Source organism: Strongylocentrotus purpuratus, unplaced genomic scaffold (assembly GCF_000002235.5).
Source record: "Strongylocentrotus purpuratus isolate Spur 01 unplaced genomic scaffold, Spur_5.0 spur5_contig_837, whole genome shotgun sequence".
NCBI lineage: Eukaryota > Metazoa > Echinodermata > Echinoidea > Camarodonta > Strongylocentrotidae > Strongylocentrotus > Strongylocentrotus purpuratus.
The window spans coordinates 1,458,821-1,530,522 of record NW_022145543.1 but is presented as its reverse complement, the minus strand read 5'-3'; the positions used below and the strand labels follow the sequence as shown (position 1 = coordinate 1,530,522).

Sequence of the window (71,702 nt, the reverse complement as noted above, 5' to 3'; positions counted from 1 at the left end):
AAAAAAAAAATTACATAAATCAATAGAAAATGATATTAGGCTATGGAAAGAAACCTCAGTAAAGGGGGTGACTTTAGTTTAATTTTGTTTGTTTTATGTAATTTAACCACGGTTAAAACACCTGCTGTATTTCAATAATTTTCAGTTTCAGATATTAAGGATTTTTCTCGTGTCGCGCTCGCAAGCTCGAAGGTGTCCGATAGCTTTCATTACGTTTTAAATGACTCAAACAAAGTTTTTCTTCGCTTTGCATATAACTGTCATTTTTTATCTATCAATTATCGAGTCTATTTTTTATGATTATCCAGTCATACCCGAAAATGTCGAAATTTCCATTTATGAGGAATCGCACAGTTTTACTTCCGGTTCGTGACGTCATGGGTGTGGTATGAACTATTCCATACATACACACTGTACACAGGCTGTGTGTGTGTGAAGCTACTCGTACTCGTACACTCCACGACTCGGAGATATGGATGGGTCAAAAACGCGCTGTCGATCGCGATATGTTTCCCGTGTATAATTGTTAGCGAGCTACATGTAGCTGCTTGGCTGGATTGTCAGTGACCGTCGAAAGAAACACAAAGTTCTCCGAAAGAACTTGCAATAATTGTCTACCTATCAAGATGGCAGGCACTCTACTGACCTGCTGTCTTACGCCAACGGATAAACAGGCCTTGAATCACAGCAAAGATATCGACAAACAGCTTCAGAGAGATAAAAATTACATTCGAAGAGAAGTGAAGGTGTTGCTCCTCGGTGCAGGCGAGAGTGGGAAAAGCACGTTTTTGAAGCAGATGAAAATCATCCATGAACAACAATTTACAGATCAAGAAGTGAAAGAGTTCCGTAACATCATCTATGGAAATATTATCAAGGGTATGAAAGTGTTGGCAGATGCCCGTGACAAGTTGGGTATACCATGGGGTGATTCAGGCAACGAAAAGCATGCCGAGTTTGTCATGAGTTTCAACACTCAAGCTGCCCAGCTCGAACCACCTCTGTTTGTCCAATACGTGCAACCCTGTGTGGAACTGTGGAAAGACAGTGGGATTCAAAGTGCGTTTGATAGAAGAAGAGAATTTCAACTGGTGAGTATAATTTTGTGGGTCAAGGATGTAGAAGAGTTTCTGACCAAGAGAAAATATAGCAATGCCCATAGGCCACAGATCTAGACCGTATATCTAATCTTATTCTTAATTATGAAAGAAAAATTAGCAACCCTCCTCTGGCTAACTCGGACCCGGGGACATGGCCCTGCTGCAGAAACGGTCAGTTTTTGCAGGTTTAGGGTTATGGTTAGGATTAGTGTAAAATGACGAAAAACTGTCTGTCTTTTTAGTAGGGAGGCCAATGCCCAAATCTAACTTTTTAATTACTAATTTGTTTATACTAAAACTAAGATTAAAAGAAAGCATTTACTTTCACTAAGAAAATCCACCCATCTGCCGACTCCATAGGTTCCATCAAATAGGAGATATCCAGCTGGTTTGTAGCCATTTCCTTCTACGCCTTTCCGTACGTAAGAGCCTTGAAACAATTATATTTCATGTCGCAAAGTTACGTTCATAATTAGACAGGCCCGAGGGACAAAGTTCATGATGAAGTTTAAAACTTCGCGCGAAAGTGCAATCACTCAACAGCGGCTAGCCTTGAATCGGTCGCACACGTACACACCTTCTTCTTCTTAGTTGATCCCTCCACCGACACAGGCAAGCCCCGATGCAGGCTGAAGTCCAGCCATCAATGTGCGAACGATTACATCTTCTACTACTACGAGCCGAAGACGATGGTTCAAAAAAGGAAAGAAATATATATAATTCATTGATATTTACCTTAGATGTGTATTCCAATAATTTGATTTCCTCATGAGTATTCCTTATTATCAACGATCGAGAAGTTACGAGGTCCAATTAAAATCCATCTTGCAGCGAACACAATCATAGCGCACATCCATGCATGCAACGTACGTGTACTAATATTTCTCTCACTCTCTCTCTCTCTCCCTTTCGCTATACGTAACATACACACTCACTAACCATGTATCATATACAACACACACCTTCAAATCATGGCTTTCATTTCAATTCTCAATTGGAGTATAGACTGCTCACGTAGACTTTTTTTTTACTGAAATATCTTTTTTAACACTTCTCATACATTACTGCACGACACTCGTATCTAGTGCTGTGAGAATAAGGTACTAGGGTCTATAAATAAGACTACGCTTTGGGCACGCTCTGACCGGAGCTCAGATTATGTCGCAATACCCTTTATTTTTGGCGCGAACAATGACGTCACTGTTCACTGTTTTCCTTCTCATTTTGAGATGGATGTAGCTATAGGGCTCAAACCAACGCAAGATTGACAGAAACATCGTACTCTATCTACTTTCGAATGTTCAGTTTGTAAAAATCTGTATTTAAAAAGATATAATCTTTTTTCTTTATATTTTCTAGTTGTTAGAAGTGGCAATTGTGAACATCTGAAATGTTGATCTCTATCAAAAGTTCTTTACTCAAAACGGATCCCATATTTTTAGGGTCTACCTTCTGCCAATGAGAAGGTTTTTAGTGAGCAAACCTCTACGCCCTCTAGGATTTTCTTAGTCGGTGGTGCGAGTGCGTCAAGGTCGTCTGCAACCACAATTATTGGATTAAAAAACGTCAAAATCTGCAAGATTGTCAACAAATGGTGAAAGACTGTTACAGATCCGTGATTATAGGTATGTTGTGAAATGTATAATTGTATTTTCTTTTCATATTTTCTTCAATTTTTATTTTTACATCATTTTTTTCCCTTTGCTAATTTTTTGAAGTGGGCGACGAGCGCACAAATCGTAGGTGTAGAAGCCTTACGCCCGGGCATTGGCCTCCCTATTTTTAGTGGGGCCGTGTTTACCTGGATCGGTCACTACCCTCCCCTCCGGCTCGCCGCCCCGCCCCCTACCCCTTGCCCCGCCCCCTACCCCGCCCCCTACCCCTACCCCCTGGGATTCGAACCCGAGATCTTTAGTTAGACAGGCAGACGCTTTACCAACCGAGCCAACTAGCCTCCTATTAGTAGGGGCGCTGGTCAAAGAATGAAGATCGTCCGCATAAACGAGGATATCCTCGGAAACGCGGACAAATCGCATCCTTTACAAAAAGGAATGTCTTCAGACAATTTTTTCTTCGGCTCTCAGCAGGTTTCGTTTTCCCGATCCATGCGCAGGCAATGCAAAAATGGATTCCGCTTGATAAAATACCCCCAGTTCACGGTCTGCTTTTATGGGTTGTTAGTCTTCCCAAGGATTTATGGCTCATAAATGTGAAAGTCTCTGTACAAAGTCACTGTGAAATGCCTCATGAAAATCATCATGGAATCTCTGAATGGTGCTTGTTCACAGTGAAATCACTTCAATTATGGAGAGAGTTCAAATGTTTTTTTATCAAGAAGCTCAGCTCAACAAGTTTTGTTACCTGCACAGGCCCAGTAGGTGTTAATCCTGTTGAGTCTGTTGTTTCATATTATTACACAACCTCCGCCCTCCACAAATCGCAGTTACCATGGAAGAATCCTGGATCAATGAACAGGCTTAGACCTACAACATTGTGTATTAAAGTAAAGTAAAGTAAAGTACCGTATTTGCCGGCATATAGGCCGCAGTATTTTTGGAAGAGAAAATATCAAAAAGTCGGGGTGCGGCCTTTTTTAAATTTTTTTAATTTTTTTTTTAATTTATTTTTTTTAGTTTCGATTTATGGCGCTATGCCTGGCAATGTCTCCCAGCTCAGTAATCAGTGTGTTGACTCACCACTCGGAAACTACAACAACACTAAAATTTGACTGTCATCTTGGTTTGAAAGTAATCTTTCTAATAGATCTCAATATGTAGTTTATAATAATAGTTCCTCAAATTTTTTTCTATAACAAAAGGGTGTACCACAACATGAGGTACTTTATTGTTTTTAATTCACATTAATGATCTTACACATTCTTCTAAAAACGACATTGTTACTATTATTTGTGACAAGTTTACAAGCACAAATCAGCGCCTTTAACTGCACCTCGATGTTAAATGAAGGTCCTTCCACGCGTGGGTTTTCGGCAGCAAAACAACACCAAAAAAAAAAAAAAAAAAAAAAAAAGATTTTTTGTTGTTGTTGTTGTTGTTGTTGTAAATGTCAAAATCGGGGGTGCGGCCTATGCGGGGGTGCGGCCTTTACGCCGGCAAATACGGTAAGTAAGTAAGGTCATCATCCAGCTAGTACAGACTTATTCTGTCAGAAAATGAAACCATGGGACTGGCAGTGGTAATTTTGATAAACTATGGGTGGGTTATTAATTCATTAAGCCTGAAAAGACAGGTGAAAACATTTTCTTTAAAATTTGATTGCACTACATGTACATTTGTACATTAGCTTTCCCTGATTTTCAATGGTTTTTGTAACCTCTGACAGTGCACATAACAGGAGTTTGTGGCGCTAATGTGTTTAAAGGTAATACAAAGTTTTGGTATGGGGTCATGAATCTGGTTCAAAGGAGCATATTGGAGGCAAATGCGATCCTACAATATTCATTGATCGTCGTCGCGGTTGAAATCGAGTCTAAAGTTATGAAATTGTAAATAATAAAGTCTTTATGATGTATAGCTCCCTCTCAAGGTCACGATATTAATTAAGCCATAAAGCAACATTTCTTGACTAAAATCGACCGATTAGCTATTCCCGTTTGGAAATTATATATCACAACTACATATTCTGAGATTTTCATGGTCGCAGCTACCATTGTACGGCCGTATGCGCTATTTGAAATTTATCAAAATTTACCGGGAGCACCGGTAAATTTTTATATTCAATTTTTCTCGAAAGCAGATGTGTTTTAGGGGCTAAATTTTCTAGTGCTTATAATACATCCACAGGGGCATTCAAATATATCAAAATTGTAAAGAATCACTATCCACCCAATTTTCAAAATTCCCCAAAACTTTGTATTACCTTTAAGGTCCATCGTTTAAAAGCCTCAGTCACTGATATTAGGGTTTAATGACCCCAGTGTCTTGGGTTCCACAGGTACAGCCCCAGTGTCCTTGTCAAATCTAGGATCCAGTCCAGAAGCAGAACATCAAAAAACATGAAAGAGTGACCAAGCCTCTCGCTGATAGTTTTTTATAAATGAAAAAGAGAGAGAGAGATGAAGGCTAACGTTGTCCTTATTTGAGGACATTTATTAAACTGCCACATGATTGCATGCATTTGCATTAACAGTGTAGAGCATACAGAACTGGTGCGATACACTGTATCTTTAGGCCTGTATTTTGTCATTTTGTTGTCTAAAATTGGTTTGACTGTTTTCGTAGTAAAACTCTAAGGACTGAAGATCGTCCATGGATAGTCAAAGTGATATGCTACATGTACAGGTACCTCATTCATTGAGTCTCATACTTAGTCCAGACCATTTTGCCAAGATCATCAAGGATCCCTTCAACCAAGCACACAACATATCAGGAAGTTGGAGATGTTCCAGTAATGATATTGCACACTTTGTAATGATGATATTGTTATACAAGCAGTGTCACAGCCAAGGGCGGCCAACTTTAATGGTTCTCTCATGAGGAAAGAAAAGCCCAGGCTATAATGAAATTCATCATCAATATTAAATTTTTAGATCAACTCTCAGTGGTCTTTACTAGTGTAATAAAAAAAATGGCTATGACTAGAAACTTCAAGTGAGATATTTTCATATAGTGTTACTCTGAAGAAAAAAATCCATTAGACTCTGCAAATTTTATCCCTAGGCCACTGTCGCCCACAATGCTCGGTTTCAACTTTCAAGTGAGAAATATACCCAGCCATGTTTTAAAATAACAGAGAGAGTTCTTCCTGGTAGTACAATACACACTTGTATTAATTTCTTTTTTTAGAGACACATTATGCCTAGAAACAGCATTTAATGTACATGTAGATGAGGTTGTACTACTTACAGCAAAGAATGGGATGAAGGATGAGAAACATGCTTGTTTATAGAAAAAGTACACAACTGAACCTTGAATGAAGCCATAAACTCGTCACCTGGCTGGCAGAAGGGAGTTAGCTGGAATTTCAGGTCAATAATGAAACTTTAAGCAGAAGGGCGTTAGCACTAAATTGCCTCAAGCTTTTATAAAACTGAATTATTTCCGAGAAAAAAATTGTGGCCGTGTTCTACTACAACATTTCTATTATGTTATAAACCAATTTTGGGACGGAAAGCAGTTTAAATATAAAACAAATTTTTAAATGCGAATAATTCAAAAAGTAGTTTTCGACTCGCTCGCGCGCTAACGCCCTTCTGCCACCCGGCCGACGAACTCTTGTCTCTGTAGGATAAAAAAATTCTTTGCAGTCCCACAATAGTGAACACATCAACATTGTCTGCATAATATTACTTGCTGGTTCTCACTTTGTATTTGGAAGAAACAATTGTAGAGGATAAGAGGGTAGACTTGTGGTTATTTGATTAATCTTGTCTCTGGCTGACATGACTGATGGTAGTAAGGTTTGAAAATTGAAATTGAATCTTGGTCATTTTGCAAATTGGATATGATGCCAGCACAATTACAAGTGCATAGCACGCGATAGTATGCTTTGAAATTCTAGTACTGTACATGTACAATGTACAGCGTTTAGACTGTAGACGATGTACTTGTAGATATCTTTCTCTCTGATAATTGCTATTTTCCATCTGTATACTGGCTGGTACATGTAATAAAGTTTATTATATCCCTCATGTATAGTTGTTTGCATTGCGATTGTACAGAGCACGAAAATGGTATAGATAAGTACTATCTACCTGAGATAGTACTTATTGTAAAGTAATTTTTTGCTGCTATCCCACTTGCCCCCCCTTGCCCATTGAATACGCTTAGCAAAGTAGGTTACGCGAAATGTCAAAGTCAATGTCAATGTCAAATGAGCGCGCATCGACTGTATTACATGTACATGTATGCATGTTGCGCTTTGTAATAGGCTTGGGCGGTTCCCTTGTTGATGAGAACCGACTCCGGTTCCCACTCTCGGCCTCGGTTCCAAGTGGAATCGACTCCCGCTGGCTACCAGATACAGTACATGTAATTGAAGCCACAATGCTGTCAAGGCCACACACACACCAGGGAGGTGTTTACACACTGTACGTTATGTACTGTGCATGTCGTCTCCACTCAGCAGTGGCACTGATAGCAATAGATGATTTTCTATGATATTTTTTTGGAAAACTTTACTTTGAAAAATGAGTATAAAAAGTATGACTGTATGTGTGACTTGTGTGTGTAAATTGATGTTGTGTTTATATCTGTTTCATCTCATGATATCTCTACAATTACATTCAAACAATAAAGAAGATCAAAGTGCAGACCTTTATAAACAGTTATGAAATGATTTATTTTACTACTTTCGATCAAATCGAGAAAAAAACATGACCACTGCTAATAAAGTAATTAATTATTTAATAACTCATTATAACTTGGCAACAATGTAAACAAACAAAAACATGTTAGACCCTACGTCTATTTTAAATTCTAAACTTCAAGGTAGAATGATGGAATAATCAACTCGTACTTACACTGCTAAAATGTAAGATATGCAGAACAATTATTTCCACTATTACAGTAAACAATCCATTATCAGAGTAAGAAGTCGTCATGTAAAACTAAAGATTCTGATTCCCTGCCTAAAATAAATGAAATATATCCGAATTATGCCTGGCCCGCTGGCTCTCCTCCCAGGGACCTATCTTTATCTAAGAGCTGAGTGTAAACCAGCCCCAGCGCGTGGCACTCCATTCCCATGGATACTGCTAACCACGTGCTCTCTAAACAACAGATAACAGCGCTAGATCGTGGTTTTGGAATAACTAGTCTGCATTTTCAGCCACTATTAGAGATGGCGCGAGGAAAAAAAATAACTGAAGGATACAAGAGATAGGGGGTGGGGGAATGTACATGTAAATTGTAGACCTGTCAAACTTATTTTTAAGAAGAAAAAAAACCCGATGAGGAGAATTCAAGGGAGAGAAAGGAGGAGGAAATTGTGAGTTGTGTGAATTTAGTTTATTTGAGGAAGAAAACTAAACGTCTGATGTCTAGGGGAAGGGGAGACTAGGGATAGAGAGAGAGAGAGAGAGCAAAAACAAAGTCACATAAATCAGTTTGCGTACGAGAGAAAACATGAATCAGGAAGCATGTCCCTGCATGAATCAACTCCTTTGATCATTGTCACACACGCTCCAAGAGGAGAGAAAATGGGGTCATTGTTCCAACACTCTTGCGCAATTCATCAAAGGTCAAACGTTCAGCTGGGGGGGGGGGGGCAGTTACAGGGGGCAACACACAGCAGTGCTACACACACCTCACTCGATCACTCTGATGCATAGTACTAGAAGAAGGTACACACTCAAATGTGTGTATCAAAACAGCATGCTGTTAGTGCGCCCATCGCTCGCATGCATTCTGCTTTGACAGAGCTGATTTTGTTCATTCTCTATGCTGTGGAATCGACTCCAGTTCGTTCGGGCAATGTTTTTTGCAAAGTATCTCTTTGATTTGTGGTGCTGTGGAGTCGACTCCAGCGCCAAAGACTCGGTTCTTATCTTGGAACCGAGTCTCCTTTTCTCGGAACCGACGTGCTCGAGTAATCGACTCTCTAGAGATTGGAGTCGACTCCTCGGTTCTGGATTTCAGAATCGGTTAGAGTCGGGTACTCGGCTCTCGCTCCCAAGCCTACTTTGTAAAATCTAGCTGAAGCTAAAGCTACAGTCCCATATACGTCCCGGACCGTCCCGGACCATCCCGGACCCCATCCGGGGTGATCCGGGATTCGGTCCGTGTTGACACCGTGTTGGCACCGGGGTGGTCCTGGATGGTCCTGGATGGTCCTGGATGGTCCTGGGCGGTCCGGGAGTCGACCCCGGATGTTTTTGACGGTCAAAAACTGCCGGGGTGGTCCGGGACGGTCCGGGACAATAGTTTGATCCGGGGTGATCCGTGTAGCCACCGTGCTGGGTCCGGGGTCATCCGTAGTGGCGCCGGGGCGGTCCGTGTTGATCCGTGGCAGTCCGGGAGTGAGTTATTGACCGCCCAGGACCATCCAGGACCATCCAGGACCATCCAGGACCATCCAGGACCACCCCGGTGCCAACACGGTGTCAACACGGACCGAATCCCGGATCACCCCGGATGGGGTCCGGGATGGTCCGGGACGGTCCGGGACATATATGGGACTGTAGCTTAAAAGCATCACACTTTTTTTGAACAAAACATCCCGGACCATCCCGGATCACCCCAGACCATGGTCCGGGATGGTCCGGAGTGGTCCGTGCTCGTCCGTGCTGGTCCGGCTTTATATGGGACTGGGGCTTAAGCTGTCTGCAGAATCAGTTCTTATTATTATGTAAAATTCACTTTAAATAGACCTTATTGCCGATGTGGGATATAAAACAAATGTTAACCTCCTTTACTCGGGCAATGGATACAAACTATCATCGCCTCGGTGATCTCGGGGCTACCATCTTCCCTCGCCTTGCGGCTCGAGAAGATAGTAGCCCCGAGATCAGCTCGGCGATGATAGTTTGCACCATTACCCTCGTAGTCTCGTAGTCGATTAATATTTGCTTACTAGCTGATGAGATACATGCACACACCTGTACACTGTACATGTATAGCATTCACCTGTTTAGTTGTACGTGTATAGTCAGAATGCAAATTGCATTGCCTGACAAACCGTATGGCTTAATGTAGGCTACATCTAAAATGTACATGTACACGTCACAATTATCTGTAATAGATAAATGAAAAAAGTTGTAACTTGGCACTTTGAACACAAAAATGATCAATTATTTCACCATGTCCTGTAGGAGTATTAAAACTCTGTTGCATTGTACTGTACAGTGTACACACACAACCTAAAACTTGAGCCATTTACATGTACACTGTAGCAAGGGTTTGTCATTGTTTTGAGCCAATAGAGCATCACTTGAACAATTAAATAAAGTTTTCCATCATATCCTGACTCTTTAAAATCCATAAGTGAATACTATATTGCACAAAAGTTTGTTTTATGGTGAACATTGCAGCATAGTTGAAATCCTTGAAAACCAGATGTTCTGGAAAGAAGGTGTTTCCTGGTGTTGGTCTATCAGCATTTCGTACATGTATGAAATGGATTTGAACAATGTATGTACACTATTCATACATGTAGATGCCATTTATGTAGAATATTGAGTACACCATAGTCAGAGCTCAATGCCCAACATGGCAACTACATTTGACTAATTTTTTTAATTATTGGTGGCACAGAACCCCCCCCCCCAACCAAAACAAAAGAATGGAAACAAATCTCTTTCTGTATTTTGCATCTTGTACAGTATTCACTGTTATTATGATTTTACCAATCACTTTCACTGAAATAATGCATTGATGAAGTACATGTACACAAAGACCTACAATGTATACATTTTATATCCTCAGTAACTAGGATCCACCCCATAGGCTATAGAGAGCTCATAATTTTGTTTATGCAATTAAATTTGAATATCTTTCGGTTGTAAATGACTTTTATGACTAAAAAGATGGTAGTCGAGTACAGACTGTGATTAATAGACTACATGTACTGTAGACTGTAGACTGTAAAGTGTAACATGATACTACACACCTGTGGCCATACCCGTATCTTTATGATATGCTTGTTTAGGTAATCTTGGTACAGTGTACTTCCATCAGAGTTCAATCATTTGTTACAATGCATTGAGAAAGATTGTATCACATTTCGTTGTATTGTGACTTGTGAGTCCCTGTATATAAAATGTACACAAGTACCGTACATTTAGCATAATAAAGGCCTAACATACTGCAGTCCTGTAGCAGGGATAATCAATATCTATGTACACTGTACATGTACATTTATAGGCATTAAAGAAATGGATACAGTGTACATGTACATTGTAGATGTCCATGAGTCCATGTACAATTGTGAATACAGTAAATGTTGATTAATTCAACTTCTTGATTATAGAGAACTGGCACAATGTACATGACTTGTAACATTAAGTAAGTGCTGCATCCACACTGCACGGTCATGGTTTGTTAAATACACATTTTGTACACACCAAATAAAGGAAAAGTTCAGGGATAAACCTTGGCCTGTGTTTTCCCAGCATCAACCTTGATTGATAATGCTTTATGTACAGTACTTGAACATATTAAGACAGGGACGAACACAGTTTTTATGCACCAACTGTGCATGTGTAACGGCTTGGAAATTGTGCTTTCATTTGTTTCAGTTACATTTTTGATTCACATGCTTGATATGTGCTTGATATCAATGATATGCATTGTGGTTGTACTTGTAGTGTACATTTGAGTCATGATTACAGGACCATGACGTTGCAGCCCAAATTGTCATTGAATAACTGAAAGCCAGGCATACACGCTCAGCAGTAGACTATAAGAGTGGTTCAATTGCAAAGATTGTATTGTGTGCAGGTACATGTATGCTCATTTCAGTGGTTATAGATGCATAGAGATCTATGGCTCTGTATATTGTTTAATTTGCTGTTGAACACAAACACGGGTAGAAATGGTGAACTTTGAGCTTGCTTTAAAGCATGGGTTTCGCTCACTTCCTTATAGCCATACCTTTTTAAAGAGATGGTTGGGTACAGCGGATCAAGGTGAAAAAGAATTCCATGTTTTCATCATTATCTTAATCCTATTTGGAAGAATGTCATTGCAGCAAGTTGTATGAAAAGTATTGCTCTTTATTTCCCAGATATTTCAAATAATGATTCAAAACTTTTGGAACAATTTTCATTCCACATGTGTGTGTATAGTCCCATATTATACATTACATGTATTGTTGAAATATACAATGTACCCACATGGGTATGTCACTATGTCTGTGTGCACTGAAGTGTTTTTACCTTAACTCTGAAATTCACAGCTATTCAATCTTTCCCAGTTAAAAACTATATGAGTACTTAATCCTTTCTTTATGATCATTCGCCCAGTCCCTATAAAGTATGCTTTGAACACTGTACATGTACAGTTCAGTGCTTTGACTCTTGCAGGCACTGTACAATATTGAAAAGAAAATATTCTTTTTCTTTTAAACCTGCTTTAGATGTACATGTATGTAAGATGCATCGACAGACATACACACTTTTGTTCACTTTACTTTTTGGGAAGGCATTTTCACTTGTTTGAAATTGTGACATCATTTTATTAAGAGTAAAATACATTAGTTTTACCTGGTAAAAAGTAAATTGTTTCAAAATAAACCTGCTTTGATCCGCTGATCTGCGAATTATGTGCACTCATGGAAAAAATTAAACAATGTATATAGTAGCAATTTGCGAAATAGCTTCTTAAACCCTATAAAGGAATCCTAGAAAAAGAAGAGCTCTTGTATCTTTTATTTGATCAGTTCAGTGGGTAGCAAAGCTTGAAGTCACTGACCATGATAGCTTAGTGAAATGAACTGAAAAGTATTGTCAAATACACATCCTTTTTTTTATTGGCTCCGCCCATCGAAGGTGGTGTTAGACTGGCATAAATTATGTTTTTGGGTTGTCTGTCCAGCCTGCCTTTCCTTAACGTAATATCTCTAGAACCACTTGAGGTGGGAACTTTGAACTTGGTGGTAATCACTATAGGAAGACGATTTGTTTAGATTTTGGGAAAAGGCCATACATAATGTAGTACAATGTACAGTAGGTCATAGATGTCAATTTTTGAAATACAGGTTTTAGTCTCATTATCGCGCCATATGTCAAGAACCACTTAATAACTTTAAACTTGTTACAATATATGTATCACCTTATGAAGATAATCTGATTTGGGGGGTAAATAGGTGAAAGGTCAAGGATCATAACAGTTAATTTACATTGTACATTAGGTATTGTACATGTACATGTACAATGAAATCTAAGGGTTTTAGCCATTTTATTGCCTTGTGTGAATTACTAATTTGAGTCATGCAATATGGTGATGTACACTAATAACAAAATTGGTGTGTATCATCACCACAGAACTGAGGCTACATTTATAATGCAAGCAAAAATCATCCATTTTTCTCAGATTCCGGTGTTTCGTCAGAAGTCGCTAACCAACTACCGGCAAACACGAGATAAAACTGAAATTAGAAGGAAAAAAAATCCACCTCTGAATTTTTTTTTTTAAAGCCGTCAGAAATTTCACTGATTTTTGCAGTGTAGATGCCGCTCTCATAACAATTGTGAATGGTCACATAACTCTCGATGAACTTGAAACCTGTAACTACGTGTTGTGAAAATCACTGTAGGGAGCAAAGTGATGAGATTTTGGGATCGTCTGGTCAAAGGTTATACAGATCAATTGACGTACAGTACAGTACATGTACATGTATCATAAACACTAGCATTTTTTTTTGGGGGGGGGGGGGTAGGGGGAAAAGATAGGCTCTGGTTAAGCTTAAAAGCATTGGTTGTTGGTTTTCTACTAGATTTTGTGCCTGTATTGTACATGTTGTAATTCTTTCTCATGGAGGTGTGAAAGAACCTACATTCTGACAACTTTCTTGAAGATGAACTCTGGTTAACCGGTGGTTCAATTACATTTGTACCTGTATGGTGTGAAAGAGCCCTTCCGCTTCCCTTGGTCTTGCAATCATGTATGGAGAAGATCAACTCTAGCATGCTTTAATAGCTAGAGTTGATCTTCTTCATACACTGTGGGTCCTCTGTATTTTTGCCTTGAAAATGAACCTGTCCCCGACAGTCATCTGTAAAATCAGCTTTGGCTATGTTTAACTTTTAATTTTTACTGTGTGAAAGAGCCCTTGGTATGGAAACTATCTAGAAGATCAGCTCTGGTTTAAGCAGTGGTTCACCTCTGTACATTTTAATGGATTAACTGATTACCTGTGAATCAGCAGTACCACTGACTCAGCCTCAGTGTGGTTTTGACAGGTACCTGTAGATGTACAGTACAGGTACAGGTAAATGCATGCAGAGTTTCCAGAGTCCAGACTTAGATTTTGGCGAGCCTGATGTGTTCCTATCATAACAACAAATGGACTACCTTTGTACATGTAGTAGTGAAACAGGTGTCTGTACATTATGTAGACCTACATTAGTACTTGTAGATCTTGATGTACTGTACACATGTACGCCTGATAGTAGAAGGCACTTTAGGAAGAGGCATCCCAAATGAGAGTAACTTTGTGTGTGATATGTTAACAGGTCTTTCCAACCAACTTTGAGGTACCTGAACTTGAAGTTTGTGTTTTGACATTGTCAATGAAACTTGACTTTTGCCACATATTTCATCGTGACCTGAATGCCTGCAGGTGTCACACAAGGCCCTGTGGACTTTCTTCAATGTGTAGAATGTGGGTTATGCAGGCTTGTGAGTACAGTGTAGGACCAGGAAGGTGAGAGCTGAGAGGTTGATTTCCTTTGCTCCAACAAGTGGTTATACTAGTGGTAGAATATGTACTCGTGTCTGTGACAGGCTGTGTCTTTTCAGCGGTAATCCCCTAGACAGGACTATTACCAACACTACTTAACAGTGCCTATTTAGAGCAAGAAGGAGGATAGTTTTCCACAGAGTTAATACCCTTCTGGCTCTCAACAGACGGCATACTACAAGTAAATGTACTTGTACACAAGCCTGAAATAAGGGACCAGGAGCAAGGGGCATTTAGTTTTAAAAGTTGCCTCTTGCCCATGGGGATTTAACCAGATCAAGGAGGAATTTTTTGATGAACCAGGGGCAATTTTTTTTAAATGGATAATGACAACCAATTACAAGTTACAAAAATATCTGGCCGGTTATCATTTTAGCTTCAGCTGTTTATGTTTACAAATGACGCACCATACAAAAAACATACATGGGGGGGGGGGGCTACATGTATTGGTCTAAGAACAGAGGCAAAACTTGCGAGCTGCCATCTTGGATTTTAATGACAATGGACAACAAATGTGTGCTTACATTATAATCCAAGATGGCGGCTCGCATGATTTGCCTCTTCTCTTAGACCAATATTATTAATTTCAAAGTCATGAAAAGGCACTAAATATCAACAAACATGGTCTACAACAAATCCAAATGACAAAATAATCCCAGCTATTTTTTTTTTTTGGCATTTGATAGCCCAAAATTTTCGACATTATTTTTTTTTTATAAATCTGCAGATTTTTTTCCAATCATTTTCATTGATAGGTGATAGGAATTTATTGTCCGATTTCACCTGATCGGCCAACGATCTGCCCCTGATTCAATGATCGGTTACAGGGTTACATGTAGTTCTTTTGCTCTTTACTGCCATTATCTTTCATCCTGATGAATAATATTTTGTAATTCCGCTAGTAGGACTTGGGCTCAACAGATTTTGCCTACATTGTACATGTATAGTTGTATACTGTAGAATCGAAACCAGCTCTATGCAGTACTTAACGACTCATACTGTAAAGGGTTACCGGTAGACAGGATGCGGATACATCTTTAGTTCTTGTAGTCCTGTTATCCTACTACTGTCTTGCCAATAGACACTAGTGCTGCACCGGGATTGAACCCACCACCTTCACATCTCCAGTCCTGTGTCTAACTCTAAACCACTCGACTATGACACCTTTGTTTGGGTTGTTACCATTACATGTGTTGTACGTACAGTAAATAAAGTTTCTAAAGAACAGGGAAGTGAATACATTAAAACAACATTTTCAAACATGATGCCCAGTCTATCATCATCGTGAGAAATCAATCATGTACATTTTACAGGGCTGGCAATTTCCCAGGAAATAATTGGGAAATAGTCGACAGGCGTACAGGTACTATTGAAATTCCATCAATTACACTTAAAAATGTTTCTTACTTGTTATATCCAATAACTTCTTAGATTGTTTTGGGGGATATTCTATTCACATTTTAAAGACACAAATATGTTGCTATACTATACCTTCTCATGTTGTTTACCCATATAATAGCTGTCCACCACCTGGCACTACACACATGAGTGAAAGTCACATCATACAGAATAGTTTTTAATTTAGAATGTTCTAAACCAACATACAATCAAATTTGAATTCTGGAAACGAACAAAACTATGGATGTTCAGGCTCCTTTTACTATGGCACTATCCAAACTGCAGTATGCTTCATGAATATTTTCAATCAAAATCAAATCAATTCCAATCTTTGATGAAGATGTACATGTACAGTATTAAAGGGAGGAGGGACCTCTAAAGCATTGTCAGATTTATACTTGAACTGAAGTGCTTCTAGACATATGATTTAAAGCTAGTACTTCCTCTTTGTGCAGTGGAGTATCCAGGATAGCCTACGTGTAGGTTGAACTTAAAGGGTAGTGTAATAATGGAAGGTGTCACACAAAACATCTCGTGCAATACAGAAAACATATCGTTTCTTCATTCTGTGGCTCTGTGCATTTAAACACATCGTCTTAGATAAATTGTCTAAACTAAATATACAAGAGTTCATGTACAGTAAAAATGCACATTTGGCCATTAGATCATGTACAAATGTACTGTAGGCCTTCAATGTTTGTGTTGTAACTTGTACGATGCATGTGCAGTGAGTGTCCACATTTAAAATGAATACATGTAAAAACTCTTGTTGAAAAAAAAAAAAAACATTTAGTATAAACTCGGTATGTCATGTTATCTAATTTATCGAGAGAGCATGCCAATATTACATACATGTATGGTCAGTTCCCCATAACATGTTTTCCATTGTGATACCATAGTTTCTCTACTTCCCATATGCACGGAAAGCTTGTTTACGACATGACTGATCTGTTACTATGGCAACAGACACCCTCTGCATCATCTCCATGTATTGAGGAGAAATGACAAACTTATGGTTCCCTTCAGCCATTCAGGATGTCATTTATTGGGTGCAAACTGCGCTAATAAACTCTCCTTCACCCAGATCTGCTATGAAATAAAAAAGAATCATTGCATTAATACTACAAGTACTGTACATGTACTTGTATGCAAATCGCTGTTTCCCCAAAGAAATGATTAATTTTGTGCATCCATCGACGAATTGATTTATGGGTACTGTAGGATAACACTATACCGGTACATATACTGTACATACAGTTTGATACAACAGATATTTCTTGTTTGAAATGTTGTTGAAGTACTACATGAACATTTACATTGTATATACACAGACTATTTTAACAATATTCTTTTACAATTACTCACTATTTACATGTACATGTACAACTGTATACATGTGTACATGTGCATTTCGGTCGGCATGTACATGTGCATATACTGTGTACATGTATTCACTATTCAGTATTTGTGTTATGGACCTACATGTATGGGGAAATGGAGAAAAAAAATGAAACCCTTGAAAGTATTAATAGAATAATATTTCCTTATTGTGTCTCTAATTCTGTTTACTTATATGTACATGTATACGTCACTATCGAATGCCTTTCTTTCTTCCCATTTGCAGGCTGACTCTGTTAAGTACTTCTTGGATGAAATTGATCGAGTAGGCAGAAAGGTAAGTTGAGAACTAGCATTATCATAATCTTTAATTGATCCAAAGTTTGGATATTTTCCAAAATCCATATACACTACACAATACACATGCACTTGCACTTGCACTTGGATGTTTTATTGTTAGCCACAAAGAACTGGGTTACCGAAGTGTGGGAAATTGCATTCATATTCCGCTTTTTAGGATTATGTGATTTAAAGGATGACAAGATATTAAATTATTGCCAATTTTCTAGTTTCGGCACATTTTTTATATTATTACTGACCAGACATGAAGGGTAGTACGTAATGTTTCCATATTAATATTGATAATGTATGTACATGTACATGTACATGTAGTTTCTAAAGTGGGCAGGTCCAAGCTATTTGGATTGTGACGTACGGGACATTTAGAGACTTTAAACAAGAAATAACAACAGATGAAATTATTTATATGGCTATCTTTTGGTATGAGTCTGTGGCTATTATGGGCTAGTTCATTTGTGGAAAGTTTTAGTTCTGACCAATTTTTTAATTAATTTTAAATGTAATTAATGTGCTGCGTGACGTACGGGACGCTGTGGTCCCGTACGTCACGCAGTATAAGACGCACCCCTATTTTTGGAGCTGAGAATTTTTTTTTTTGTCGACTCCGTAGGCAGCAAGTCAGGTCTGTGTTAAAAAAAACCTAGCGTGAAGGACCTTTATTTTACTGTGAGGTGCTGTTGAAGGTGCTGATTTTTGCTTATGAACTTGTCACAAATATTAGTAACAATACAGTTTTTAAAACTAAAGATGACAGACAAATTTTTCTCTATTAAGTCCAAACAGAAATCCAAACATTCAGGTATAGTGTTGTTCTTGTTTCCATGACTGAGCTGGGAGACATTGCCAGGCACAATGCCAGGTGGAGAGGCATAAATCAAAACTTAAAAAAAAAAAAAAAAAAAAAATTGTACCTGTGAATAACATGCACCCCCGACTTTCAAAAAAAAAATTTCGGCGGAAAAAAGGTGCATCTTATACACAGAGATTTACGGTATGCACAAATTCACCTGTCTTTGCATTGCCGGGCCAACGTACATGTACATGTACATGTACAGGTGTACATGTACAATGTGCCTATACAAATACCTGTAGATGATGCTTTGCTCTTGTCAGTAGGAGGCCAGTAGGAGAATAAATGTGAGGTACATATTTGATCTTCAACAAGTACTGAGTACAAGTGCCTATTGATCAAATGTTGAATCTATGGGAACTGTACAATATCTATTTGAATTTTAAAATCTATAATTGTACATTGGAACTTTTATGTTTGATTATTGTTTTGATTCTGTCTCGGTCTCATCTGTTTTGTATGACCATTTCTGAGAATATTGTTGCATGCTTGGCAGAAGGGCACATGTACATTAGATGTGGGGACAGCAGATATACTTTTAGGATGTTGAAAAAAATATGATTGTTTCTCAACTTCTTTTGCAACCATTTTAGTCTATACCAATGCATTTTCCAAATTGTTAACATTGATTTTATATAATAATTCATCAATAAAAATGAAACAGTTTAGAAATGTGACGAAAATCCGTTCGTCCCCTTCTGCTGAGCACATGACAATATTGTACATGTACTGTACTCTTGCAAGCATCTGTGTGATCCCCTTTCTAAAACTGCTTATTTCTCATCTGTTGCCTTCCAGGACTACATACCAAGCCTGACTGATATCCTCCACTCTCGTAAGGCCACCAAAGCCTTCCAGGAGCATGTCATCGACATCAGGAATGTGCCCTTCCGCTTCGTTGACGTCGGCGGCCAGCGCTCGCAACGGCAGAAGTGGTTCCAGTGCTTTGAGAGCGTGACCTCCATCCTCTTCCTGGCATCGTCAAGTGAGTTTGATCAGGTCCTCATGGAGGACCGCATCACCAACCGTCTCCTGGAGTCGTGCAACATCTTTGACACCATCGTCAACCACAAGTGCTTCGCCAGTATTTCCATTATCCTCTTCCTCAACAAAACGGACTTGCTAGAGGAGAAGATCAAGCATGTTAGCATAAAGGACTACTTCCCCAACTTCCAGGGGGACCCGCACTCGATGAACGACGTTCAGAATTTCATCCTCAAGATGTTTGACGTAAGGCGCAGGGAACGCGGCAGCAAGGCACTCTTCCACTACTTCACAACGGCCGTGGACACTAACAACATCAGATATGTGTTTCAAGCAGTACGGGACACTATCCTTCAAGAGAACCTCAAGCGATTGATGTTGCAGTGATGCAAACTCTCCTTTCTTTTCCTAGTGCCTAGTCCCATAAATACCCCTCTGTGTTAGCTCGGTGGAGTCCATCTGGCAATTTTTATACCTTCATTCACAGAGGAGCTTGGAATTTGTTATTGTCAAAGAAGATTGGAACAAGATTGGAACAAGATTGGAACAAACATAAAGTTGTAAAGAAGATCAGCGCTGATTGATCCATTCTGAGGATCGCATCGGCTTTCAGATCTTTTTGCTCATTTTTGTTTTGCTGTTATATCAAAATGTATTATATCTTAGGAAAAGAATTTGCAATTTTCTGTACTGCTTAATACTAAGTGTCGCATGTGGGAAACTACAGATGTTGCTCTCATGTCATGTTGGTGACCAGACTCCAAAGATTGAAAAATCACGATTAAAATCATTCAGTGTATTTGATTTCAGAGAAATGTGATCAATTAGATGTATACTGTACATGTATGCTGCATTTTCAATTGTTTTCAATTGTAGAAGCTAGACAGGTAGGTTGAATTGACTCTTGCATCTGAAGAAAGTCATTAAAACTTCTGCAGACTAAACGCACAGTAGCATGCTATACATGTAGTTTGTAACATCATCCCTCTGTCACCTACAATGTATACAGTACATGTGCATTAGATGTCAATGTATACCTGCATGTACCAGCATTCATACTCTAGCTAGCCAGGTACATAATGTCAAATGACACAAGTAAGTATCGTTTTACTAACTCAATCAAGATCACAAACTCAATCAAGATCACAAACTTATGGCTTTCAACAGATGACTTTCTAGTAAAATGACAAGATGTGAGTTAAAAAGTCATGTTACACTCCCAAATTGAGGTCATGTCTCTCAGCAGATAACTTTCTAGCGTTCTCCTAAAAGAATAAGGTTTACATGTTGTAATTCCGACCCCTGTACTACAAAAACATGGCAGCCGGGCCATTGCATATCCTCATCTGGCTTTGTTGGAAACATATCATGCATAACATTGAGTGACATTCACATACTGTTATGGGCAAATATTTTTTTCTGCAGGTTCCTTCCTCTTTCTCCCACAAAACATGTCCATGTTTGAGCAGTGCTTTAGTGTATGTACACGTAGGTGCTTATCCTGTGGAATTGGTGTAGAATCTCACAATTTCATTAGAAATGTCATGAACATGCCAATTTAGTGGACGCCCCTGGAGATATACGTGTACCCTTGTAAAAATCAGTCTTTCTAGGTTCTAATTTGAATCGACTCCGTCAAACTTGACCTATATTTCCTTCCCAATCTATATTGAGATACAGTTGGCTGAAAATGGACTTTCATTTGAAGAGCTGCGGCATTACGCCCCCATCGCACTAACATTTAGGGAAGCGGATATCAGTGTTTCGTTTGAAGCCTGGGGCTGTGAGATTGAATAGGAACTGTGTGAATGTGAGGAATGGTCTTAAAGGGTAACGTCACTCAAAAACTTGTTTGTCAGATCAGCTATGTCAAAAGATTTGTATGGTACATGTATGGTACTTATTCAAAGTAAACATACACTGTATATATACATGTAAAGTTCATGTAGTTTCCCTATCGATCAATTTCTCAGTAACTGGTAATACAAGTTTGCATGCCCAGGGAGAGAGCATACAATGTAGTGTACATTGTATGCCATAATTAGCAATCAAATCTTTATATCCAGTTATTTGTCAGCTTGGTGTAATTTGACAAATCAAGTATAACCATATACAGGTAGATCTTCATAGTTTTCAGAAATCAGATTTGATATTTTGGTTTAGAAAATTGAATCAATAGATTTTTTTTTTTTCAACTATCCAAATTGGCAAATAAGTTTAAGACTCAATGAAAGTGCATTAAGTTTGAACCCAACTGAAATATAAACTTTTTTTGTCAAAGTCAGTTGATTGCACGACACTGCTAATCTTCGATATATTTTTAATTTATAAGAAAAACAAATTGTAATAATGATTTTTTATATTATCCTCAAAACCCCATTGAAAAAAAAACTCCTTAGGATAGCTGTGCATACTAAAATAAACAGTAAAATATACCACAACATCAGCAGGACATAATTTACACCCACTTTTATATATTTTATGACGTCAACACACTACAACTCAAGTATAATCATCACATGTACATGTATCAAGGTTGTAGAGAAGTCCTTAAATACCGACACCGATACCTATATGTCTGTATAATTATGATGCCAGGAATATTTATCAAGGGCATCCATATTGGCTGGTGGGAGCTGGAAAGTATTCCATATTTAGACGGTAGACATGAACACAAATTTGCTGGTAAAGGTACGGCCAAGAGCCACTTCACTTCATTCAAGTAGAGTACATATACATGGTTGATAGATTACAATGCCATCTTCATGTACAATGGGGGATTTATGTGGAGCTGTCATTAAGTGGCTCTTTGATGAATGTACATGTATGGAAATAAAAGATTCAGTTTGAAATATTGGGCTGTACAATAACAGTTGCATTGAGCATTTGCATGTAGATGAAAGTCACTGGCATGCGCCCAGGACACATGGGCTGCCAATATTTGGGTCAGGACTCGGGACCCCCAAAATGTTGAAAATCTTTTCATAGGGCACATGCATCTAAAAAGTCAGATCTGGACCCCCTGCCAAAAAAACGTCCGTGTGGAGCCCTGAGAATGTGAAGAGATATGAAAGGTATTTCAAAGATATTCAAAACTTGATTTTTTTTTTTTATAGTGCAAAGCACATGTATGAATGCCGTTTCATCATGATCTCTGCAGCTTTCCTAAATTCTTGTAAACTTAATCAATGGTTATTCCCCTCTTTTGGATGTACGGATTTTAGTATGGGTTTTAGTGAGAAACACCGATCAAAGGAAACAAAATACCGGTATATGGTATACTCTTTTATAAAGTTTATATATAGGTGGTTGCTAAAGCAGGGTTGATTGCATTGCTACATTTGGTTTACCGTTTGTCTCTTTCCAGGAGGGAATTACCAAAAGTAGTCCATGATAAGCTTAAAAGGGGAAATAAAATAGACACAGACTATGATGATGTTCTCAGTGTAGCGTACATACTTATCCCATCGTGATGGTATTGGTCTGTGTGACAGGATTTCCTCATCATGTGATGACAGTCGTTATGAAAACATATCTATCAAGTGCTAGTTTGAATCACAGCGTTTGACTGGATCAATTGAAATTCCCTTTTTTGATGGTTATAGGGAAGTAGGTTATTTATATTCCACAGAGTTGAGCCTTTCACCTCAACATGAATGCATATTTGTAGGGTATTTTTTGGTGTGAATATACAGTTGTAATTTCATTATACTGACAACAACAATTTATACTAAAAGTGGTGTTCTCTTTTGAAATATGTATTGCATTGGGTAGGGGGGGGGGGGGAGGTGGACCTGTTTATAAAGACCACCAGCTAATGAAGACTGCCAATCTTCTCTCTTCGGTTTATTTCTCAGTGAAGCTTGTAGTAAAGGGGACCTGTTTATAGAGACAACCTGTCAACACAAACTGTTCTTGTTTTTCTTGGAGAGTATTCCTTGTTCAAACCTACATGAGGAACCTTTACACTTATCCAGAGACAATTATTCATGTTCCTATGGAGTGTTAATATGGTAATACCTTTATACAAAGACCACTAAAGTCAAGGGAGATGATAAAAGTGCTCTTTATAGGCAAGTGGTTCCTCTTATAGTTTTCAGTCATACTGATGTTCTGGTGCACAAGGGAGTCTAAAACTGTAATCTTTGTAGAAATAGGTGGTTTGTTGGTACAGATGGTTGCTGAAACTGGTTTGATTTTACATGTATAGGCCTACAAGTTTTTTTTCTTCTGAATTAATATTGCATGAATAGGGCCGGGTCTCCTCAGTATCAAGACAGACACCCACTAAGTAGTGCCATTCCTCACAGTTCACCACCTCTCTCTCATGTCTGTCCAGACGGTTTGTCCCCTCTCACTGGGAGGGTGCCGAAGAGTTCCTTCACGTCGGGTTGGATATGTCACAGGTAATGAGATTAGTCTCCTCGTATCCCCTCACCCCGAGATGAAATCAATGATCCAGCTAAATTTGATTTCTCCTTTCTCTCTCGCTGTCTTAAACATGGCCGAGAGATAATCATCATCTTCTCGTAATGACTCAGCATTCTGAAACGGAACCGGTGTTCGCTTAAGATTTGAAAAATGAAATGCCACTTTCTTACCTTCCTAGTGGTCGTCCTTAGAGCTCACCTGAGGATTAAATGAAAAATAACTTGCTGAGTTCAGCTTGAGGAGCATGCCTTCAAATACCTCTTGAAAGCCATCACAAAACACAATATTTGGAGGAAGCTGTTTGATGATATTGCACCAAGGCAGACATAGACATGTGAGAGTACTTTTTCCAGTAGTCAAACTGACTTTTGATACTCTCAAAATCTATACTGTACAGTTCATTGTGCAAATCATGGTGAAGATCTTTCTGCTTTCTTATAAACCTGACCTGTGTAGATTGAAACATGCTTTTAATTGCTTGATTATTGCTTGATTATTCTATAATTCCACAATATTTATTTATACTTGTTACAGTTCCATTTTCCCCTATCATTTTCAATGAGTCTAATGACACAGCCTTTTGAAATGTGTTCAAGCTCTGCCTTGTTATCTTGAATCTTAAAATACTATGTATTCAAAAGGTTAATTATTCTAAAATTCCATCCCCCTTTTTTGTCTCCCCTTAGCTTCCTGTGATAAACATTAAATAGATTCCCCTTAATCCTTCTATTCACCCTAAGAAACCTTTTAATTCTCTTTAAAATAGGTATGCACTTTGTGTTAGCACAGTCTCAAATGCTTCAAGAAGCTCACAATTGTTTTGTAACACAAGGCCAGGGAAGTTCCAGTTCCTTTGGAATCCAGTCAAAACATTCGATTAAGTTTTTCTTCATCTTGGATGAATATAAAACACTGGTCTTGCATAAAAGCATGTGATCACTGCATTGCAGTGGCATAATTTCATGAAGTTATGACTCACAAATGCATATGTTTTCAAGGTGACATTGCTCAAATCATCACAAATGAAATTTGAGTCAAATCTAGAAAGTATCACGTCATCTTTGGTATACTGCTGTAACTGCTATAAAATAGATATGTTTATTCTGCTGCTATTTTTAATACATGACCTCAGAGAGTATAACAAGCCAATAAACATGTGCTGTATGTTTTCATAGCCCTGCCCCTTTTCATAATTGAACGGCAGAGTTGGGAGTCGAAGCCAGAGGTCAAAGGTCACCACATGACATGAGATCACAATCTTTCACATAAGCTGTACAGGGGCTATTGTTGTGAATATTTGTTATATTTTGAGTCTCAACCACTTGGACTCGCAAATCATATTTTTGTTGTTGCTGTTTAAATCTTTCTGTATATGTACATGTAGTATTTGAGCTGTAAAGATGTAGAAATTTGAGCCTACAATTATTAATATTTTGTACAGCCAACTATATATATTTTTGCATAATGATTATTATATGATTCTAGCTGTGGCTGTAGTGTGTAAGTGCGATAATGGGTTTTTGCTGAATTCAAGTACATTTTGAAATGTAAAAAATATTGGAAGACAAAAAGATATATAATTAAGCTTAGCTTTGTAGACTTTGGCTTCTGTGTGTGGTTTCTTGTCTATGTACATTCACTTGATGGAACAAAGTAGAATATTAAAATTGAAAGATTTGGGATTAATGGAACAAACAAAAAGGAACAAAAGAGCCGCAGTCCATAGATCTTTCTTTTTGATTAGCAATTCAAAAGAAATGCCTAGCAGTGAAGCGTGTACATGAGAGCAGCAAGCATATCACCTCTGGAAAGTAAAATGTAAAAATAAAATTTATGTAAAGAAGAAAATCTTTAATAATTACTCCAGCATATCCCAAGAGAGCTCCCGTAAGCAAACATCTTTTATGCTCGATATTTATGGGGTTGACACTTAAATACCAACAAGACTAAAATTTACTTCATTGAGCAATAATGAGTGTACATGTAAATTGTATACAGTTGTGCGTTATTGAAAATCAGTGTGATCAAGTTGTTATTGGTAATTAAGTGACAACCATATGTATGCTTTGAAGAAGTGAGCTTTGGAAACCTAGTCTGAAAAACTGAACATGACAAGTATATTGAGTATTTGATTTGATATGATCGAAGCACACAAATGGAAAATGGAGCTCGTTCTTTTATCTTAAATGCTTACAGGGCATCAACCTCTTGGAAATGGCAATTGGTAAAAAAAAAATAGTGCTACTTTTGCATCGTAGAATACTAGTACATGATTTCACAAAGATGTGTAACGATGTCTCCAAACTCCATTTTCCTTGAGTCTTACGTTCTATCCAGTTGGCAGCCACATTGTCTAATCTAAACAAGACATGATTTACAAGAAAAAAGGTCATATGCCATGCCATTTTGATCTTCACTGTACCTGTATAGCTGTAGTAACTCTCTTATCTTGCTCCTAATTTTGTAAGCAATTTTGTAAGCAATTTCCTGCAATTTTAAAGCTTTTTATTAGAGCACTCTAAAGCACTCATATTTCTTTGTTAATTACCTTTGAACTCTATAGATCAAACTTTTTAATTCCATGATCAAGAAAATAATTCCATGATCAAGAAAATAATTCCATGATCAAGAAAATAATTCAAGTACGGCATTTATAAAACATTTGCACAGCTTACTGCTTACTATGGCCACTATTTTAAATATTCACACTTAGAGAATTCTCATGACAAGTATTTTCTCTGTTCACATACTGAGATATTTCCTGCCTTTGTTAAAATAACACTACATTATTTGTGTGATTTTAGTAGTTTTACATGTAGGTGAAAATGTGAACAAACCTATGTGATATACACTTGGTAAAGGAAAGTCTTGTTCATTACTAAAAGGTGATCAAACATGTTAGCTATTATGGTCATTGTGGTCAAGAGAAATTGACACAATAGGCCTGTCCTCATCAGCTCGAGATTGCCAAATATCCCGCTATTTGAACTATCCCAATCCCAAATTATCCAGTTAATTTGCGTCTACATCAGCCCGAAGTTGCAATTGCCGGGATATTTGGTCAAGCTAATCATCCCAAGATATCTTGGGCTAGTTTGCAAAATATCCCGTTCTTTGTCCGGTGTGTCTTTACCAGTCCGAAGTCTCGCACTATGAGCGAACGCTGAGCAAAATATCCCGAGCTCGGGTTTCAAGTTTCGGGGTCAAGTCTCGAGCTGATGAAGACGCGATTTGTAACTTCTGGATTATTTCCCAAATCAGAAATAGCGGGCTTTTTGGCAATCTCGAGCTGATGAGGACAGGCCTATTGATCACGAGTGCCCAGGAAGTAATGAGCATATTCCTCGTGTTTCGCCACCACTGAGAGTCATTGGCATGTTGTCATGATAAATGTTTGGAAACTAATTATTGTGGACGTGCCTTTGGAAACATTCAGGATTGTTCACATTTAAACATCACATTTGACGAAAAACACAGACCAAATTAGGCCTTGCACAGCAAAGTCAGATGATTTTTGGAGTGTCAAATGTCAACCTCTTTTCCTATACAAATGACTGTAATTCTATAAATAAAAAAGTCATGAGGAAAGGGTTTACTCTTTGACATGATTTAAATTCATTTCATTACAGAATTATGGTGATTTTAAATGGATGAAAAGGCCGACACTGCATTAAAGAATTCCATGAACCAACTCTATCCATTTTAACTGGATTTTTCATGCTTTTACAAATACTGTCCACAAGTATTGTGCAGAGACATCACCTTGAAATGTGTGAAATCTGATTCCCCAGGTTATCCCTCTTTTCCACTCCATTACGTCTATTAATTTTCCACCCGAACTGCGGGCCGCACTGAAAAAATTATCCGCACAAATATTTTTTGTCAAAAGCAGGTGCTTACATTGATGGCTATAGTGTGAAGAGCATCCAGTATTGATCAAGTCAATCTCCCTCCATTGGATCTCGACGTAGTAGAGTTTGTTGGGGCATGGTGAGGTAATTCTCTAAATTCAGTTACATGTACAGTCAAACCTGTCTATAAAGACCACCCAAGAGACACAGGAAAAATGGTCACTGTAGACTGGTGGCCTTTCTAGACAGGTTCTTGGATACATGCATCTTCCGAGACAGAGACCACCGAAGACAGGGGGCCTTTATAGAGATGTGGCCACCAAGACTGGTTTGACTACATGTAGTTGAGTGCCAAGTGGTCAATTTCAACACTCGCTTGAAATACAGGCTCCTTTTTGCTGCAGGTGTGTATGGAAGATTGAACTAATGACATCTTAAATGGCTAGTGTGTCCTTAAAAAAGTCAAGGGCCATAACACTTCTCATCAATGACAAATACACATGTTTACCGGTGTGCAAATATGAATATTTTAACTAAAATGGATATGGACTTCGATTCAAATCACAATTTCTCTTTACATTGTCTCTCTATATTATGATTAACATCTATAGATTTGTATTGCTTTAAGTGCTAATGTCAACACCTAGGGTTAACACTTGATGTGTATTTCCTATTGTGTTGCCAGTGTTAAAACTCAACCTTAATACACTAGTTCTTGTGTAAACAGAACATCATCACATCTTTGTAAACGGATTGGCTGTGTACTAGATGTTCAAAGTGTAAACATGATTATTCAGAAGTACATGTACAGATTCCTCTTCACTTCATGTGATTTCTGAAAAGTAACTGCATGACATTTGAATCTGAATTTACTTTTTAAAAACTAATTGGATCAATCCCATTTCATTATTACCAGTGTGAATTTAATTTTGTTGAAAAGGAAAGAAACCGTTTGTCCACTCTGTGATCTGGATATTATATTTTGATGAAATAGTTTGTTTTGTTTATATGATTTGAATGAATATTCTTCCTTTGGCAATTGGTTTGATTGAGTTTTTTTGTTCAGTTAGTAAATCTTTCAACTCTGGATGTACATGTATTCTTCCAATTCTTAAACTGTTACTCTATTTTGTAATTTGTATGAAAGCTTCCTTTTCAAATGTTATTGATTCAATTTATATTTTTATTTCAATTTCAGACTATTATTGTAGATGTACTTGCTTTCTTTTGTAAGTGTTAACAGTTGCATTTTTTAAAGAATTTTCATTTGTCAAAATTCACATTTTTTTAAACATGCCATGTAGACTATATGATGGTTGTTGGGTTCTAAAAGGCGTTTTGTTTAAGGCAGATAAATCAGATATCTTCTTGGGTTACATAGGCAATTCAGTGTTAAAGTAAATCTCCTGATTTTCTTTGTTTGGGAACTGGCTTTGAGTGAAGTTCATGTAGTAGTTTTGATTTTGTTTAAAGAAGTGAGTGTTATTGACCGTTACATCATGACTCCGTTATAGTGAGTTGGGAATGACCGTGGAAACGTTCAATTTGCTGCACAGCGTAGAAATAATTTGCTCAGACCTGTAGTTTTACACTTGTTATGTGTGTTTCCGATTATGTACATTATGAAAGAAAGAAAGAAAAGATTCACAACAGAAAGAAAGGAGCATTGTAAAAGCTGAAATTACATTCAATTTTGATACCTGTTATGTAAAACAAACAAGAGTAAATACTTAAAATTTCAGTGAAATAAAATTGTTAACTTCATTTTTTTAAACATGCATAATTGTATATACTCTGCTGTCATTTTGACGAAATGGAGGAAAAAGTTTGTTTATTACTTGTACGTTTCTAATGTGACGATCCAGTGCCAGATTTCATCATGTTTATATTACACAGAATACATTTATACGTAATTGTACTATTCATTTCTTGAACCATCATCACTTCAAGTTTGTTTTATATATAAATATATATTATTGTATACAGAAACCATATGTTTACATTTCTATGCAAGCTTGTGATGCGGAAATCATGTATGGGAGAAAAAATGACAAACAGAATGAGTTTGATGCTTGCGTAGAATAAAATTTTGAGGGCGTAACAGAAAATGATCTCCGTTAAGGGGACAAGAACCTATGGATGTTTATTATTTTGATGGATAAACATATTTTTAATCTCTTATTATCAGTACATAAGTAGAGTGTCTTTGTATGTATATGTAAGTGTAATATTTTAGAGCAACTATTGTAGAATTATATTTAGGACTTGAGGCATAGGGCACTGGGCATGCACTCCCAAGCTCTGGTACTTTTCTGTAGTGAATCAGCCATATACTGAAATCTACTCCTACTCAAGGTAGTTTTGAATTATTTGAAAGCTTTGTGGTAGCATTAGTGTCTCTCTTGTATGAAGGCCACATTTCTTGGCTGTCTCCATGTCTTTGAAGATAACTTCTAAACACAGAGAAAGTTTTAAGAAATCATTAAAACTAAGTCTTGGGTAACGGTGATTTTGCATGCATTGGCTCTGTCATCATTTTCTTGTTGTTTGATTAAGATAAGTGTGGATGTTGATGTGAGAGAATGTGACAAACCAGAGGAGAGAGTCCGACCTGGTGGTTGGTTTTAATAACGAACAGATAAGAAGAGATATAGATCAGTGATAGTTTGAGAAAATTCAGAAGGGATTCAACTCCCAGCCTGTTGATAGTATTAACTTGACCTCCCCCTCCCCTCTCCTTCACCTCTAATGGAAAAATATAGAGGCAAATTAGTAGTAAGAAGCATTAGTTTCCAGAATTCTAGATTTGGTACAAGTATGTATAATGAACACCAACTCCTGCCTTTCGGTTAAAGAGATAGTTTAGTTCTGTTTTCAGACCGCAAATGTCTTCAAAGTGCATGCTTATTGCTCTTATTCTTATCTTTGACATTTCTAGTGCCCTTTTGGGACCTAAAATTGCTATGGAGGTAATTTTAGACACCAAAATGTGTAAAAATTTAGCCAATCATACCAATTCAGCTCCACTTTCAAAAAAATACGGTGACCGTTAATTAATTAATTAATTAATAATAACAATACATGGGCCGGCTGGTTGTGCATAATATAACCAGGGAGATAACCAACCTGACAAAGCTAACAACAGATCCAACAACAAATCCAACATTGGCATTGGCTGAAATACAAGGTAAAAGGCGCTATTTTGTTTTTTCAACGGCTTTTACAAATTATCGAATATTTGTGGTGGTACACAAATATTAGAAATTGTTATATTTATGGATATTTCAGCCATCTCTGAACCTATTTTGATCAAACAAAGATGATTTTGTCATTAAAAGACTGTCAATACTACTGGGCCAGAAGGGATTAGACCACACAGCGAGGTCACTGACAGGTGGCTATCTCATTAACTCAGCTCTAAACTAACTTAAAGACAAAGAGGATCATGGGGGACCAACAGGCACCGATTGGGGAAGTTTTCTATTTAGAGGGAGCAAGTAGCTACAAGTAGGACATTGGGGCTTTATAATTGTATGTTCTTTCAAATTTGACACTCAGTTTTTCATTATCTCACACAAAATTATTTTGTGTAGCGCCCTCTGCAACAGAACTCAACTTATCCTTTAATGTCTCTCCATCTTATTATATACATGTATACATCATTTGGCACTCTCTCTGCTCCTCCTTGGTCTTATTCTGAAAACTATGTTGTCTTTTGTAAAGGAAAACAATGTTGGTTGTCTTATGCTTGTGCAGATGTCTCTTTTTAAACTACATGTATATACAAATACAGCCAGGTTTGCGCAGACATTAACCAATGACTTGATCTAATTTTGATTTGTTATGACATTTAACATGGTTTAACCAACACCAAGGTGACATTGTTCTCAGAATACCACCAAATAAATATTGAAGTCCCAACCTTTCTAAGACCATCTCATACTTCCATGGAAGCCTTGCACAAGCACACAACATCCTCACATGAACCACTTAGACATAGTTTGGCAAAGTCCATTCCTGTTGACCACAATACGGCATAGGTATCGGCAAGTTGCATCATCATTTTTAGTACACAATACAATTAGTGCAATTTTGTGTTCAACATTGGTCAAACAATCTAATCTAGAGGGTTTAAAGGTAATACAAAGTTTTGGGAAATTTTGAAAATTGGCTGGATAGAGATTCTTTACTGTATTTGGATGCCCCTGTAGATAAGCACTAAAAAATTTAGCCTCTAAATCACTTCTGCTTTTGAGAACAATTTACCGGTGCTCCCGGTAAATTTTAAATAGAATATGTACCTGTAGTTGTGATATGTAATTTCCAAACAGAAATAGTCAATCAGTCGATTTTAGTCCAGAAACATTGTTATATGGCTTAATTTATATCTTGACCTCGAGAGGGAGCTATACAACATGAAAATTTATTATTAACAATTTCATAACTTCAGGCTCAATTTCAACCGCAACAATGATCACTGAATAATGTAGGATCACATATGCCAATATGTTCATTTAACCAACTTCATGACCCCATACCACCCTGATATTAAGTTGGTTTTATTAGAAGCAGAAAAAAAAGAGAGAAACAGGATGGTCTTTGTGCCGTATATCTTGCGAGGTCCCAGTACTACCTAGAACTGCCCAATACAGTGGAAACTCGTTATAATGAAGCCCTTGGGACCAAGGAAATTACCTTGTTATATCAGCGTAAAAGAAACATTATCAAGTGCTAGGACCAGCAAAATCTCCTCGTTATAACATACCTTGTTATATCCAAGCTCCACTGTACTAGGCAGTACTTCAATCATTCATTCAATCATACATTCACCCTAAAAGTATGTTTTTATACAACCCCTGCATGAAAAAAATCTATTCTGTTATCAACAATTAAGAAAAAGAAAGGTTATGACATTTTCTGTACAGAGCAAACTGAAGAGGATCTTGCAGGATATTTGCCAGTTTGTGTTTCACTGATGTCAACTTCAAAAATTCATATCTTTCTTATTTTTGATTGAATATTACTCAAACTGTCACCAATTTGTTTCTCTCATTTTTCGAAACCAACTTGAATATGTCATAATCCAGTGGCCAAACTACCAATTTGCATAGATTTTCGTAATCTCATATTTCAAACACTCACGACTTTCTTATCATTGGTCTGACTTTGTTCACACTTTCACCATTAGTTTCTGCTTTCATACAAATAAAAATGATCACAAGAGTTGGATCGGCTGTTTACTTCAAATTTCACTCAGTCCCCTCATACACTTTACTTCACTCATTTCCAAACATAACCAGAGAACATCTTGGGCAAATTCAAGAATTTTTTCACTTGCATATATTTTCGTAATCTCATATTTCAAACACTCGCGACTTTCTTATCATTGGTCCGATTTTGTTCACACTTTCACCATTAGTTTCCCTTATTTTCAGCTTTCATACAAATAAAACGATCACACGGGTTAGATCGCCCGTTTACTTCAAATTTTACTCAGTCCCCTCATACACTTTACTTCACAAGTTCACTCATTTCCAAAAATAACAACCAAAGAACGACATCTTGGGCAAATTCAATACATTTTTTTTCAATTTTTTTTTTACTTGCTTTTTCACTTGATGCATACTTCATTACATTTCTGGATCATTTGACTAGGTGTGTTAACAGATTTGGTGGAATGATATCTGTCCTATAAACTAAGCCTTCATAAAGTTAAGATCATAAGAACTCTACAGGCTACAATCAATTGAATTAGAAAGAATGAAGTTGATCTTGCATTGCTAGTTTATGATTTTTTTTTTCTCCATCTATCGTAGATGGAGTGATCTCTCTGCTTCACAAAGAGATGTTTATCCACCTGTAACAGGTGAATACACACAAGCCCTGATCATCAAAGGCTGCTACTACCCTAGCCCCCTCCCTGATGGTGGTGGTAGATTAAGGAGGGGGTAGGAGGTAGGGGTGTGACTTAGGCTTCCGGAACGGGTTTGCTGGCTTGTCCCTTATGGTTCTTGGCCAGATGGTCGGTGAACTCCTGGTAGGGTGACCTGCTGAAGACGGTCTCCTTCCACATGTCAGGGGTCAGGTAGCTGTACGTCTTGGAGATGGCCTGGAACGTAGCCTTAGCTGTAGGAGTGAGGATTAACAAAAATAATGAAAAATTACAAAAAAGAAAAGAAAAGGGAACCAGTGAGAAGCCTTTTCACTAGGAAAAGTAAATGAATGTTCTTCTTTTTTGGGGGGGGGGGGGGGGGGGGGGGGAGAGAAATTTATTTGAAAGTCTGTATTATATTTTTAAGTTGAAAATCATACATAATTCTGTAGTATTTCTTCTCCAGCACCCTTTGTTTACATGTCATGTTTAGAGCTTGTGAAGGTTTATTCTATCCATACATGATAAAGCTTCATATATTCTGAACAGTATAAAGCCTGAAAAAGAAAAAAAGAAAAAAGAAGTAAATAAACACAATTGAAAGAAGTAAATAAACACAATTGAAAGATAGTATAAAAACTGGCACCTCTAACTTGGTGTACTTACCAAAGTTGCCGAGGGTAGCGGTCTGTCCGCAGGCGCTGGTGTAGCAATCCTCGATACCAGCCATATGAAGCAGCTTCTTGGGTACTGGGGCACTGACAATACCAGTACCACGGGGTGCAGGGATCAAACGCACCAATACACTGCCGCACTTTCCTGTAACCTAGTATTAGGATGCAAAGGTCTCAAGTTTAAGTCACAATCACTTGGAAGGGTATTGTAAACACTCATTAATTCATAAGATAGTTGGCTTTTTCTTACAAAATAGAATACTAAGGCAACAGTTAAATATTTTCCTCCTCCAAACTGGTGCAAAAATAATACTTTACACCTGTTCTAATCGACAAGAGATTGCATTTAAGCCAAAAGGTCAACTTCTACACAACACTTTCTATAGAGAAAGTATCATACTGTACACCTTTCAAACATAGCAAAAGATCCATCACCTAACCATATATTTTTATTTATAGAAAATAAAGCCAGAAGCTAATGGTCAATGACGTCTGAGGTAATCTTACTCACCTAATACATAGAACTTAACATTGCAAAACAGAAGAAGATTGAAGGAATGCACTATAAGAAATGAAGAAATGGTTCCCGGTGGAAAAAGTATTTAGATTTTAATCCTGTAATATACACTGTAGAATAGAAAGTGTTACCCACTATTTCTGTATTGTTTGACGTTTTTCATTTGTTCTTACCTCTTGTAATTATTGTGCAGTGATTTTTATGATTATTCTTATCATGATGTATGTACAAATTTCTTGATAAAAATAAGATTTAAAAGATTTTAAAACAAATCTTCCTCACCTTGCAGGGTACTGTGTGAGGCTTGCCGATCTTGTTACCCCAATAGCCTCGCCTGACTGGGATGATGGAAAGCTTGGCCAGGATAATGGCTCCACGGATGGCTGTCGCTACTTCCTTGGAGCACTTCACTCCAAGACCGATGTGGCCATTGTGGTCACCAATAGCTACAAAAGCCTGCAAAGAAAAAAAAATATGTGCATATAAAAAGAGTGAATAATGCCTGTGAATTAGACAGTTGATTTGTCAAACTGATGATATCTGCGTAAAGACGGGGCTTTATATACATCTCTGAATGCAGATCTCCAAGACCTTAGTAAGCCTCTAGACAATATCTTCTAGATACAGAATCTCTGATACGATGAAAAGAGAAATGTTTTCTACAGAGTAAAATGCAACATTGGGCCAAACCATTTTCAAGAAATAAACCATGACAATTTGTTCTCTTCTTTTAATTCACCATCCCAACACTTGCACACTGGCTGCATATATGGGTAACTTGGGCTAGAAGCTTGCTCGTTTCAAACTCATCCGTTATTAATCTCTTGAGCGATATCTATGGACTCCATAATCAAATAAATTATTTTAAAATAAATTAAACTGTAACTGAAACTTTTCAGGACATATCCAAACCCAGGAAAAAAAAGTGAGCTTAGCTATGTACCTTGAACCTGGTGCGCTGTCCAGCACGGGTCTGCTTCTGGACGGGCATGATCTTGAGCACCTCGTCCTTGAGGGCGGGGCCAAGGAAGAAGTCAATGATCTCAAATTCCTTGATGGGGAGAGAGAACAGGTAAATCTCCTCCAGTTCCTTGATCTTCAGGTCTGTAAAGTGAGAAGAAATTGATTAGAAATAGTATGCAAGGAGAAAGGATGGTTGGAGTAGAGGTTTCACTCGGGAGGCCCAGGTTTGATACCAAGTCGATGTGCTCGTACCCTTCGGTAAGGCATTTTATTTTCTTTCATTAAGAAAATTAAACAAATCTATTCCGTCAGGCTCAGTCTTTCCCACATCGGTCGACCAATCGAACAATCAGTAGACTGCCAGATTCCACTTTCATCACACCTACACTTGTGTACAATATGGCTGTCTAGGCGTTTCGTTCTCTTCGCAAACTGCTACAGGTGCAAACAAAGTGTGAACATTTCTCACCTTTGACCAACCTGCCGAGCTTGGTTACTGGCTGCCATTCCTTGTCCTCTGGCTTGCCCCTTCCACGACCTCGTCCACGGCCACGTCCGCGACCACGTCCACGACCCCTGCCTCGGTCACCTGACCCAAAGCCGCCACGGAAACCTCCTCTACCACCGGCTGGTGCTGCTGCGTCTGGTGCTGCGTCCGCCATTGCTAAATACAAATTCATGAATAAAGAGTCCCATTAACTTAACTCCCATTAACACAATCAAGAGTATTCTTTCAAAAGATAAATTTTGCAGAAATCTTGATTGCAATAATTTTCATATTTCTGCCCATGACCATTACTCTGAACTGCAGCGTTATACAAAAGATAAAGGATACATTTCACACAAGTGATGCGTATCGCCACAATCTTGTTTTCACCAAATTGCAGTCGGACCCCCCCCCCCGTCCAATTTAATACGAGTCTCACAGTAACAGAAACAGTCCTAGGTAACCCATTAGATATACTCATTCACTTCTCTCAGACACAGAGTTGACAGACATGACAGAAGACCTTTTAAGTTCAAGCATGAACTGGCATTAACAGAGCTACCAAGTATCACGCATTAGGCGTGACATCACGCATTTCAGAGAAGGCCAGAGAATGAGGATTGTCCGCATAAATGAGGATATCCTTGTATACGCGGACAAAATGCGTCCTAAGAAATAAGGATCGTCCGCATTTTTGCAGATGTTTTTTTCTGCAGCACTATGCAGGTTTCCGATCAGCGCGCTGGCGATACTAAAAACCGGATTCCGCGTAATAAAATAGACTCTACCCCCAGTTCACTTTTATGTGTCTGAAGGATGTCTTCCCAAGGAATTATCGCTCATAATGTAAAAGTCTCTGTAAAATGCATCCAGAAAATCATTGCAGAATCCGTTTTTCGCATCACCAACACGCAGATCATAGGCCTAGTTCAGAATCGCCAGCAAAAAGGCGGATGCGTCTGTCTGCGTAAACAAAGGCGATCCATTTTCTCGGACCAGCGCCCCTACTCAGTCAAGTTTCAACAATCATCAATGCGTAACTAGAGTAAAGGAGCCGGTAATCGGACAGCTCCAGTTTTCGGCCGATCCATTGGATGCATGGTAAAATCCCTTTAAAATGCATCGCATAATAGCACAACACATATCCCACACATACCATACCATGCCAGAGTCACTGAAGAACCACATTTGCAATGGAAAATATATCCTAAAATATCACATTTTAGCGATGTAATCGGCGGTCCCGCTACCCAAATCTGAAAAATCGAGTTTCTTACGCGTGTATGTAAGAAATATGGGTACCATAAAATCAGCTTTATTTCAAGTATTTTTCAGATTTAGAGCCCGATTTTGTGTTAGTCGCGAGCTCAAAAGTATCTCATCGCATGTATTAAATCAATGCAGCCGGACCTTGCCACGCACACACGATATGTCTGTCTAATTCAGATTCCAACTTCCGATCACCGCTGTGCCTGTCTTCGGCCAGGCGAGCACCAGGGAGCTCCGGCGTGGGATACCTGCTCCGCCCGCTTGTGCTGTACATCAGCGCGGAAACGCACGGCGCGTGCGAGCGCTTCCTATTGACTTTTGTACATGCGGCCGTAAACTGAAACGCTCGGCCGATAACTGGCTCCAAAACAGTGAAAATTGAAATGAATATTGTCATGGCAATTCGTGATTTTTTTCTGGGATTCTTTTTTTGTTTAAATAATAATATTTGCTTCATGATTTGAACAAGAAATGATAATAAATAGGAAGTAAAGAGTCCAAAAAATAGGATTTTGTCTTAAGACAGTGGCCGAAAACCGGCTCCTTTACTCTAAAAATAGGCATTTTTCTACTTTTCTACCGGAGAATTACTGCAACTTTGGAAACAAGCTCATCTTAATCCATGGTAATTCTCCAGATTTTGCCCAAAGGCAAAGTAGAATATAAAAGCCTGGAAAGAGAATAGTTAGACTACGCACTTGGGGCGGTATTCTGAACCCTGTGTTATCTCTAATATTGTTGTATCTTTGGAGATAAGATAAAGTTGGTATTCTGAACACTGTTGTAAGTTTTGTGTTATCTTTTGTTGTATCTTTTCTCTCATCTCATTGGCCGCGCCTGCGCTCATAGTTTGGTGCGCTTGTAATTGTGCGTATTATTAATAAAGTGGCGTTTAATCCTTATTTGCATATGCGCACGAGAGATAATATGTCGAGATAATTGGTATTCTGAAAGTTGTTGTATCTTTTATCTTATCTTATCTTGCATGGTATTTACAACAATATTTACAACAGGTAGATCTAGGGGGTTGTTGTATCTTTCGTGGTGACATAATGGCGGCAATATTTCTTGCCCAGAACCGACTTCGTGTCAATAGACGACTTAGAAGAAGATTTTGTGTTGACCGGAAACATCACAGATGAGAACTTTCTAAGAAATTAAATGCTAGGATATGACGATTTTAATGCTCTCATCTTAACCAATATAGTGAAAGCGTGACTTGTCTTCATGATCCACATTCAACATGATGACGCGCGTAATAAGCGCTCAAATAACTAGTTACGCCCAAGATTAGTATGCGCTAGGTGCATCTTCAGATATGGCATAAAGTATTCCTATTGGTTGGCCTACTTATCATGCTTATATCAAACAGATTTTGATTGGTAGGGTCCATACAAATGGGCGTGTCAACAGTGGTCAAAGATAAGATAGAGGTGGTCCTTCAAGAGATAACACAGGGATAAAATGATGTTCAGAATACCAACTTACAACAATATTAGCGCTGTGTTATCTCTGGAAGATACAACAAAAGATAACACAAAACTTACAACAATGTTCAGAATACCACCCCTGGCCTCGACTCCCAGAGGCAGAGTCATCACCTTCGGCTTCACCGAAAGTTCACGGTCACAATGTGCAACTAGACCCCTATTCTCTTTTCAACTTCAGCAAGTTCTTGGCAGATCCCGAGAAATACCAAACCATTATCGGTGCAAAAAAAGCAAGTTTAATTTGTATAACTATGAGCGTCCGGACACACGAAGCCCATCATTTTCTCGATTCATCAACTATAACCAGGCTACATCTGACATGCTACAGTACAGCGGTACAGCCTACACTTCATACATGTAAATGTAGTTCGTGCGAAATGACCAGAGGACACTTCTTTTTCTCTAAAATTAACAAATATGCTGAGGATTCGACGAATTTATATCAATTTTAAATTGAAGCGTTTGTTCGAAATATCAGGACAAAATCATTTTCATTCCCTCATTATTTAAGATTGGCGCAGATTTCTGCGATTTTGTTATGTTAAATTTTGATCTAGTGCACCTACGTGATAATTATTTGTCAAAGAGATTGAAAGTTTGTATATTTTGATTAAAGAGGGCGCTAGATACAATATTACCGTTCAGGTGTGCGTTTTTACGGCGATTTTATAATACAAATAGGGAATATAAAAGCCAATATAGACTTCACCAATCAGACGTAAATAATCATATCTGATTGATACACGTCTGCATGTATATTAATTAAAAAAATCACCCAATCATGCATCCCCTAACGCACGCCCAGGAAAAATAAAGTGTTTTGTTTTTTTGTAGGCAAAGTTATTTTAAGTGAATAGGAATTTCAACACAGCATGAATGCCATGAAAACCGCTACCTGCAAACTTTATGACTACTTGAGATAGACTATGTGGCGGATCACATTTTCTCTCTTTTTTTTCTTATACATTATATTCCAGAATCCATTGTGTTTTTGTTTGCATGCCCTTTGGAAAGCAAAGAGTGAATTAGGTTTCTAAGGACAATATTATACCGTCTGCATAAATCTTAAAACTTACAGTCACATCATACATGTAGCCTACAAAATGAAACTGATGATTTTTTTTAGATAGACAATAATTATTATGTAGGTTTTTGTTGTTTGTATTTATTTTGCTCATGTGGAATTCTCCACTTTTCATGTATACTATTTGTCTTGCTATATTGTATAATATTGTATTTATGTTTAGCATAGTCTAGGTTTAGATCATTCCTATTTATCGTATATACATTGCATTTGGATTGTTGTTTTGTTTATTATCAAGTTGGTATTCTTTATTATTAAACAAGTCTCCTCATTTAACTACCTCGGCAGCATGATCACCGAGGATGCCAGATGTGAGACAGAGATCAAGAGAAGGATAGCTCTCGCTAAATCTTCATTTTCAAAGCTAGGCAAAATTCTGACAAATCGAACAATGAGTATGAGGACCAGAACAAGAGTATTGAATTGTTACATCTACCCAGTACTTATGTATGGTAGTGAACCGTGGACTTTAGCCTCTGATACTAAAAAGCGTTTGGAAAGTTGCGAAGAATGATGAAAATCCCCTGGACTGACAGAGTTAGGAATGAGGAAGTTCTTACACGAGCTGGAGTGCAAAGGAAAATGATAGTGAGATGTTGATTAGGCAGTTGAAGTTCATGGGTCACATTACACGTAAAGAAGGCCTAGAGAATCTTGCTTTGGCAGGGAAATTGTGGGAAGAAGGAGTAGGGGAAGAAGGAGGATACTTTGGATGGACAGTCTGCAGAAATTGTTGGAAGAGAGAGGAGTGAAAGAACTGGGAGTGGTACTAATACAGAAGGCTAGGAACTGAGGGTTGTGGAACAGCATGATCGCCAAAGTCAATCAAAATGGCACTTAGAGAGAGAGAGAGAGAGAGAGAGAGAGAGAGTCATTATCATGACGTGTAAATGTATACTCTCATACCCCAGAAGGGGGTCGCAAGAGTCAATCAATTCTATCATTTCTATTCTCTTCTATTCCATGCAGCTATAAAGGGATTGATGGGGCCGAACGGGAAGAAATGGAGGACTAAGATATGAACTGAAAGAGAAGAAGATCCGAGAGAGAGAGAGAGAGAGAGAGAGAGAGAGAGAGAGAGACGATTGAAATCAAGAAAAGATAGACAGTATAAAAAAAAAATTAAGATGCCCAGGTTAAAAAATAAATATTTTGTTTAACCCTCAAAGCGTAGATTGAGCGCCCTGCATAATTATTATGAGCGGTAGATAAATGAATATGCCAAGGAGAAATCTTGCAGAGGATTACCAAACAAAGCAAAGTTATACTGAATTTTTAGTGGATTTTAAACCTTAACAAAACGAGAAAAAAAAAATCATAGGGCCTACCTGATGCAATTCACTTTCATAATTATTTGGGCGCACATTCCACTTTGTTTGTGTGTGCACCGTGCACGCGCCCCTTCCAAGTGCCACTTGGGGCACGTGTCTCCTCTGCCCCCCTTCCTTTCGATAAGCCACTACCCTAGCTGGAATAGCTCTATATATATCTACGTAGGCTACCGTAGGACAATATTAGTATATAATGAAGGAAATTGAAATTAACTGATGCAAATCATGATACAATTAAAGATACTCGTTGGGGTTTGAGTCCAGGGCTCTGGGAACGATTTTGTCACCGGGGGTGCTGCAGGTCCCTGGGAACGATTTTTTCGATATATATATATACTGCGAAATTTTCGCAACGACTCAGCCAGCCGTTGAATAAGCGGGGGGGGGGGGGGCGGGGGTAAGAAGACTTTTTTTCTTGTTTTTGTTTGGTCCAATTTTTTTTGCTACGACTCAGCTAGCCGCTGGATAAGCGGGGGGGGGGGGGGGGGGGGGGGGGTAAGAGGACATATTTTGTTGTTGTTATGTGTCCCATAATTTGAAAATTTGGTCGTTCGGTATTGGGGGGGGGGGGGTAAGGTCTGTCATTTTCATTTTGGGTCACCAATTATCACAATTTTTTAAATTTATTTAATTATCTATTATTAATTTTGAACATATATAAAAAAAACAAATTAAAAAAAATTCTCTTCGAGGGATACATTTTATAGGATTTTGTGAAAGAAAAATATATAACGTTATAATTGTCTTCTTTCTAATCTTCATTTGTAGCTGTCGGCTGTGTGACAGTTTTGTAAACGAAGCACATAATAATATACATTAAACATATCATACCAATTTTTTTTGCAGGGGGTGCTGTGCCCCCCCTGAAAAAATTCCGGGGGTGCTGCAGCACCCCCAGCACCCCCGCTTCCCAGGGCCATGTTTGAGTCAGGATTATGGCTCATTCCTCTCCAGTGAAAAAGACTCTGCCTATGCAGTGATGTCCGATGATTTTTACTCTAATTTTTTTTAAGACCAATATAGTTGAGAAAATGTTGGGGTTGTCCGACATTTATATTGATATCCATCACTGACATCAATCCGCCACTTTGAAACCCGATTAGTACGTTCCATAATTTGGATCCCCTATATCTGAGACACTGAGACATATTTTTCCATAATTTGTTTTTATGCGAGGTATGGAAAAATGCACATCACCAAGGCCGAGTCTGTAATTAAATGTTTGAGTTATACATTTCTTATTAATGTAACTAGGCCCCTCTTTTTTGTTTGTTTGTTTGTTTTTATTTCCGTATAAAATCATCACAACATACAAATACATACATAAATGAGATATACGGCGGATAGCCCATTTCAGGCGTATTAACAAAATACGCCTGTTCTTCCACGACTTTAAACATTAGATGAGAAGGTGTTTAAATCGAACTTCTAATCTATCAAATTTATGTGGATCATAGATCAACTACTGGCTATAGAATACATATTATTGCCAACACGGAGTGACCTATTATGTCTGCATATTAGTCTTGCCAGTGTTGTACCAATTAATCAAGAGAAAAATAATTAAAAAAAAGCTTTGCATATATACTCCTTCTATAAAGTCCTTTGAAATAAATGGCCTATTATCTGTTTCAACAAATGATTATGATTCAGTGTATTCCAGACTTCATCATGCAAGTATTTACAAGTAAATAGAATAGAGTATCAATATAACTACATAAAGTATTCGCGACTCTAGAGAGAGAGAGAGAGAGAAAGAGAGAGAGAGAGAGAGAGAGAGAGAGAGAGAGAGAGAGAGAGAGTGATATAAATTGAAAACGAGTTTGTAAGAGTAGAGAGAACATTTGACAGAATTTGAAGGAAGAAGAAGAAAGAGAAAAAAAAAAAGCTAGAAGAAGAAGATTATTATTTTTAACAGTAACTGAAATATCAGCAACAAGCCAACAACTGCAGAAAAACAAGAAACAGTAACGAGAACAAAAAGAGCAATTATATAACAACAACATCAAACAGTAGCAACTGGCTAAGGAGCTGCTACTTATCTTAAATTTTTGGCTTTTTCTGCGGGCCCTGTGAAGCCACACATCCGCAAATTGTTTATTTCTGTTTTACTTGTCGTTCATTTCTGCTCAAAATTCGAAATGTCATTTATTGGAAGAGGGTTGGTTTCTGTCATGAGAAATGCACCAAATAGACTTCGTGCCAATCAAAACAGGGTAAGTTCTTATTAGAAAAAATACCTATCATAGATTCGTTTCATGAAATGATCAACATTCATTCACGCCCACTCTCAACATTATCCCACGTATTGATTTATTTGCTGGTTAAATTTATTTCTGGTGGGTTTCCATATTTTATTAGACATTTTTTGGAGGCCCTATATGTCTTCGGCCCTTTGCAGTTCGCACCTCACATTTCATTTAAAATTGACAATAATTTTCTGTTGTATTCTTCTAGTGCTTGATTTCATCTTAATCCTCATATTCTGGAGAGTAAATGTGCCACAAATCTCTTTCAAATTTCGAACATTTGAATGAGTTTGACTTTGAAAATTGAAGTTTGAGTCGGACAAGGTCATTTGTACAAAGCCAAGCCTAAAGCACTCCAGCAAAGCATAGAGAGTCAATGCTAATGCGTTACAGTGTTACTTATTTGATTTTACTGATGACAACTTAAAATCTCATAACCTTCTTATTTTTAATTGATATTTGCTCAAACTTTCACTGCACTGACCTCTTCCTCCCTTTTTACTGCTTCTAGACTATTAAAACAAGCAAATATGCTTTCTTAGCAGTCAGGTAAAATAACCACCATCATAATACTATTGTATAAAAACTTAATATCAGGGTGGACTTCCCCTTTTACTAGTAGGGCTAGGCGAAGAGGTGATAATATGAAATATGTTATTGATATCATGAAGCATTAATTGGCACCCATTCCCCTGCATGAAAACACACATACATGTAGGAGCATTACTATCCTGGCTGTGTAGTAAAAGCTTAGACCGAAAGCTTCAGTCTCTATATCGTCGGTTTTTCCACTGAGACTACATCTGGCTCCACTAGACCTCCGGATATAGAGACTGAACGATCTCCTATGCCATCGTATGTTGAAGATATCACGGCTAGATTTTAGCCGATAGGCCCCTCCAACAAACATGACAAACTTGAGGAGAAATACATCATTTATCTTCAATTGCAGTAATTTTCTAGGCAATTGTCGGTCCCTAAAAGTTCCCTTTTTACCCCCCTTCCCCACGAAATAGAAATATAAAAGAAATAAAAGGACTTTCCGAGCTTTTGGCTGCTTCTCGATGACCCACATCAAGCATTCTGACCGACAGAAATCAAAATGGTGGCTAATGAATATTCAAATACGATAATGAGGATGGTTGACCTCGCCTCGGCTAGCTCCTCTGCGCGTCACGTCGAGGATAGCGCGCACACGTGAAGCAGACAACACGTCTATGAATGAGGTCAATGGGGTGGAGACTAAAAAACTTTGTCATGAATATTCATTACTTTGATTCAAGATGGCTGACGTCTGAAGACAGTCAAGTGGAAGAGATAATAACACTTTTTTGAAGAAGATTTCATATGCAGAGGTCCAAGGTACATATTTTCTTAATGTTTATCATGTGTGGTTTAATTCTAAATGCCAATTGTAAATGCCAAATGCCAATTGTTATTATGTTAGTGCATGCGATTCTTACAAAAAAAAGGATTTAACTTAGCATCAGGGCAGCATCGGCGATCGTTCAGTCTCTATATCCGGAGGTTTAGTGGAGCCAGACGTAGTCTCAGTGGAACAACCGACGATATAGAGACTGAAGCTTTCGGTCTAGTAAAAGCTGTGCTTTTGATTCTCAACATTTCAAACACCACTGTACAAAACTTTACTGATTTCACTAAAAATCGGTACTTTAGTGACAATTGATGACACCTAAATAGCAGTAAAATACATTTTTTTCAACTTACTGATGTTAAAAAGAATAATTTAAAAATTCAAATTGTAAGTCTAGTGTCAAACTTCACTTACAGCTGCATCGACATGATTGTGTACAGTCTATGCAATATTGTGTGGTGTGTGCATTTGTGTATTGACTTCTAGGTCCCTGCCTCACAGCATGTATGCAGTGCTAGAGGTCAATACGCATTAGCATTGACTCTCTATGCTTTGCTGGAGTGCATGAAAAGTGATGTAAACAATACCTTAAATATGTTCGTAATCATCTATGCCCGCACTCGACAAACCTCGCAAACCACCTTGGGGCTATTTTTTCTACTCGTACAAAGCACTTTGAAATGAGTTAAGAATTTAACCTAAAACATGAAAATTGATACTGGGGTGATAGCACTTTGCTTACCGGTACCTTTCACATGTTCCTGATGATAACAAGCTAAGTATGCGATAAACATTGAAAAAATGCTGACCTCTCACCAGAGTTCACGATGTTTGTTCTGTTGGAAGCCCATATCCAGAGATGGATACTAAATACAAATACATGTGGTTTACATGTACATGAAAATTGCTGTTTTTGCGTTGCCAATTTGATATTCACTTTCGATAATAGTGATTATTTTAGTGTACTAAGGTGCACGCACAGAGTTTGCTGAATTTAGAGAACTCCTTGCGGGCAACCCTTTTAACACAAATGAAAAGTAGTTTGCAATGCAATTTAGTTTTTTTTTACATCACTCTTTAGCCAGTATGTGGAGGTATATGGGTTCCAACGAAGGCTAGGTAATATCAATATCATGTTATCACCTAGCCCTTGAGGATAAGACGAGGGTGATTTGCAGACATGCAGGGCCGTAGTCAGAGTTTGACGTTTGTTTTTTTTTTTTTTTTTTTTTGGGGGGGGCGCACATACAAATGTACATGTATTATTGACGTCCTGGGGAGGGGTCTAAAAAAGTTCAACCGATCTTGGAAATTTTTTGGGGGGCATGTGTAGTAGGCTCTCTACAGCCTCTATGATGAACTGAGTTTACTCTTGGACATCCACCAACAAGTTTGAAAGCTGCCCTTATAAATCCCTAATACCATAGTTATCATCTACACCCTGAGGCATATGCGGCTTAAGGTTCTGTTGCTGTGTTTCCTGATGGAAATGAAGACCATTTTTAATCCCTCTTTTCTCTCATTTTATTTACTAAATTTTGTTAGGTTTGTCTGCGCACTGTGGTACGACATAGAACCACAAATGATAACGGCGGTTTGCTGTCTGCCCCATTTTCAATGCGGTTTGGATTGCCCAAGGTTGTTGCTGTGGTAGTCCCATTCCTTTATTTTGGTGCGACAATCAGCAAGGAAGGGGCTGCTTTCCTGGAGGAGTATGATATCTTTGTTCCTGAGGATGATGACTAGAGTGCTTTCTGTGCAAGAACTTTTGCAAGTAAGATTATTTGTTAAATTCCAAAAGAGGCTATAGCCCACAAGACTGACATGTCTGTCTCCTGAGACTTCTGGTAATTTTTTGAGGGTTTTGACTTTTGAGGGTATGTGACTGTCAATGAAATGATTGTCACCAAACCATTCAACAAATATTTCTATTGAATTTTGTTTGTACATAGATAATTTATCAGTTACTTGCCAATATTGTGTTGTATTGTGTTGTCTTAAAATGATTAAAGGAGTACAAAAAAAATGTCAGACATAGATTTGCCCTGGTTTTGTTTTGATGGTTCTTTTAATTAAAGTTAAATTTTTGTTCAAGAAGCTAATCTAGTTGTTGGAAAGAATCTAAGCAAGATTTCAAATTTTGAACAATTGATCCATTAACATCATCCATGTTAATAAATCTGCTCTTTTCTTTGATTTTGTTCAGTTTCACAGACCTCTGTCCTGACGTTAGAGTGAGTTAAGATGGGACACGGTAGCACTTGGTAGATAGAACATCAATCTGCAATACCTAGAAGTCTAAATCTCATTACTGTTAGTATTTATGGGTATGGCAAGGTCTTATTGGAAAGTTTTTTTAAATTGAACATTATGTGAATATAGAAATGTTATTTATATGCAAATATATACAACCTTAAATCTTTCTAACAACTTGATCTTAATGATTTATTAATAGTATTTGGTAGAGAGACTGTATGAGTTAGAACTTGCTGTAGAATTATTAACTATCACAAACGTCAAAAAAATGAGCTATAGAGGAAATTTAATAAGTAGTTATATGCTTGTACTTCTAGATATAATGTACTAATTATGTAACAGGCCATTAAAGTGACTGCATATTTCAGCTAATCCTCATCTTAAATGACATTAAATGTGGTTTATTGAATATGTTGATGATTGTGTTATGCTGTTAACATGAGAGGAAATGTTAAGAAAATATCATACCGGTACTGAATAATCCATGAGAAACTTAGATATTCTTTATTAGAGCCTATATACTGACTTGATAATATGCTGTTACTAGCCAGGAATTGAGTTTAGGGTGAACCTATCTCTTATCACTGGTCTTAGCCCTAATCTAACTCAAAATTGGGCCAAAATACTGAAGTGATTATGATATATGTTTGAAGTCTTGTAGAAACACATATGAAATGACTTACTAAAAAGAAACTAGCACCATTATTTTTATGATAGCACAAACTGAAAAAATAAAATATGCATATTAATAATTGGGGAAAAAGACACCCAACTTAGTTCCAGGGTGTGCTGTAATTGTAAATCAAGTTTTTTAAGAAATCAAAATTCACCAACAAAAATGTCCCTTTTCCTGAATGATTATAAAACAAGACTTTTTTGAGGGAGTGCACGTTATTGACAGTATGATATAAAATATTCCTTCACAGAAGTTGTTAATAATGGTTGAAGTGCTTAGATAAACACTCACTAGATTTAGATACATGTAATTTGGTATTTTGTTATATATATGTACTGCTGATTGAGCATGTCTACAAATTCCATCTCTAATTGTATAAGAATATTTCAGGTAACGGTATCACTAATTTAAGGGTAACTAATAGAATATTAAACCAGGATTTATTATAAGTACACTACTAAACGGGTGATCCCTCACTAAACAGATATAACCGTCTCAGCCAGACATACTCTCAATGAAACATGCATTGATACAAGAGACTGAAGCTTTCAATTGAATAAAACATATTTAGATATTTCTCAACCATTGTACTATATAAGTAAATGTAATTTTGTCATACATTTTTTAATGCAATTGATAATGTTACACTGCAATGTGAAACGCTATTGAGAATTTGTGAATGGTGTGCAATTCAGCTTTTGGCTGCAAAGCATTGACAGGATTCAGTTAAAAGAATATTGACAATAGATAATAAAACAAGGTACACGTATTGAATCAAATTTGAAGCAAGCTTTCGTTTTTATTGTCATTTGTTCACTGCACATTGTGCTGACATCAATACATGTCATGATGTTAATGTTCATTGATGTTTATGACATCTTTTTGCAAACTATCAACTACTCAAAACTGAAATAGTGAACCGTGTCACTATTCAATTATATTTACAATAAGGTTATGTTCCTATCTACCAAAGCTTTGTCATTGTCATAACTGCCATATCTACACTACAAATAAACATTTCCTTTGACTTAAAGCCTCTCTAAAGTGTTTGGAGCTCCACAAATTTGATGGCAAAAATTCACTATTGTATAATGATGTGAAAGAGGATATCATTTAAAAATAAACTTCTGCAAGAAGCAAATGTGTTTGAAGACGAATATTGATATACAAAGAATATGACATTAAGGTTTTCTGCTTACTAGAGTAAACCCAAATATGCAATTTTTTCATCAATATTCGTCTTTAAACAAGTTTGTTTTAAAAATCCTTGCAGAAGTGTTTGTTAAATCCCCACTGCACTACTTATAGCTACATGTACTTGCGCCCTCTATATAGCAAACAATGCCTAATCGGTGCCTGTTGGTCCCCCATGATCCTCTTGTTCTTATGTTAATTGAGAGCTGATTTGATGAGATAACCACCTGTCAGTAACCTTGCACATCATTGTAAAATTTAAGTTAATTTTTGCCAACAAATTTTTGCCAAATTTGGGGCTCCCAACACTTTAGAGGGGCTATAAACTCTAGTACAGTTTTATAAAACACAATATTAGCTCTTCATTGCAACTTTTGAAATACATTAATATAGGAAAAATAGTACAGATAATAATATGGTACAAATATACATGGTAGAGATAAAAAAAAATCACCAAATTCACCCCCAAATCACCAAATTCAAAGAATGCCCGATATCAATGCCAATAAGGGTTAAGTTTATAATAAGGAATTCATTTCAATTTAGATTTTTGGCTATTGAATTTTTGTCACAAATGTAACACGCTCTCACAACTTTACTTGTGGATATTGTGTGCTCATGCCCATACTGAATGAACTCACCACTGATGACAGCTATGTCAAAAACCGAGTTTTCCTCTTACTCCCAAATCACTAAAAAAATTACCAACATTTTTGTTTTGGTGACAAGGTTGAAATATCTGGCAACACTGATCCATCACCAATTACAAGAACTTATACCAATCACAGAAAAAATGTTCTGTACGTCATTACTTTCATTTCGGTATAATTTAAGTAAAACATTGGCTTCAATATTACTTCTAAAATGAGTCTTTGCAAGTTTAACACACTCTCATCAAATAGGGTCAGCATGTAACCCCAGCCGGACTTGGCTTCCATGTGCGCAGATGTATATTATTCTTTATTTCTTCATACTCCTTATCCTTTAGCGTTAGCCCATGATAGCATGCGACATAAAGTGCTTTTAAGGTTGATTTGATATATTGTAGCTGTACTCGAATTCTTTTCTTTTTAAGGGATTGATAAAAATTGAGTAAAATCTTGAATACCAGTGGTGGCACGGGGGAAGTAAGAAAGATGTGACACCTGGGTATATAAGCACCTTATCTATGGACAAATGCTGGGCGAGATCTTCCTTTTTCTCTCTTTTATTTCGGTCATGAAACAAATATCGAAATTTCAGTGCCGGGTTTTGTTTTTTTGCACCCCAATCAAATTTTATTGTAAAATCCAGGCTTGTCCCCCTCATTTCCTGGCTCGTCAGAATTATTCATTTTTCACTCGAGAATTGCTCTTTTTATTCGGGTCTTGTTATCTTCCTTATTTGCAATCGAGAAAAAACAACCTTTGCCCGCCCAAACTTCCAATTTCCCTTTGCTTTTTAAATCTCGGTGCGGGCTTTGTTGTCTGTGTCACCACCATGTAACCAGGCTCTAAACCCCTTGAGCTTACACTCAAGAAAAAGACACAACTCAGTATAAATGTATATTAACATTGCGGTATGATACATTGAACAGAATGACCTGTATTTGAAAGTTTTCTTCTTTCTTATAATTACCGACGCTGTGTATAGGTGCGGTCTAAGATTGCAAAATAAAATCAATTCGTTAATGTCTTTATTTTACATTGTACATGTACTTGACCTCAGTCAAGTAAAGTACAGCAAAACGTCGTGTGGAAACTAAAAAGAACATAAGCCATTCTCTATTTATGTACATGTAGTTGTGTCTTGTATGTACAATACAAATTAAACATTATCACGGAAAAGCATTCACTGTGAATCAGCCCTTCAGTTTTATAATTCTATAGACGTAGTAAAATGTACTGCATCACCGTTGTCCTAAATACTAAATGCTAAATACTGTCTTATTCTCTCGTCTGCAAACAGTTACAGAGCGTCAATAAATAGCCATCTATCTAGGCACCCCCATAAATACCTTGTTTAGAGGGGCTTGGTAACTGACTTGAGAAAAATTATTTGGGGAGTCTGCCCTGCCGATCCGCCACTGGTTGATGGAACAAAGCCTGGCTGAGATCTCGATGGTGCAGATGGTACTAAGAGTTTACTCCAGTGATTTAAATGTTCTACACCAATGTCAGTCTGGAGAAGATCCATCACAATGTCGACATTTTTAACGTAGGACTTGAGGTCTTCGTCATCTAGATCCTCTAAAGTCTTACATTCCAACTTTGGAACAGCAATCGCCAGATTACTTTTAAATTGTTTACCTTTTTCTTTGAACTGAGCAACATCCAACTCCCATTTATTTGTTGTTTTAGTCAATGATTGCAAGTGGACAGTTCTGTTTTGGTTCAGTTGTGCCAATTTAGTCTTATACTCGTCTTCAATTGATTGCTTTGCATTGTTATGTGCAGAACGCAGCTTGTGTATTCCCTGATCAGCTTCACGGAGATTGTTCTCCAAGGTTTTCAACTGAACCTGATATTGGCGTTTGGCATCTTCGGTCTTTTGACTTAGCTCTTCCAGAAATTCGTTTCTTGTCTTGATTACAATATGGTCGGAATGATTTCCTCGGAAGCACTTAAAGCATATGAAGATTAGGCAGGTACTGCAATACATGTCTCTACGCTCTTGGTTGTGTTCAGTACATGTGGAAGTGCCTTTGGGCTTTCTACTAGAAGGCCCTGGCTCTTTACTCAAATCCTGGTTCAGGAGCCCCACGATTGGTAGGTTTCGACTAAATCCATTCACTCCACTCTCTGGTAGTATGGTCCTCTTTTTGCAAGTGGGACAACAAATAGATGTTTTCAATGGTGTCCCCAGCTGACTTTCATCGAGCGTATCCAGACATTTTTTGCAGAACACATGCCCACATGCGATATTACGGGGATCATGGAGGATATTTTTGCAGATAGCGCAAATGAGATGTTTTGAATGTAATGTAAGCTTGCGTTTCCTCTCCATGTCCGTCTTACTCTTATAACTTAAATCCTGAATGAAAGAGAACAAAAAAAGAGAATTTAAATTCTGTCTTAGCCTATATAATTGTCTGTTCATATTGTCAAGATTAATCTGTAGACTGATTAGTCTTGTTTACGAAATATTACGAGTGAGAAACATTTTTTTGCATTTTGTATTCTTTTAGGGATGACGGTGAAAACAATGATGTGTGAAACAAAATACATACAACAGGATGCGTATTATGTCTGACTTTGCATTTTTACACTATTTTAGTAAAAACAATTGTACACAATATATCTACATGTAATATTTTTTTTTCTCCATTATAACATCTCCGAATTTTGCTAAAAAATATCCATAGCCGTTCCCATTGCAGACATTCCTCAAACTGTTTGAAACCGATTATTTTTTCCTTTTCTATTGTAAAAGAAATAACCATTGTCACATTAGAGCACTTGCCTGAATTATAAACGTTCATCCCACATGTGTTAATAGGCCCACATATCCATTATTGTGTGCAGTGCATGTCATTTTCAGCAAAATTGAATTTCATTTCAATGCATTCCAAAACTTTAAAACTATACGCATCAAGTCTAATGTACATAATCAACCTTTCTCAACTGATACCGATTGAAACCATTTCTTCACTATGTATTGACATGACCAGTTACTGTGTTTAACTCTATATTTAACAAGGCAAATGCTATCACTTACCATCGATGAGATCCTGATAAGTCTACTGTTCACCGAAAGATGTGCTTTGGGCTTAATCTAAGCAACGTACCAAAATATTTATGTAATAGAAATTATGCTCCCGCCGTAATATCGGCCTGAATAAAGGCCATGCTTTGCTTTTCTAACCACGTCGTCACAACTAGTGCACTGATTTTTCATAAATAACAGGAACGCATAGTTGAAATCAGGGGCATAGACATGCTCTAAAAATAAAGGATAGTCTCGCCCTCTCGGGCTTAACTAAATGCTGTTCTTAAATCCTGCGGAAGTAGATACCTCTGAATTCCTCCTTCTTTCTTCTTCTTCTTTTTCATATAGCCGGAAAGCTGTCATGAAATTGATCATCATTATAATTTCATGATAAAAGTAAAGACAATAAAAGATAAAGGAAAGACTAAATATTTTAGGGTGATATCTTACAATGATTACCTTAATTTTAGAAATGTCAAACATTTTGTATGGAGTAAAACTGCAGGATTACATGGTACACTGAGTGTTATAACATCATTCTTCTATACAGATACAGATAATGAACGGAAGTATAAGATGCAAACCAGTTTACTGATACTTACGAGATGCCTAATTCTCAAAAGTCGACACTATGAATTTCTAAAATAACCTATAGTCTTAGGCCTAATCGATGAAACAAATAAATATATTAAAAAAACTTGGCTATTAAGTAGGCCCACCCTCGTTTAAACCGCACAATATTTGTCAATGATCGAAAAGTATGTATCAGCGGGCCGGGGAGAGGGGGGGGGGGGGGGGGGGGTGTACCATTTACCTCCATGTACTACGCCCGAGTTGGAATTCCCCAGAACGACGCCCGAGTTGGAATTCCCCAGGACGAGGCATTGTAGAGTTATACCACATGCTATTGTGTTTGTGCGTGATTTGTGTATTACCATGGACCTGGTATTATTCACATAACACAACCGCAGATAAGCGAATGTCGAATAAGATCATTTTTTTAATAGGATACGTACGCAAAAGAGCCTGAGGCTGGCCCTTGGATTGATCTGTAAAGAAAAAAAAATCTGTACGATGATCGTGTTATATTCAACGATTCTTCGCTGCTCCTTGGTGAAGAATGGTCTATATCCTCTATCCTTGTGGTTGATTTAGGCTAGTCTATTCACTACCATTATTCCTCCTTCAATTTTGCTTCTATGACCCTTCCCGCAAAACCTAATCTGGCATAGGGTGCGTTTATCGTGTCTTGCCACGATATGCACATACTTATATCGAACCCCACTATTGAACCCCACTACAGGGTGAGTCAGAAAAAAATGTTCCACTTTTTAAAAGTTGTATTGTTTGAAGTGTGACTATTTAATGAGGGGTTTCATGATATTTCTTGATGGGATTATCCTTTCAGTACATTTAGGTACCATTTTCATTTGAATCCCTTCACGCATGACTGAATATCAGACAATCTTTACAAGACTGCCATATTTCACTTGCGCCAACCTACTGGGTGAGAAATAAAACAGTGCATTGACCAAAGACAGTCAAACAGACACAGACACAGTACAGACACACACCACACACACACAAACTCTCGCACACAAACACACGCGCACACACAAACACGCACACACCACGACCAAACACACGGTTACAATTGTCTCATAATTTCTCCTTGATTTTTATAAAGATCCCTGAATGTTTAATTGGCATTTCCCTGTCAATCTTTCCCATTCACTACCACCATCATATCATCATCATTGTCATCATCTTAATCTTAATCATCATCATCATCATCATCATGAAGTGCACATGAATTCTCTCGACTTCTTCTTGTGGGGGCACTTGAAGTCAAGGATATTCAGCAGCCCACCTGTGAACATCAAGGAGCTTCGGAGGAGAATCGTGGACGCGACAGACGTGGTACGCCAAGATGGGTACATGATCCGTCGTACTTGTCAAGGAATAGGGACTTTTAGATTTGCACGTCAACAGCTTTGACTGTAACGTGTGACGTCATTTTAAGGCACTGCGCATGCGTTACGTCGTCTCAGTCGGCGATCGAGAATGCGTCAACCTTGATTTTCCTAAATCTAGTACATATACATACATATTGATATTTATATAGCGCCTTTATATATGCTCAAGGTACTAGTATGCCGTGTGCGCATAAAATATACAATTCAACAGGTAGACAAAGGAACATCCCTTCCCTGCATGCTATTATGTAAAAATGTGTAGAACAGGTGTCACATGCATATTCACCTGTTCTACACATTTTTACATAATAACAGTGAAAGGATGTTCTTTTGTTGAGGCCGAGGAACTGTATATTTTGTCCTCTTTCTTTGTACGTGATGTTCATAGTGTTACTTCATGCATGCATGTATATCGTCGAGTGCAATCTAAAAGATTAAGTACGTTGACACGCATGATCAGTCGGCGTTCGTCGTGTTCTCGTCCACTCAATCTAAAAGTCCCTATTGCTTCACCGTGCACAACTGTGCATCAGGAGGAATGGCGGTCATGTGGAGGATTCAGTATGGAGGATGGAGAACTTTTGGGAAACAGATTTATTGCTGTACCTCAATAAAATAACTCAACAAATACAAAAATTGTTTGTGTTTTTATTCACCGACGTTTGCGGTATTTGTGTGTGAGTGTGTGCCTGTGTGCGTGTGTGTGAAAGTGTGTGTGTGTGTGTCTCTCTCTCTCTCTCTCTGTCTGACTGTCTTTCTTCAATGCACTGTTTTATTCCTCACCCAGTAAGTTGGCGCAAGTAAAATATGGCAGTCTTGTAAAGATTGTCCGATGTTCATTCATGCATGAAGGGATTTAATGAAAATGGTACCTACTGGGAGGATAACTCTATCAAGACATATCATGAAACCCATAATTAAATATTCATACTTCACACAATACAATTTAAAAAAGTGGGACATTTTTTCTCACTCACCCTGTATATACGAACGTGATTTGCGGGATGTCGCGTTTATCGTCTCTTCACGATTCAAAATGTTTGACAGGCACATTCATATATTTTATCTTAAAACGCACATGAAAGACTCGCATATGCTGGATTGCCGGGTATTGTATTTGTAGATGGTGTGTGAAAATCAAAATTTTTCCTGTAAATAATTTGAAGCCTTGCGATTTAGTAACACATACAAAATGACTTTAACAAATACCAATAAAAAGCTTGCACTCTCATTTATATTATAGCACAAACCATAAAACAACAACAATCAACTAGCAAATAATTGAGAAAAAGACACAAAGCTAAGTTCCATGATGTGCTGTTATTGTAAATCATATTATGTGTGTTTTTGTTTTGCACAGAAAACTAAATTAAACAACAAAAATGATCATTTTTATGAAACATTTCATTTTTGTGTGAGTGCACGTTATAAACGATATAATGAAAATGTTCATTTACAGATGTTGTAAATAATGTTTGAAGTGTTTAGATAAAAACGATAACAAAGTATTAAAACAGGATTCTTTATGTATCCCACACTTCACGGATATAACCGTCTCAGCCAGACATAGTGTCAATAAAACAACTGTTGATACAAGAGACTACATATTTCTTAGCCACTGTAGTCTTAAGTAATTTTTCATACGTTTTTCATACGTTGCAACTGATAGTGTTACATTTGAATGTGAAACGCTTTGGAGAATTTGTGAATGATACGCAATTCAGCCTTTGACTGCAAAGCATTGTCAGGATTCAGTTAAAAGAGTATTGACAGTAGATAATAAAACAAAGGTTTACGTGTTAAATAGAATTAGAAGCAAGTCTTCATTTTTATTATTATTTGTTCACTGTACACTGTGCTGACATGAAGAAATATCATGATGTTAATGTTTGATTTCTATGACATCTTTTCAAACTATCAACTACTCAAAACTAAAATAGTGATTCGTATCATTTAAATTATATTTACAATAAGGTTAGTTCATATTCACCAGATCTTTGTTATTGACATAACTGCCATTTCTAGAAAACAGTTAAACATTACCATTGACCGATTTATAAAACAAATATTAGCTCTGCATTACAAATTTTGTTACAAATACCCACTTTGGTACAAATATACATAGTAGAGGTAAAATCACCTAATTCACCGAAAACCACCGAATTCAAAGACTGTTCGATATATATTATCAATGCCAATAAGAGGTAATATTCGTGATAGAGTATTTATTTCAATTCATATATTTGGCTTTTGGCTATTGGTCACACTTGTAATATGCCTCCCCCTCACCTTAATCGTGGATATTGTGTGCCCAATACCCATATGAACTCCCCACTGATGACAGCTAGTAAAAAAAAAAAAAAATCAATTTTCCTCTTACTCCCAAATCACCCAAAATAAAAAATTACCGAAATTCTCTTTTGGTAACAAGGTTAAATTATCTGGCGACACTGACCCACCACCAATTTCAAGAATATACCAATCAGCAAAAAAGGTTTTATATGTTATATATGGTTATAATATATTTAAAAATATTGGCTTCAAATATTACGTTTGAAAAGAGACTTTGCAAGTGTACGACACTCTCATGAAACAGAGTCTGCACGGAACTTGAAGTCCGACTTGGGTCCCATGTGTGCAGATTTTTTTGATTTTTTAAATTTTCTTCATACTCCTCATCCTTTAGCGTTAGCCCATGATAGAATGCGATACAAAGTGATTTTTGGACAAATGATGGGAGAGATTTTATTGCTTGTTTGTTTGTTGTTGGGGGTCTTTTTGTCATAAAAAACGGTATTTGGTTTTCGCATCCCAATCCAAATTCATTCGATTGTCAACTCCAGGAGTGTGTACCTCATTTTATGGCTAGTCAGAATTATTCTTTTTTTCACACGGAAATGGCTCTTTTTCGTCGAGTCTCGTTATTTTCGCCTTTTGCGAACGAAAGAAAAAAAACCTTAGCCCGCCCAAAAGTATCTACCATATATTTGTGTCACCGTCTAGTACTCTAATATAGCCTACACACACTCAAGTAAAAAATCACACAACTGAGTATAATCATTATGAAAAAGAAAACGGTATGATACCTAGAACAGAGTGGCTTGTATTTTGAAAGTTGTTATTCTTTCTTATTAAACTGAAGCTGTGTATAGGTGCGGTCTAAGATTGAAGAAGAAAATCAATTTGTCACTTTCTTTATTGTACATTGTACATGTACTTGACTGAGACACAGCAAAACGTCGTGTGGAAACGTAACATAACATAAGCCATTCTCAATTTATGTACATGTAGTTTTGTCATGTATGAATGCAATATAAATTAAACATTATCATCAAAAGGCATTCACTGTAAAGCACCACTTCAGTGTTAGAATTTTATACGTGTAGTGGAAGCTGTAAGATCACCGTTGTTCTGTCTTATTTTGAACTGTGTTCCCCTTTTACATCAACATGATCATCATTCTTAATAACCTTACACGTCGCTGATTATGAATACAATCTAGCATTCTCTAGAGGAACGATTTCTCTTCACTTGTCTGCAAACAGTTACGTAGCGTCAATAATTATAGCCACCTATAATTATATGCACCCAACAAATACCTTGTTTAGAGGGGCTGGTTAACTGACTTTGGAGAAGCTTTTTGGAAAGCCTGGTGTGTGGTTCCGCCACTTGATGATGGAACAGAGCCGGGCTGAGGTCTAGATGCTGCAGATGGTACTAAGAGTTTATTCCAGAGCCGTAGTTGTTCTACACCAATGTCAGTCTTGAGAAGATTCATCACATTGTCGACATTTTTAACGTAGGACTTGAGGTCTTCGCCATCTAGATCGTCTAAAGTCTTACATTCCAACTTTGGAACAGCAATCGCTAGATTATTTTTAAACTGTTTCCCCTTTTCTTTGAACTGAGCAACATCCGATTCCCATTTCTTTGCTGTTTTATTCAATGATTGCAAGCGGACAGTTCTGTTTTGGTTCAATTGTTCCAATTTAGCCTTATACTCGTCGTCAATGGATTGCTTTGCAGAGCGCATCTTCTGTATTTCGAGATCAGCTTCAAGAAGATTGTTCTCCAAGGTTTTCAACTGAACCTGATATCGCTGTTTGGCATCGTCTGTCTTTTGACTTAGTTCTTCCAGAAATTCGTTGCTTGTCTTGATTACATGGTGGGAATGATTTCCTTGAAAACACTTAAAGCATATGTAGACCAGGCAGGTACTGCAATAAATATCTCTGCGCTCTTGGTTGTGCTCAGTGCATGTGGGAGTTCTTTTTATAAGCAAGTCCTGGTCTAGAAGCCCCAAGATGGGTAGGTTTCTACTAAGTTCATTCACTCCGCTCTTTGGTAGTATGGTTTCTTGTCTGCAAGTGGGACAACCAATAATAGGTCCGTACACTGGCGAACATAGCTGACGTTCATTAAGCTTATCCAGACATTTTTTGCAGAACACATGTCCACATGCGAGATTGCGGGGATCATGGAAAATATCGGTGCATATAGCGCAGATGAGATGTTCCTTTACATCTGGATGTGATGATAGCTTGCGTTTCCTCTCCATGTCTGTCTCACTTTTATAACTGAAATCCTGAATGAAAGAGAACGAAGAAAGAAAATTTAAATTATATCTGAGCCTATGGTCTGTTCATATTCCGAAGATTAATCTGTAGGCTGAAAAGTTTTGTTCACGAAATATTACGAGTGAGAATATTTTTGTATTTTGGATTCTTTTAGGGATGACAGTGAATACATGATGCATAAAACAATTTATAAAAGACATGATGTGTAGTATGTGTGCACTCTGCAGTTTCCCACCATTTTTAGTACAAAATTAATGATAATGGTACATAATATGTTTAGATGCATTAATTTATATTTCCATTTCCATGTTTCCATTTGTGACTTTCCTCAAACAATTTTGAACCGATTTTTTTTCCTTTCCTAGTTTAAGTAGTATACTATATCGTCTCACTATAGCACTTGCCTGAATTAGGAACGTTGATACAACATGTGTAAAGAAACCCACATATCCATTATTGTGGAAGTGCATGTTATTTAAAGCAAAATTGAGTCTCATTTTGATCACACCAAAACTTTAGTCCTAGGCTTAAACACCGATATTCTAATGTATTTAATCAACCTTTCTCAACTGCTACCAAACAGTGTCTTTACTATGTTTTCACGTGACCAGTTACTTTACCAAACTTTATATTTACCAGAGATGAGTTCCTGATAAGTCTGCTGTTCACCACAAGATGTGTTTCGGGCTTAATCTAAGAAACGTACCGAACATATTTATGCATTAGAAATTATGCTATAACTGCCGCTCTAATAGCGGCCTGTATAAAGACTGTGCTGTGCTTTTCTGTTCACGTCATCACAGTAAATCGTGGGCATAGACAGGCTCTAAAAATAAAGGATAGCCTTGTGCTTACCTAAATGCTGTTCTTAAACTGAAAGCAAATACCTCTAAACAAAATTCATAGTTGGGAAATTGTCATGAAATTGGTTATCATTATAATTTCATGAGAGAGGAATAAATAAATATTTTAGGATGATATTTTACCATGATTACCGAGATTCTAGGAATGCCAAAAACTGGAGTAAAACAACAGGATCACAGGGTACATACTGATGTGCACAAACATCATTCTTCCATATACAGATAATGAACGAAAGTTTAACATGCGAAGGAATTAGCTTGAATATATGAAATGCTTGATTCTCAAAACTGGACAACATGAATTTTTAGAATAACGTATACAATTGTAAGCCTGAATCGATGAAACATAGAAGCAAATACAACAATAACTTGGAATTTGAATACCGTCGTTTAAAGTTTAAACCGAACAATATTCGTCAATGATCGAAAAATATGTACACGCAGGAGGGGGGGGGGGGGGGCATTCATCTCCAGGTACTACGCCCAAGTTGGAATTCCCCGCAACGAGGCCCGAGTTGGAATTCCCCAGGACGAGGCATTGTTATACTACATGCTATTGTTTGTGTCAGCGTGTGCGTAGGTAAGTATTTTTTTCTCATAACACCATCGCAGAGATACGAATGATACAATGATGTTTTTCATTGTCCGCATGATTTTTTTTAAACAGGATACGCAACAGATCCTGAAATTGACCTTAAGGCCCGGTCACACAGCCTTTCGCGTCTGTATCGCGGGTAAAATTTCGCGATTTTTGTTTGCCCGCGGTTGCCCGTGGTGGAAAATGTGCAAAATTGGCTTACCCGCGGTTTACCCGTGGTATGCCCGCGGAACAGACGCCGGCGACTGTTCCGCGTCCTTATCGCGGGTGAAGCGCGGCGGTAACGCGGCCTACCACGGGTATAATAAAGCAGCCGAACCGGGCCAATCCAGTCGCGCACCCAGATGTTCCGGACCACCCTCCTCCTCCTCCTCCTCCTTCGTCTTCTTCTGTCAATGAGGAGCTGATGGACCTGTACCACTTGGTTCTGATGCTGCTGGAGCAGCAAGACGAGGTCATTACGGTGACGGGGATCCATGTTCACCCCTTGACGTCTGGAGCACAACTGACGAATGCTCGGCAAATCGCGCTTTTTATATACCTAAAATCAGACGTTGTACGGACGCGATTAGGCCGTGGACAATCGTATTTGGGACGTGTACAAGACGCAATTGAACGTGATTAGGCCGGTATTGGGGCGCGCTGTATACGCGGTACACACGCTAATGCACGTGATAACAACGCGGTACAGACGCGGAACAAACGTGCTATGACCGTGCTCCACCCGCGATTACCCGCTAAAATTTCGCGTCCTACCGCGTGTAACCACGTCTTAACCGCGGCCGTAGCACGTCCTAGCACGTTCGTTCCGCGTCTGTACCGCGTCTTTACCGCGTGTGTACCACGTGTACCGCCCGCGATTACCCGCGGTCTAAATTTTTTGGCAGCCCAAAACTTTTTCGCGCGGCCAACCGCGTGTGAATTTCTTACCGCGTGTAACGACGGGTAAAGTACGGCTGTATCGCGTCTTTATCGCGACCTCAAAGCGTCCAACAGCGTCTGCTTCACGGGCAGAAATTTTTGGCCGTGATTCGGCCGCGATACGCCCGTGGAGGGCTGTGTGACCGGGCCTTTAGTTTAATTTTTTTATAAACCGAGGGTCGAGTTCTAGCTAACTCGATCCCGATCTGAAACCTTGTTATAAACAGGGCCCCGTCTTATAATGAGTTGCGATGGATCTAAATCAATCGCAAGTTTGCGATCTCCTCTCTCTTAAGTACATACATGGAGTTGCGATATAATAGATATTAATCCCTGGCTTTATAGCTCTAATGTAACTCCCAATAAGGCACTAATACAGAATTGATTATGGTAGCATAATGATGGTGGCCTGTGCATAGGACCACCACTGGGTATCACCCCAAAACATTTGAGATGAACATCTTATTTTTTCTTTTAAGTGCAACTCCCCTAAAAAAACTATATATAAACAAATGCCACACAAACTATTTTAAACAAATGGGGGAAGGAATAAACGACAATACCAGCAGGGGCGGATCCACGTAGCGAATTTTCCGGCCCGGCCCCCCCCCTAGCCCCCTAAAACGATTAAAAAAAAAATAGGATAATAACGTAAAGTTAACCTTTTTTAAAACACAAAAGAAAAGCGCCCCCCCCCCCCCCAAAAAAAAAAAAAATAATTGATTCACCGACCGGCTGAGTCGGCGCTAAATTTGTCCTCAAAAACTCTATCAAAAAAGGAAAGAAGAAAGGTGCTTCCCCCCCGGCTTATTCGCCGGCCGGCTGAGCCGACGCTAAATTTTGTATTAAGATTTGGCTCCCCCCCCCCTTGTCGCCGGCTGGATCCTCTGCAGGCGCGGATTTTTTTTAATTAAAAAAAAAAAAAATTCTCACGAAGAAGGCCAAAAAACCAAAAAAGTGGTCGTACCCACCCCCTCCCCCCGCTTATTTACCGGCTTGCTGAGTCGGGTTAAAATATTTCCTGAAAAATTGGACAAAAAAGTGCCTCCTAAACCCACCTCCCCCCCCCCCCCCCCCGCTTTTTCACCGTTGGTTGAGTCGCAACTAATATTTTCTCACGGATTGGGCCCCCCCCCTCTTCCCGCCGGCTGGACCCGCCACTGACTTCCAGTATCATGATGTGTTGGTGGGGTAAACTATGTTGTGTGTCTCTTTGTTTTGTAAAGAAAAGAGATAAAACAATAGAAATATCTCTTTTCGTCTTTTCGTGGATGTTTATGAAACAAAATCTTCTTGAATAAGTGCACGTTATGAACAGTATGATTTTAAAAAATCCTTCATCTCTTTTTTTATAAATATAATTTGGTCAATTGTAGCACTAACTTAAAGATTTACTAAACAAGTATTAAAGCAGAATTCTGTAGGCTATTTCATATGCAGTCACTTTCCTTTTTTAATTAAAAAAAAATAGAATTACGTGCCAGAAAAGCTTAACAATATAGAAACATATAAGGAGTTCAGAAGTAATTTCAAAATGTACTTATTTAGAACTTTGTAAAATCTCACAATTACGAGCCCAGTGGACAATTACCACTCCTTCTGTATTCTGTTCTGTAAAGTGCAGTCGCTCTACATACACGTTTAATTATTATTAACGTGTACATAAATACAGTCTAATTCGACACATATACATATTTCTTAAGCATTGTATTCTTAAAGAAAAAGTTAAGTTCTGGTCATGCGTTTGCATTGTGAAAGAAACGTTGTGGAATCGATCAGAAAATGTTGTTCTGGTAGCATATAAGTATTGATGTGTAAATGATTAGAAATTTGGTAATGTCTTGGTTAAAGTAACACTGTACACAGGATGATGTATATGGGACTACAAAAACATATGGCATAAAAATGAGGTCCTCATTTTAAAGCTGTTACGTATCATATCTAGAATATGAAGGCATTTGAAGAGCCATGCTTTTCAGGGAATATTTTTTTCTCCTGATGTTCTTCCACACTTGCATGATAACAATGAAAACGCTCACAGATTATTTTCCACCTACTCAACATTCCCTTTCATGTAATTTGTTATAACCTTTTAAAGGCAATTGATAATGTTGCAAAGTGAAATGATATTGAAAAAATATGATTGATGGCAATTTAGCCTCTGGCTTCAAATCATTGTCAAAATAAAATAAATATTGTGTTGAATTGAATTAAACATATGCTCTGATTACATTCGTTACATCTATATGGCCTTTTCTTTAGTTGCAGATAGGGTTACGTTCTTTATTTATTTAATCGCAAGTTTACATATAATATATATAATATAAGTCTCCTATAGTTGCGATTAATATAAACTCTTTATAAAACGGGGCCCTGAGGTTCTTAAAACGAGTTTCCACTATTATACTGGCACAGAGTTATACTTCTATATTAACAATTTGTGTTGTCTACATTCGAGTTGTCAAAACATGTTATCTCTTTTGGCGGTATTTGAAACATTGATTCTTCAATTTCATAGACCAAAAAGGAAATCATCTATATATCTTATTAATATATTGTGTCAATGTATAATATGCGCATGAAATGGTCCAATTAGTCATTACATTAAAAGTCACATCCTGATCTTGATTTGTTGATTGTAATTATTAAGCAAAAACCGTCATTACAAGCAATAAATCAAGTTCGTGAACCAGTTAAAAGAGTTTGATAATAAAACAAGGTACACGTTTTTATATGAAATTATAAGGAAACCTTCATTTTTATGATTATTTGTTCACTCCGCATCATGCTAACATGAATAAATGTCATGATGTTGATGTCTTGATTTCTAAGAAATATTTCTTCAAACTATCAACTACTCAAAGCAGAAATAAATGAACGGTGTCAATTACAGTTATATTTACCATAAGGTTAGTTCTTTTTAAACAGAGCTTTGTCAATGACATAACTACCAATTCTAGAATATGATGAACCATTTCCCTTGACTTAAACTGCAGTACATTTTTATAAAACACATTTGATAACAACTTTTGAAATTCTGTGGTATAGGATAGAACAGATATATGGTACAAATAAACATGGTAGAGGTAAAATCACCGAATTCACGAGTTGAGACATACACCTTAGCCAAGTAAAAATTCTAAATAAAATACTATGTTTATCCGCGTCCTGTAGTGAATACGGCCCCAGTATCACATGCGTTGCCAGTGTTGCGTTTAAACACCCATTTATATTCAAAACATGAATCATCTTTCATTTTGACTCGCAAAACTTTGCTCAAGACTAGTCGAGACACTGTTGGATTGAAAAATTGCCATGAATTGATAAATTGATCTTTCCAATCCTTTAAATTTCACTGTTACAGTACGATGTTTTAATGTATGATAATAATAATATTGGCTTTCTTTCGTGGTGTATCAGTTATATTGCATTCAGCTAGCATGAATATTGCACTCATCTTCGACTCGTACAATCAATCTGATATACCACTCAAAGGCAGCCAATATTATATAATTATAAGGCTATATCAATTTAGATTTAGAGAGGATACCAACATATTAAGCGCATTCCAATCCAAAGACTTATTTAATTGTAACACCATATACTTGGCATCCCTTCGCTTTTTAAATCCTGGTGCGGCCTTTGTTGTCTGTGTCACCGTCTAATTCTCTAATACAGCCTACACTCAAGAAAAAGACACAGCTGGGTATGATTACCTTGTCAAATAATATAATCATTTTTTTTTAAATTATGAAACAATGTTATCTGTATTATTTCTGCATGTGAAATGTGAAATCAATAAACTCAACTCAACTCAACTCAACTCAACTCAATGTTTATTCAAATGATCACTACGAAAACAAAAATAAATTTATAAAAAAAAATAAAAAAATTATACATTGAAGATAATGGCCTGTACTTGAAAGTTTTCCCCTTTTTTCTATTTTAACGGAGGTGTATAGGTGCAGTCTAAAAGCGAAAAAGTAAATATATTTGCCACTGTTTTCATTTTACGATGTACATGTTGACTGAGACACAACACAATGTCCTGTGGAAACTTAACATGTCATAAACCATTCCTAATTTATGTTCATGTATCTATGCACTACAAGTGAAACACTGTCATTATAACGCATTCACTATGAATCAACTCTTCAGTGTTAGAATTTTATACACGTATTGTAATCAATGTCATTACATTACCGTTGTTCTGTCTAGAATTGAACTGTGTTCCCCTTTTACATCATCATGATCATCATTAGTAGTAGTAGTAACCTTTCACTTCTCTGATTATTTATATAAACTAGTATTCTCTGGGTAAACCCTTTTCATTCATTAGTCTACAAACAGTTACGTAGCGTCACTATATAGCCACCGCCGATTGGTACCCCAACAAATACCTTGTTTAAAGGGGCTTGTTAATCGACTTAGGAGAAACCTTTTGGAGAGCCTGCCCTGCGGTTCCACCACTGGTTGATGGAACACAGCCATGCTGTGGTCTAGATGGTGCAGATGGTACCAAAAGTTTATTCCAGAGCTTTAAGTGTTCTACACCAATGTCAGTCTTGAGAAGGTTCAACACCGTGTCGACAGTTTTAACGTAGGACTTGAGGTCTTCGCCATCTAGCTCCTCTAAAGTCTTACTTTCCAACTTCGGAACAGCAATCGCCAGACTCTGTTTAAAATGTTTCCCCTTTTCTTTGAACCGAGCAACATCTGATTCCAAATTCTTTGTTGATTTAGTCAATGATTGCAAGCGGAAAGTTATGTTTTTGTTGAGTTGTGCTAATTCAGCCTTAAACTCGTCTTCAATTGATTGCTTTGCATTGTTATGATGAATAATCAACTTAGATACCCCCTGATCAGCTTCAAGAAGATTGTTCTCCAAGGTCTTTAATTGAACCTGATATCGCTGTTTGGCATCTTTAGTCATTTGACTGAGCTCTCCCAGAAATTCGTTTCTTGTCTTGGTTACATGATGGGTGTGTTTTTCTTGGAAACACTTAAAGCATATGAAGACCAGGCAGGTGCTGCAATAAATGTCTCTGCGCTCTTGGTTATGCGTTTTGCATGTGGGAGTTCTTTTGGGTCTTTTACCCGAAGGCCCTGGCTCTTCACTCAAGTCCTGATGTAAGAGCTTTCTGATCGGTAGGTTTCGACTAAATCCATTCACTCGACTCTCTCGTAGTTTGGTCTTTCTACTGCAAGTGGGACAACAAATAGATGTTTTCAATGGCGACCCTAGCTGACTTTCATCAAGAATATCCAGGCATTTCTTGCAGAACACATGCCCACAAACGAGATTGCGGGGATCATCGAAGGTGTCGGAGCAGATAGTGCACATGAGATGTTCAGCCATATCTGGATATAATGTCAGCTTGCGTTTCCTCTCCATGTCTGTCTCACTTTTTGTAACTTAAGTCCTGAATGAAAAATAATAGAGAAAGAGAATCGAAATTCTATTGTGTTCATATTCATGTTTACGAAATATCACGAGTGAGAATAATGGTGTATTTCGGATTGACAGTGAATTCACACTGCGTAAAATAGTGTATAAAATACGTGATCCATATATGTGTGTTTCCACTTTGCATTTGAACACTACTTTTAGACAAATATCAATAGTAATGGTACCCACTATATCTAGATGTATTACATTTTCTCCCTTAAAACTTCACCGTATGATTACGAAAAATATCCATAACCTTTTCTGATTTTTTCTCTAACTGTTTCGAACCGATCCTTTTTTCTTTTTTATTTTAAAGTTAATAACTATTGTCAACCTAAAGTTCCTGCCTGAATATCAAACGTTGATACCACATTAAGATTAAATCCATTTTTTATGTGCGTTGCATTTGGTTTTAAGCAAAATTGAGTCTCATTCCAAAACTTCACACTTATGCAGTTGAGTTCTGGTCATGCAATTGCATTGTGAAAAAACGATGTGGAATCGATCAGAAAAGGTAAAACATCCAGCATATAAGTATTGGTGTGTACTGCAAGGTTCTGGAATCATCAAAACAATAAGAAACTTGGTCCAGTCTTGGTAAAGTTACAAACACTGTACACAGAAAGATGTATATGGGACTACACGAACATGTTATATTAAAAATATGTCCCGATTTTTATGTTGTTACATGCCATATTTAGAATATGAAGGCATTTGAAGAGCCATGCTTTTTAGGCAACATTTTTTATCAGATGTTCTTCCACATTTGCATAATAACAATGATAACGCTCACAAATTGTCACCTCTTCCCAGAACTCAACCTACTCTTGGGCAATAATGAGGACCCCCTTTTTATGCCACATGTTTATGTAGTTCCATATACATCTTTCTGTGTACAGTTCTTATTACATCTAATAGACTGGGCCATATTTCTTATCATTTTGATTATTCCAGAATCTGCAGTACACACCAATACTTATATGTTACATGATAAAGTTTTCCTGATCGATTCCACACCGTTTCTTTCACAATGCAATCGCATTAGCAGAACTGAACTTTATCTTTAAACATAAATTATAATGTACATAATCAAATTTTCTCAACTGCTACCAAACAGTTTCTTCACTATGTATTCACATGATCAGTTGCTATACTAAGCTTTACATTTGACAAGGAAAATGATATCACTTACCGGAGATGAGTTCGTGATAGGTCTGCTGTTCACCAAAAGATGTTCGTTGGGCTTAATCTGAGCAACGTACCGTACGTACCGACTTATTTCATGCATTCGAAATTAGGCTACCGCTCTAATAGCAGCCTGTAAAAAGATGGTGTTGTGCTTTTCTAACGCGTCATCACAGTCTATTGATTTTTCATAAATAACAGTAACTCATAGTTCACCCACAGGTACTGCGCCCGAGTTGGAATTCCCCAGAACGAGGCTCGAGTTGGAATTCCCCAGGACGAGGCATTGTTGTGCGGAATACCAACTCCGCAATTGTGTGTGTGTGTGTGTGTGTGCCAGGGGCGGCCGAGCGACTTTCAAAGTGGGGGGCACCAACAAAAAAGGGCACTTTCTGGAAAAAAGGGCACCTACAGTGGGAAATCTCAAAGCGAAAATATACAATTTTTAGACATTGGTATATACCCCTACATTGTGATTACATTATCAGGGATGATTTCAATATTTGTTTCTCTTCATACATCATACAAAATATCGCTTAAGCATCAAACTTTACAGTTGAGTGTGATGTCTGAATATGCATTTACGAGCGAGCGAAGTGAGCGAGAAAATTTTTATAGATCTGTGAGGTCGCAGTGCGAAAAATTACATCTTATAAAGAGAAAAAAAGCCAATCGTGATGGGGTTATAAGCACATTCTCATAAGGGAAGACTGAAAAGACCTTTGATAAGTAACATAATTATATAATCTTTAAATGCGAGCGAGCGCAGCGAGCGAACTTTGGGGGAAACTGCTCTTAGTCTCTTTAAATAAGGGGCACGTTTAATGATTACATGAAAAGGGGACAATTATCGAAAGGGATAAGACACTTATTAGAAAAGAAAAGGAAAGGAGCACGTGTATAAGTACAAAGGATAATTATAAGAGGTGAAAATGAGGCATTTTTTCACTTGAAAAGAGGCACTCACCAGTGATGAAAAGGAGGCGTTTACGAAAATGGGAAATAGGCATTTGTTGACGGAAAAGGGGCACCCATCAGATTTTAATAGGGTCATTTATAAGAGGTGAAAAGGGGATAGGTCCCTTATTAGAAAGGAAAAGGGGCACGTATCATTATTAAAAGGGGAATTATCAGAGTTGCAAAGGGGCACTGACCAGATATGAAAAGGGGCACTTATGAAAATGTAAAAGGGGCACTTATAATAAAGGAAAATGTGCATTTGTTGAATGAAAAGGGGGCACCGTTCAGATGTTTAAAAGGGGCAGTTATGAGAAGGGGAAGGGGAAGTTATGAGAAGGGGAAGGAGCTCTCTCTTTTTAATGGGGGCATTTATTATAAGGAAAAGGGGCACTTATTAGAAAATAAGAGGGGCACATGTTAAAATGAAAGGTGCGCTCATCCGAGTTTAAAAAAGGGGTAGTTATTAAAAGGAGAAGGGGCACTTACAAAGGAAAAAAGGGGAAGTTGTCAAAGTAAAAAGAGCACCTCTCAGTTTTGAATAGGGCAATCATCAGAGGTGAAGGGGGCACTTATTAAAAGTGAAAAGGGGCACTTCTCGTACCTGAAAAGAGGCACTTACTAGAGATTAAAAAGGGCACTTATTCGAGATAATTTCAAGATTCATGAGAATGGAAAATGAACATTTATTGCAAAGGAAAATGGGAACATGTCGAAGGAAAAGGGGCACGTGTCAAAAATAAAAAGGGCACTCGTCAGAGGTGAAAAGGGGAAAGGGGCACTTTTACTAAGTAATAGGGGCACTTGTCAAAGTAAAAGGGGCACTTCTTACAAAATAAAATGGGCACTTTTCCTATGTAAAAAGGGGCATTTTGGGGGTATCTGAAAAAGTGGGGGGCACTGTGCCCCCCATGCCCCCCGGGAGGGCCGCCTCTGGTGTGTGCGTGGGTGAGTAGAGGCAGGAATGTTACAATAACGTATTGTATTGTCTGCATTGGGTATGCGGGCCTCTAGGGCCTTAGAGCATTGAACATCCCTACCCTTTAATGCAAAGTTCCGGGTCCCCCTTGGGCAAGGTGTAGCACCTGACAGCCTTCCCCGAGACCATAGAAATACTGGGATGATGTCCAGCGGGGGCTAGTTTATCATAAATCCGGGTAGAGGGTACTCGTCAGCTGTAGTAAAAGCAAACCTTCTAATGGAGTCCAGCCATGATGAAAATTGGGCCTGCGGAAGGCAACGGGAACCCACCGCAGTAATATCCTCAGGATGACCCAATTATATGATATGATAGTTGTCAATTAAAATCAAGCCAAAGACGTTAACGTGACTCTAGACACTAGATGCCAGGGTGTCGCGTCCGGCAGGGCCAGCAGTGAGGATGGTCAGGTCGTCAGTCAGCAAAGTTCTCACTCGCGCGTAGGCACTTGGAATGTTAGAACAATGAGAGACGACAAGATAGAAACCATCAAACGTGAGATGCGACGTTATAACATGAACCTGCTCGCTCTTACTGAGGTTAGATGGCTTGACAGTGGTGACTTCATGAGTGATGAATTCAGAGTGATATACTCTGGAGGGAAAGCAAGACAACGTGGTGTTGCCCTTCTGCTGGACAAGCATACAGCAAAGAATGTATGTAGGATAGAGGCTGTAAGCGATAGACTGTTAGCAGTCAGAATAAAGGATCACCGGTTGTGTTGGTTGTGTACATGCCTACAAGTGACTTTGAGGACAAAGATGTGGAGGATATTTACGACATGATCGATGAGGAGCTGGACAAAGGGAAAGGAAATGACTATCGTATTCTTCTCGGTGACTGGAATGCTGTCGTTGGAAGCTCACACAAACATGATGATGCTGTTGGAGAGTGGGGTCTCGGCAGGAAAAACCAACAAGGAAAAACCTACAAAGGCAATCAGATGCGAGGATCACCGCACTATCAGCCTGATATCACATGCTTCAAAAGTATTACTAAAGGTACTCAACCATCTGATTGAAGCGAGGTCTAGAGATTATATTGGAATTGACCAATTTGGCTTTCGAAAAGGGGTCGGCACTCGAGAAGCAATCGCTGTGATGAGAATACTAAGTGAGAGATGTATACAGCATGATCAGGACCTATATATCTGTTTTGTGGACTACGAAAAGGCATTTGACTGTGCCAATTGGACTAGGTTGATGGAAGTGCTGTCAGCCATTGGTGTTGATTGGAAAGACCGTAGATTGCTTGCATCCTTGTACATGGCTCAGACTGCTAGCGTTCGCGTTGGAGATGGGGTCTCTGAACCAGCCGTCATTGGACGTGGAACACGTCAGGGATGCCTTCTGTCTCCTCTTCTCTTCAATATCTATGCAGAGGCAATGGTAAGAGAAGCTCT

At 37.9% G+C, this 71,702-nt stretch overlaps 4 protein-coding genes and 1 non-coding gene across 5 annotated transcripts; 2 read left to right on the top strand and 3 right to left on the bottom strand.

The window, feature by feature from the left end:
- Positions 1 to 559: 559 nt before the first annotated feature.
- Positions 560 to 20,500, top strand: LOC414055 (guanine nucleotide-binding protein G(12) alpha subunit). Its single transcript, NM_001001476.1, is given in 3 exon segments — positions 560 to 1,091; positions 17,482 to 17,532; positions 19,204 to 20,500. Coding segments are annotated over 3 exon segments (1,089 nt in total). The 5' UTR covers positions 560 to 626; the 3' UTR covers positions 19,777 to 20,500.
- Positions 20,501 to 33,247: 12,747 nt separating this feature from the next.
- LOC576368 (40S ribosomal protein S2) lies at positions 33,248 to 39,542 on the bottom strand. Its single transcript, XM_011677172.2, has 6 exons — positions 39,510 to 39,542; positions 36,167 to 36,361; positions 35,678 to 35,838; positions 35,017 to 35,190; positions 34,210 to 34,369; positions 33,248 to 33,797 (listed from the first exon to the last, which is right to left on the bottom strand). Exons 2-6 carry the CDS (start codon positions 36,357 to 36,359, stop codon positions 33,640 to 33,642), a joined length of 846 nt encoding a protein of 281 aa, XP_011675474.2. The 5' UTR covers positions 36,360 to 36,361; positions 39,510 to 39,542; the 3' UTR covers positions 33,248 to 33,639.
- A 3,877-nt stretch (positions 39,543 to 43,419) lies between these two features.
- On the top strand, positions 43,420 to 48,699 carry LOC100888586. Its single transcript, XR_004064275.1, has 3 exons — positions 43,420 to 43,574; positions 46,528 to 46,756; positions 47,189 to 48,699. It is a non-coding gene; the product is annotated as an uncharacterized LOC100888586 (transcript).
- Positions 48,700 to 57,539: 8,840 nt separating this feature from the next.
- On the bottom strand, positions 57,540 to 60,098 carry LOC105443687 (tripartite motif containing 13-like). The gene is made up of 2 exons (XM_011677170.2): positions 59,985 to 60,098; positions 57,540 to 59,356 (listed from the first exon to the last, which is right to left on the bottom strand). Exon 2 carries the CDS (start codon positions 59,327 to 59,329, stop codon positions 58,376 to 58,378), a length of 954 nt encoding a protein of 317 aa, XP_011675472.1. The 5' UTR covers positions 59,330 to 59,356; positions 59,985 to 60,098; the 3' UTR covers positions 57,540 to 58,375.
- A 5,498-nt stretch (positions 60,099 to 65,596) lies between these two features.
- On the bottom strand, positions 65,597 to 68,521 carry LOC105443686 (tripartite motif-containing protein 2). Its single transcript, XM_011677169.2, has 2 exons — positions 68,372 to 68,521; positions 65,597 to 67,153 (listed from the first exon to the last, which is right to left on the bottom strand). Exon 2 carries the CDS (start codon positions 67,123 to 67,125, stop codon positions 66,136 to 66,138), a length of 990 nt encoding a protein of 329 aa, XP_011675471.1. The 5' UTR covers positions 67,126 to 67,153; positions 68,372 to 68,521; the 3' UTR covers positions 65,597 to 66,135.
- Positions 68,522 to 71,702: the final 3,181 nt, after the last annotated feature.

Bases quoted from the DNA above. Each gene is read 5' to 3' on its own strand.
- LOC576368 (XM_011677172.2), bottom strand. From the start codon at position 36,359: ATGGCGGACGCAGCACCAGACGCAGCAGCACCAGCCGGTGGTAGAGGA. The intron at 34,370-35,016 runs GTGAGGAAGATT...TCCTAATACTAG, and splicing joins CTCACACAGTACCCTGCAAG to GTTACAGGAAAGTGCGGCAG. The intron at 33,798-34,209 runs GTAAGTACACCA...TCACTCCTACAG, and splicing joins CGCTACCCTCGGCAACTTTG to CTAAGGCTACGTTCCAGGCC.
- LOC105443687 (XM_011677170.2), bottom strand. From the start codon at position 59,329: ATGGAGAGGAAACGCAAGCTATCATCACATCCAGATGTAAAGGAACAT.
- LOC105443686 (XM_011677169.2), bottom strand. From the start codon at position 67,125: ATGGAGAGGAAACGCAAGCTGACATTATATCCAGATATGGCTGAACAT.